The following is a 72,089-nucleotide window of genomic DNA, read 5'->3' on the forward strand; positions in this document are numbered from 1 at the left end:
TTGAACATAGTTAATATGTGCGCCTATTTTTGTTCCGTTTTCAGATTCATGCTCACAAACTAGAATTGAAGACTGCTTCATAGTCTCTGGGGATGACTGCATTGCAGTAAAGAGTGGATGGGACCAATACGGGATCAAAGTCGGGATCCCAACAGAGCACCTTGTGATCAGAAGACTTACCTGCATTTCACCAGACAGCGCTACCATTGCTCTAGGCAGTGAGATGTCCGGTGGAATTCGCGACGTCCGCGCTGAGGACATCACAGCCCTTAGTACTCAATCCAGTGTGAGGATCAAAACTGCCCAAGGAAGAGGAGCTTATGTCAAAGACATATTTGTGAGAAGAATGACCCTCAAGACTATGAAGTATGTTTTCTGGATGACTGGCTCTTATGGGTCTCACCCGGACCCGAGCTTTGATCCTAAGGCATTGCCTTTGATCCAGAACATCAACTACAAACAGGTTGAGGCTGAGAATGTTACTTACTCTGCAAGGCTGGAGGGAATTCCTAATGATCCTTTCAAGGGAATTTGCATTTCTAATGTGACTATCACATTGATTGAGAAGCCCAAGAAATTACAATGGAATTGTACCAACATTGCGGGAGTTACAAGCAACGTGACTCCAAAGGCATGCGATTTATTGCCGGAGAAGAAAGAAGTCGTCGATTGTCCTTTCCCGGAAGATAGGTTGGCGATTGAAGATGTTAAGTTAGTGACATGTTCTGCCAGTCTCCCCTTCTTCTGAGAGTCATGTATTATATGGGAATTTCGATGCTCAAATGAGGTAGCATCCTATGTTTCAAATATATAGGAGTCTGAATGACAAATATTGACAATAAAATTATAGTAGTTTTACAAGATTTCCTTCTTTTTTCTATGGACTATCCATTTGTTCAACAAATAATCAACTGATAATGAAAATCTGAAAGAATGGACCTCCGCAACAATCTCAACTGCATTAATAAATAATTTCCAGCCACTGCCAAAACATATGTGTTGAAGAGTATAAATACCACATTGAAAACTTGACTAAATAAATCACAATTTATAATAAGTGGTTCTACTTGTAGTAGAACTGAGGCCTTTTGTGATAAACACATGACACATATCATCAGATGATGCACAATTCTTAGACGCTCCCAATAATTACAATTGGACTCACATTGATTTCATCCATAACCATAACCCAGTTCGTGAATTATTTCAATCAATTCTATACCAACAGAGGATAACCCTTCTTTCTAATACTGGTAATCATTTCAGGGTTTCCATCAATTTTTCGTGACATTGGGTAGATCACAATCAAAATTATTTGATTTCATAAAAAGCCAACCTATATTTTTTTTCATCTTATTGATGATAAAGGCAGATTTATCTCATCCAGTTTTATGCTGTTCTAGGTTTCTAAAACAAAGTTTGACTCTGCTTTATGAGAAAGCTGGAAATGGATCCTGCTTTATAGATACCACTAGTAAAGGTGCCCGCACGATGTTGCGGGTTTTAAAACCGTCTGAAATGTGTACAAAGTTGTGAAAATATGTAGCAAGTTACAAAATAAAGACTAATAAAATGTTTTATATGTTGCTTGTCATGTTTATTAAAATATATCAATATTTTAATAAATCAAGCAGCAACAAAATATCAGTAGTTTTGTCTTTACATATATGCTACTGGTGGGGGAAGGGGATTTTTCTGCCTTGATGTCTGTTGAAGGGTCCCTTGCTGGCTCTATTGTAGATGTGGTTCTGTTCTTTCTTGTCTTCTACAAGGGTTTTAACTATGTTGGTACAAATTATTAAAAATGGTAAAATAGCAATTGGCTATGAACAAATTTTAAAAGAAAATTCCAAGTTTAATCAAATTTGTAAGGTAGTTTTTTTAGGGTCTCTGATCACCAGTGGAGCAAAAGATATGAAGACAATATGAAATGAAAGAAACCCAAAAAAAAAAAAGAAAAGGAAGGAAATACCAAGCTTTCATTCAAATCAAGAAACACAAATAAAACATTTTGGCCGAAAAGTTAACTACTTTGAGCGTAATATTCAAGGACAATAAGTGAACAAAAAGTTTCGAACGAAAACAGGAAAAAGAAAAAAAAATTCAACCTTGTTTGGCCTGCAAAGAACCTCCTTTTACACACAACCTCTTCTTGACTCTCTTGTACGCTGTTAACATCTTACAAAAAATGAAAATAAATGAAAATCACCACAACCTCAACTAAAAACATCAAATGAACTAATGCTTTCTAATTGAACACATTGTAGTCCATAAAACCCAAGAAAAATGTCAAATTATGGCTAGATAAATCCTCCATATTTTCCTTATGACAGAATAGTAGGAAACAAAACAATCACTTTATCTATGAAAGCATCTGGTGGAAGGCATTGAAAAAATGAATGGGATCTAAATCACACAGAGTTCCATCAATATCAAATAGTACTACTTCAGGTGGAGGGGGATAAAAAAAGACAATGAGGCATTAGTACAACAAAAGAATGAAACAAAAGTAATACAAATGTAACACTTGCGCCACATGTTTCTCTATAATTTATCTTTCACCTTTTTATTGCTCAATTCATACACAACATGAGATGATGCCGAACATAAATATACTTTTTAATAGTTGCGATAATTTATTTTACTACTTTGGGCATAATATTCAGGGAGAATAAGTGAACCAAAATGGTCTAACAAAAACAGAAAAAATAAATAAAATAAAAACCATATTCAACCTTGTCTAGTCTTGCAATGCACACAATCATCAGCTTCACCCAAGCAACTCTGAGTCACAATTCAAATCCACCATGAACCAATCCATAAGCTCAAACATCACTAGTATAAAAAAAAACCTTGCGCGATGAAAAACTGTTCGTCGCTCAAAGTCACTGTGCGCTACGAAACTCAAAATTTCGTCTCTCAAAGTCTTGAGCAACCAAATTTTGTGCGACGAAAAATAATTCGTCGTGCAAAGTCACTTTGCGCGATGACAATACATCGTTGCTCAAAGCGACTTTGCACGACGAAACAATAAACTTCGTTGCAAAAAGTCTTGAGCGGCGAAGTGTGTTTCATTGAGCAAAGTCTTTACAAAAATAAATCAAATAAAAAAATTATTTTTTAAAATCTTTGCATGACGTAATCCAAATATTTCGTCGCCTAAACCAATTTATTTTTGTTTTTTATTTTGTGTGCATAACACTTAAGAAATTAAACGGTATATATATTTATTAAGTAGTTTTACATTTATTATTTTAGTTCGGATCGGAAATTTGTTAGAAAAATATATTATTGTAGTTCGGATTGGGTTTTTGTTAAAAAATATATATTTTAAATTGACGATCGAATTAGTTCATTGTATTCATATAGGGTCAAGGAGTGTAGCTGTAAAAAAATCATCAAAATCGGAGTTAACATAACCGTTAAATCGTGATTTTTCATTATAACCGTCGAAAAGTTTTGTCCCATTACTTGATCTCTGAATGTTTATTTTTTTCCGATTTTTGGCGTATATGATCTCGAAGTATAAACAAACAAGTTTGACAGTTGGATCGTTGAAACTAGTTTCGTAGAATGTGTATGCCATCAAAACAATATATTCATTAACAATTAAGAGTTTATTTATACTTTCGTTAAATATAACATAAGATTTTGTGGTATCCACTAGTGTAAATATTTTAAATTGAAGATCAAATTCAGTCATTGTATTCATATAGGGTCAAGGAGTGTAACTGTAAAAAATCATCAAAATTGGAGTTAAAATAACCGTTAAATCGTGATTTTTCATTTATAACCGTCGAAAAGTTTTTTCCCATTACTTGATCTCTGAATGTTTATTTTTTCCGATTTTTGGCATATATGATCTCGAAGTATAAACAAACAAGTTTGACGGTTGGATCGTTGAAACTAGTTTTCATAGAATGCGTATGCTATCAAAACAATATATTCACTAACAATTAAGAGTTTATCTATACTTTCATTAAATATAACATAAGATTTTGTGGTATCCACTAGTGTAAATATTTTAAATTGAAGATCAAATTCAATCATTGTATTCATATAGGGTCAAGGAGTGTAGCTGTAAAAAATCATCAAAATCGGGGTTAAAATAACCGTTAAATCATGATGTTTCATTTATAACCGTCGAAACGTTTTGTCCCGTTACTTGATCTCTGAATGTTTATTTTTTTCGATTTTTGGCGTATATGATCTCGAAGTATAAACAAACAAGTTTGACGGTTGGATCGTTGAAACTAGTTTCATAGAATGCGTATGCCATCAAAACAATATATTTACTAACAATTAAGAGTTTATTTATATTTTCGTTAAATATAACATAAGATTTTGTGGTATCCACTAGTGTAAATATTTAAATTGAAGATCAAATTCAGTCATTATATTCATATAGGGTCAAGGAGTGTAGCAGTAAAAAATCATCAAAATCGGAGTTAAAATAACTGTTAAATCGTGATTTTTCATTTATAACCATCGAAAAGTTTTGTCCCGTTACTAGATCTCTAAATGTTTATTTTTTGCGATTTTTTGGGTATACGATCTTGAAGTATATACAAACAAGTTTAATGGTTGGATCCTTGAATGGTGTGTGTGTGTGTATACATATATTTTTATTTATTTATTTATTAAGTAGCTTTAAATTTATTTATTTTGTACGTATAACATTTAGGAAATTGAATAGTATATATATTTATTAAGTAGCTTTAACCTTATTTATATTTTCAATCGTACAATGAAATAATTTTATTTTTTATTATTCGTAACAATTATTTTTATAAATATTGCACTACGAACCAATTTTTCGTCTCTCAAAAGTTTGCGCGACCAACAGTTCGTCGTGCAAAACTCTAAAAATTTGGGCAGGTACCAAAAATGGGACGCGGGATATTTTATTTTTTTAATATTTTTTTTAGACTTTGCGCGACCAATATTTTTCGTTGCGCAAAACTTAAAAAATTTGGGCTGGTACCAAAAATGGAATGCGGGAAATATTATTATTATTTTTATTTAATTTTTCTAGACTTTGTGCGACCAATATTTTTCTTCGCCAAAACTCTAAAAATTTGGGAGGGTACCAAAAATGGGATGCGGGAATTTTTTTTTTAATAATTTGTTTTAGACTTTGCACGACCAATATTCCTATATTTTTCGTTGAGCAAAGTGATATGGTCTTTAAAGTTTTTAAAACTAAAATAACTCCTCCACCATTTTCTCAATGTCTTTCTCTACTCTTACCTCTCCTCTCTCTTTTCCTCTCCCCAAATCCCACTCTTTCTCTCACACTCACTCCTCTCACTTAATCTCTCATCTCTCTCTTCACTATCTCTCACTCTCACTCTCACACTCTCTCATCTCTCTTGTCACTATCTCTCACTCTCACTCACTCTCTCATCTCTCTTTCACTATCCTCTCTAATTCTTTCACATTCACTTCTCCCTCTCAATCTTGCCAAAAGGTATATTCTCTCCAAATTTTAAATTTTTTTCATTAATATGAGTTTTTGGAGTTAGTTTTGAGTTTGTGTGGGGTTTGGGGTTGAGTATCGAGTGAGGATTGGAGTTTGGGTTGGATTTTTGGTATAACAATTTTAGGGGAGATTATGCCAATTTTTTTTTTCCTTTTTGTTATTTGACCATATTTATTTTTTTGTAGGGAATCGTCGAGACTTTGACGGCTAAAGTTGAGGATTAGGACGCTATCGAAACATATCATCCGCCACTACCACCACAATAGGCTTGTATTAGGATTTTATTATTGTACTTTGTTAATTTACGTGTACATTTTGAATATTATATATATATTGTTTGGGCCTAAAATTGGCACGCCAAGAAAGATTCAAAAAGACAAAGCCCATAGTATAGTTACTCGCCCAGCCCAAGAAAAGCCAAGCATGGAAGCCGTCATTAAGACTTCAAAGATCAGCCCACAATTTTTGTTGGGCTCGAACCCAAGAGATTAAAAACACACCCACGTGGCTACCTCAGCTTTGAAAAGTCAGCATTTTCAACTGGAATTTTTTATATGGGAAGAGACGACTCTGAAACACTGCCAACAGAAAATCAAAAGCCCATCTATATTCAGAGATTTTGCTCCAAAGCAAATACACCATCTTCCAAGGAATTCACGGGTCACGCTCTCTCAGTTAGAACGAAAAACAGGGAATTGTTCAGGAAGTACAGAAAGAAAACCAAACCGCCATAAAAAGCCCACACAGACGGTAGCGTTGGTTGAAACAAAAAAACTGCCGCCCAGGAAACCAGGGAAAGGACTGCTTTAGGAGGTGACTGCTGTGAGCCTATCTGCCATTGATTGATAAAATCTTTTATACTTTACGTTTTAGGAGATCTTTTTGCCGCCCATTATTAAAATTAAAAACACCTCCAGGAAGGTCTCTTATAAAAACAAAAATAGGCAAGAAAGAAAAGGACACTCAATTGATCAATCAAAAAAAACAACAACAAGAAAAACAGCCAAAAGCTCACTTGAATTCCAAGAGAAACCAGCTTTAGATCAGAATTCCAAAGTTCAGACTTAGAAAATAAGTCTTCAAAAACGAGATCCCTCGTTACAAATTTGGTTCAGCAAAAACCAAGACAAGCAGAGTTTGAGTTTTCACAGACGTGGAGACCTCAGCAAACTCAGGAAGAGTCCTGCTCAAGTAGAACAACGTTTGTAGTGCAATCCCTAGTTCGTTAAGCCCTCGAGAACAGCCACTTCTGCCCCTTCAAAACTAAAGGAACTGCAGTTCTGCCCACTCAAAGGCCTCACGAAGCGTGAAGAAAACATAAAGCTCTGCCAAAATCGAACTTTGGTATCGATTCACAGGTCAGCCTGGCATCTAAAGTCACGAAGCAGTACGGACCGACACAAGCGCGTCCAGTCCAGCCCAAACTGGAACCTCCCACCCAAGCAGAAATGGAGTTCCGGCCATCTTTTAACCTTCCTAGAGTCGATATGCATATTTATTGCCTTGTAAAAGGCAGTTCTCCCTAAAACAGTCCAACTTCTATCAAATATTTCTGGCCAGAATAGCCGTTTGATACTGAGATAAATTGTGAAAGTCCTTACCAGTCTAAGGCAAGAAAAGAACTTACTTGGGAGATATTCCTCACCCAAATTCATAATCGTTTGTTTTAGAGGTCAGTAACTTGGGGCGCAAGTCATCTGTTCTAAAAGGAGTCTGCTAGAATTTACATTGCTAGCAGTGGCACGCTCGCACACCAAAGAAAGCTGACTTGTTGACCAACACATGGTCTCGAAGCCAGTGGGGAATTTCGCCCTTCCATCACAGGAGTAAACGCGAAAACGGGTGAACATATATATATATATATATATATATTTATTGGATAATTTGATCACTATTTTTCATATGTAATTTTATTTTGAATATGTCAATTTAAATTAAAGTAATTAAAAAAATCATACAATTAAATTAAACTTAAAATGTAATGACCCAAACCCAAAATTCATATTTAATTAGTAATTTATTATGAGGAAAGACAATTTTGCCCTTTGAATAATTTATTAACGAAAAGTTGACTTTTTGACCGGAAAGAAATTTGACAATTCTACAGACACCGTTGCGTAGAGCACGATGAAATGAGTTCATAGACACGTAGTGGGCTCGAATCGGAGTTGTAACGAGAGAGATATGATCAAAAGAAACTCAGTGGCACAATCGTAATTATTTCGAAATGGGATTTTATAAAAATCAGATTTCTCTCTCTCTCTCTCTCTCTCTCTCTCTCTCTCTCGCGAGCTCCCTTCTTCTCCGACGGCTTATCTTTCTCTCTTCGAAACTCTGGCCACCGGCCACGGCTGTGGACGGGGCCGGTACCAAAATGACCGGGGAGTCGTACTCTTCCAGCCCCAGCCAGCTCCCGCCTCCAGCCGCCATGATTTCGCCGAAAAATGGAGAAGAAGCGGCCGGTGTCGTCCGATCTTCACCTCTGTCGATCTCCCTCCTCCGGCCACCTTTTCCGACGAGCCATGTATGGATTTTGAACATCTCGAGCTGTTCTAGCTGCCTGTTATGTAGGAATTAATCAGTTCTCAGTGTAGCTATTGGTTTTTTGAATTTGAAAATTCGGCCGGTTTTCGGCCTCTGTGTTCGGCCACTTCCGGTCAGTTTTTGAGGTAGGTCCAAGAACAAAAGTGGTTCCAAATATGGAAGTTTATTACTTAGTGAGTCTCGGGTCTTTTCAGACAGTTTTAACCATCCGAATTGCTTAAGTGGACTTAAGAATGACTTTAAAGTTAGTGCACGCACTTCTAGGAGCCGGGGGTCAGGGTTTTTATTAAATATTTATACCGAGCATTTTTATTAATTCAATATTCATGGTGGTTTAACCAGGCACCCGGGGCCAAGCAGACCCGCAAGAGGGACCTTCAGGAGGTCTAGCTAGCTCGGACCAGGAGTGAGTGGACTTTTATTTTATAAGTGATTTTATGCAAATAAATTCCATTATTTTATCTTGAATAAGTTTTATTGATTGTGGTTTTCCTAGCATGTTTTGTTGAAGTTAAATATCTTTATTTATATGTTGCCTAGTTAAAATGCTAAAAGTTATGGAAAGTAGAGTTTGATATTTATATTAGATAAAATGGCAGCAGAGTTCTAGATTTAACAAAAATTCAGTTTTTCATTAGACCTATCAGAAATTTTATATGTTCTGAAGCCACCTTATGTACTCAGTTATAGAAATAGTTTGCCTTCAGTATATGTTGCCTTCGGATTTGACGATGTCTACGGACATCCAGTTTGCCTTTAGTTTTGTCAGTGCACTTGACATTTGCCTCACGAGTTTCGAGGACGCCCGGACCGTGAGAGCCAGGAATGCGGATCAGGCTGACTATGGTCCCTTGAATCCTGCCAGTTTGCTGCTCGGGTTGACTTTGTGTCACCGAGACCTGCCAAGGGAATTGACGGATATCAGAAATTGACGGAATAAAAGGGGTACACCTAGGTGGTAGTTTTAAATTGATTACAGTGTTTTTAAGAGAATTTTATTGATCTTGAATATGATTGGCATATACGTTTTAAATATGTGAATGCATTGATTTTAGTACGAATATGATGAAAAGGAAAAATTCAGTTTTTACATAATTGTTTTTTGTACAGTGGGGTTAGTATGTTCTTATGCTATTTTCTAGACCTTTGCTTTTGTCCACTCACATTTTTGAATGTTTTGCGCCCCCAGGCTGTAGACGTGCACATAAATCCACCACCGGGCCATTTTTCCGTCTTCCGCGCCCTTCCTTTGATGTAGAAGTTCTGTTTTGTAAATGGATTAACTCATCTGTAAACTCTTAGTAATTGCTCTGATATGTTGCCCTAGATTGAGAACAGAACTGTTGGAAGGTATATTTAAGTATACTGGCAGTTGGTTGGTTGTATAAATATACATACTCGTTTTGACAGGTGAAATTTTGGGATTGAACAAATTACAGGGGAGACTCTGCCGAATTTTCGGTAGAAGTCAAGTCTAATCTAAAATTAAGTCTGTGACTAGAAGGGCAAATTGGTCATTTGTGCCCGACATTTCCCAAGTGTCGGACACGCACAGGATCCGACTCGAATTCCAAAGCGGAATTTGGATCGGGTCCTGTCATAAAAAGTAAAAATTCAAAAAAATTAATATAATTAAATTACTATCAATTTAAATTAAAGTAATAAAAAAATAATACAATTAAATTTAATTTAAAAAGTAAAAATCTGAATAAATTAATATAATTAAATTAGTATTAAAGTAATAAGAAAACAAAAATTCAAAAACCTTAGCAAATTATTAAATTAGTTTATTTTAATTAAAAAAATTTAAAACACAAAAAATATTTCGTCGCGCAAAATTCTAAAAATTTGGGCGGGTACCAAAAATGGGACGCGGGAATTTTTTATTTTTTAGACTTTGCGCAACCAATATTTTTCGTCGCGCAAAACTTTTCGCGACCAATACTTTTTGTGGCGCAAAACTTGCGCGACCAATATTTTTTCGTCGAGCAAAGTCTTTCTTCACAATCTTTGCGCGACGAAATTTTTGTCGCGCTGAAATTTGTGCGACTAAAATGTACTTTACACGATGAAATTCTTTTCGTCGAGCAAATTGTAAAATGTAGTAGTGCATAGAGCCCAATGAGATGGTAAACCATCACACAAAAGGGTTAATTTTGGTCGAAAAGAGCAATTCAAAGATATGGTTCTCGCCTGAAATGCTTCGGTGAGGTTGCAAAATCACCTTTGTCCTCATGCTCAAACCCTTCAACAACAAAGAAATAATGAAAGGAAATTTTTTCATTGTAATTCCAAGCACATGCAAGAAAGAACAAAGGCACCAAATTTTCAATTCAACATAATTATAGAACAAAGACTCAAACTTTTGCCTTTATGTCCTTGAGATTCCACAGAAACCCATGTAATTTCAATAAAAAGTAGTAATGTTATTAAGCGGGTGACCTCAAACGCTCTTTAAGCCTAATCAGTGAACTCCTACCCACAAAACAATAGTAAAATGTTTAAAAAGATGAAATTTTCTGCTTTTTTCTTGCATTTTCTTAGCAAACAAACAGTTTTAATCCAATTTATGTTTGGGTGAATTTAAAGTACTAAATGTGATATGAGTTAAATTTATAGTAAATTGAGCTTAGACCCATAAAATTCATTTTAAATCACCTACAACCCTTTCCTTTAGTTTTCTATGTAAAATACCCAATTTTTTCAAATAATACTCGATTACTAGGATCCAACTAAGCAAGTTTCCTAACATAACTTAAAATCTAATTTATTGTATTTTTCGGATTCCAAAACTACCATTATTTATAAGTTAATGTATTATGGGGGGTGTAACTAATGACACTCGTTGAATTTGGAAATATCTCCAAATAGTTGTAATGGATGTAGGAACTAATTTACAAACTTATTTGAAATTAAATATTAAATTACACATTAAAGTATTAGTAATCTATTTTATGATTAGTAATCTATTTTTGAATTAATGGTGTTTTCCTTCTATGAATTACGACTAGTAATCTATTTAAAGTATTAATAATTTAAATTCACGGAATCTTCTTCGTCTGAACTGATTAACAGAATCTTTGTTGCTTCAATTTCAGCATCGTCTTTCTTCTCCCTACTGCTTTCGACTTTATTCAGAGGCATGGTTGTCTCATCAAAGACAACATCTCGGCTGACAACATTTTTTTCTGTTGTTGATATCCCAAAGCTTGAAACCCTTCACTCCTTTCTCAAAACCTAAGAATATGCAATGTGTAGACTTTGGTTTGAGCTTGGAGCTTTCATCACTTGGAATATGTGCATAAGCACTACAGCCGAATACCATGGGCTTGGAATAGTCCACCAGCTTCTCAGACCATACCTCTTCTACACTCTTAAAACCGAAAACTGTATATGGTGATCCGTTAATCAAATAACTTGCATGATTAACAGATTCTGCCAAAAAATTGTCAGGCAATCCTGCATGAAATTGCATGCTCCTCTCTCTCTCTCTCTCTCTCTCTCTCTCTCTCTCTCTCTCTCTCTCTCCATGAGAGTTCGATTCATCCTCTCAGCAACTCCATTTTGTTGGGGATTCTTCTTTACTGTGAAGTGCCTTATGATGCCTTCTTGCTTGCAGTAATCAGTAAACTCATTAATTGTATATTCACCTCCATTGTCACTTCTCAGGTACTTGATCTTTCTTCCAGTTTGATTCTCGGTTTCTGTTTTCCATTCCTTGAACTTTGCAAAAATCTCAGATTTCTGCTTCATGAAATAAACCCAAACCTTCCTAGAAAAATCATCCATGAAAGTAACAAAATACCTAACTCCACCATTTGATTTGGTTGGTGCAGGGCCCCAAACATCTGAGTGAATATAGCTGAGTTGCTCCTTGCTTCGGTTATCTGCACTGTTACTCGTGAATGATGCCTTCCTTTGCTTTCCAAGAACACAATATTCACAAAAGTCCAGTTTGCAAGATGACACGTCTTCCAACAGGCCTTGCTTGTGTAATTCTTGCAACTCTTTCTGGCTTATGTGCCTGAGCCTATGATGCCAGAGTTCAGTCTTGTCTTCTATACCTTGATTTACAGAAACAGCTGCTCCCCAGACTATAGTGGTGCTAATTAACTTATAAAGCTTATTGGGTTGTAGGTCACCCGCATTACCACCAATGATCCTTTGGCTATCCTGAGTCTTCCCTTTTTAGACTCGTACCCATAGCCGGCCTCATCTAAAGTACCCAAGGAAATCAAATTCTTTCTTAGTCTAGGGACATATTTAACATTCCCCAAAACTCGTATCATCCCATCAAACATTCTGATTCGAACAGTGTCAATTCATTTTACAGGACATGAAGAATCGTCCCCCATTAAAAATTCCCCACTGCTGACTTCTTTGTAAGTATTGAACCATTCTCTTACCACACACATATGAAAAGTGCATATGGTATCCAAAATCCAATTTGTGAAAGCCTTGGAGCCTGATGTTACTGAAAAAATCTCCCCGCACTCTCATTCTCGATGACTGTACTAGCTGAACCTGAGCTTCCTTCCCTCTTGGCTTTCTTCTCTTTCCAAATCTTGTAGTTCCTCTTCCAATGATCGGCTGAACCACATTCGAAGCAACCTTCCTTCTTTTCCTTTTTCTTCTTGGATTTTGACCTACTTCTATTGCCTGTTTTCTCTTCCTATGTCTTTTCCCGCCCTCTCTCCTTGCCTTTGACATAAAGGCCTTGAGAGCTTTTAGCTATATCATATAGTTTAGCTTATGACTGAAGAGCTTGAATTACGTCTTCAAGCTTCAGGGACTCTTTTCCAAACATTAGAGTTGTTCGAAAGTGCTTGAAAGATGAAGGTAGAGACCTCAGCAAGATGATAGCCATATCATCATCTTTGTAAGTTTCTTCGACCTTTAGAAGATTACTTATGCAATTTTGGAACTTGCATATGTGATCTTCAATATCACCTCCTCCTTCCAGTTGAAGTCTGAATAGTTCATCCTTTAGAAAAAGTTTATTGGACACGGTTTTGCCCATATAAACATTCTCCAACTTTTTCCATGCTTCATGGGTAGTCATCTTTTCGGTGATGTGTGACCGAACTGATCTTGTGAGATGGATCTCGATGGAACTCTTGGCCTTCTTGAGAACCTTAGTCCATGTTGCGTCTGTCATGCTTGCCGGCTTCTCACTGTTGAGTGTATCATCCAAATCTTGCTATATCAGTACGTTCTTCATTGTCCTTTGCTAGTCCGTGAAGTCATCCTTGCCATCAAATGGCTTTAACGCAGGTCCTAGATTCGCATTCATCTTCCCTTTAGATATCGTAGAACCCCTTGAGCCAAGCTCTGATACCAATTGTTAAATAACCCGCACACTAGATCTTGTTCTTTAATATAACCAACGACAATAGACTAAACTACCAAATATTAGAAAACTTAGACACACACAAGAATTATACTGGTTCGGCATAACTTTTGCCTACGTCCAGTTGTGATTTCTCTGGGTAGAGAGATCACCGCTCATTTGATTAATAATAGAGATTACAGAACTTTTGCAACCCTAGAACTAATCTCAAAACTCTTGGCTGTCTCTGGCTGTTTCTCTTCTTCTAAAATAAGCCTTGCCGCACCCTACTTATAGATATAGAGTTGGCTTACATGTCCCAAGGCTGATTAAATTCCTATTTCTACGTGAATTAGGAAATTACACATATCCAAATCCAAATAGACTTCTAGAAATCCAAACCTAAATTGAATAAGGAAAACTGAAATTCTTTCCTAACCCCTTTAGGACAAGAACCAGTACACTTCCAATTTTCCTAAAACAATCCTAAACCCACTAGGACATATTTGACGAGCCAAAATCCTAACATGAACCACATCATCTCCATTAATTCCCGAAAAATAATTTAAAAATCAGAAAATTAGAATAGATGAAAACCATTTGGTGAACCAAAAACAAAAACAAAAAGAGAGAGAGAGAGATTCATACCGTTGACATCAAACCCATCAAATCTAAATGCTTTCTTCACTGGTGCTCTGGAAAAATAGCATATATAATGAAAGAAATCCCATTTGGATCCAAAAATTAGAGATAGTAAACAGATCAAACCTAAATGCTTTCTTCATTGAACCAAAAAGAGCAAAAATTGAAGCAAAAATTCCATCAAGAACCAAAAATTAGAGAGAGAGAGAGGATGGAAAAAAGAAATAAAATCTAATCCAATTCTCCAACAACAACAATTACCCAATTCAAAAAACCAACTAAAATTTGGAGTCATTAAAATAATTATTTAAAAAAAAGAAAAAAAAAAAAGGAGTCTATAACCACAGGCAAACAAAAAATCAGCCACACAGACATCAATTACCAGATTTATGAGCAGACTGGGGGTCCTATATTAGTTACTCCAGTTCTTTTTCCTTCGATCTTCCTCCCTATAACAACAAACCAAACTCAATTTCTGATTTACTTTGACAAATGAATAAACCAACCTAGAAAACCAAAAGAACATTAAAACCAACCTTTTTTTACGAAACCCAAAATTCCCTTTCAGCTAAACCTGTGTGATGAGAAGAAGGATGAAGCCCAGCTGGAATGGCAACACTCAAACCGAACATCTGAGAGGAAACCGATAAGATGAAGACCAAAAGGGCGGATGGATTCGCAACGTGCCTCCCCAAATGAAAATCTACGGTCCCTCACGCACGTAGAACAGTGAATGCAGATCTTCCATGGCTGCCCCCAACCATGGATTCGCAGTTTGGTGTTCAAACTGCAAGTAATATGAGCTTACATCACTAGATAATATATCATGGAAAGATGGTGTTGGTTTTGCGGTTGTGTTGGCATGAAATCTCACCCGATAAAGCTCGGTATACGACTCCAATACAGCACGGCATATATCTTTGAGTCGCATCGTGCTACATTTCAGTCTTTGATTTTATTTATTTATTTTTTACTTCGGTTTGAAAACGAAGTGCAGAAGAAGATTCTGGAGGGATCTAACAACTGTACAAATCAAACTTAAATTTAAGTAACACTTTATCCCGGAACGGAACCGAATACAAGTATTTGTAAAATGATGTCCTTTCTTTCTTGGCAAGAGTTTTGGGGCGGCCATGTTAACTTCAGGGAAGATATGCTTTATAGAAACCCTGTTAAAAGATTGTACCAGTTGCCAAATATTGTCAACAAGTTGAATTTCTTTATTAAGGATTTGTATTAGAGTCTTGGAATCACATTTGATATCAAGATAATGTAAACGAAGCTTGGAAACCCATAAAAGTACTTGTTTTAAAAGCCAACGCTTGCTCTACGGCATGCAAAACAAATGCATGAGCAAGAGGACTTGGGCCCATAAAAGCGCTTGTGAATATACCATTTTTCATCTTCCGAGGTTCGATCAATCGGTCGGCAAAACAAAACAACCGGTAAAAAGACCGATTATCCACTGTATATCATGTTCACAAGACAAAACAAACAAAAAGCAAAAACAAAACCAAAAAAGAGACTGGGTGTGTTTGGTAGGAAACTAAAAGACTTTAATATTATTAAGAAAATTCATTGGAACTCAACTGGAAAAGTCGGCTGGAACTGGAGCTTATTGAAGGGTAATATAAATATATATACATATATAAATAAAATAAAAATAGCTTAAGCTTCCCATGTGCCTCAAATCCTCCCTGCAAATCCCTCAATGAAGATGTAGCAGCAAGAAAACTAGTCCTTTCTGCAGCAGGGTTTCACGCAACACTTTATTCCCTCCACAAATAAATGGATGATCTGGTCCTTTATATGCCTCTGAGCTGAACCAAATCTTGATCTTGACCATGAAGAATAAAGTATATCTGCGTCTTGTGTGGAGAAACCATTATTGCTAAGGTCCAGTAATCGTAAATTCTTTGCCATATCAATGGCACTTGAAATCCCTTGAATAAACTGACATCCAGAAGATGAGGAATTTCTTTGGCATGGTCTTGTGTGGTTGTCATCAAGTCCAGATGCAGCAGCTTTTACTTCATCATCTTCACTATCAGCAACTTCAAGCCCATCTAAGTTGGCGTTCGCATTGCATGACCCCAGTTGAGCAGAGTTCTGTCTATCAAGATTGGCATTATCAGCTAGATTCAACTCTTCGAGAAAACCATTACCTGCTTAAAACCTCGAACCAACAAATTGTAAGTTCATTTCTAGGGAGGGACTGATATTTAGAACGGAAGTGGGCTTAGTGGTGTGAACCTGATAATGCCTGCATTATTCGAAGAACTCCAGCAGTCCCAAGCTGGCACTTTTGAAGGACCAAAAGTTTCAGACAACATTGAGAATTCAAAAGCATTGATGATAATGCAAGGCTACCCTGTGTTCATGGTTGGATCAGGTCAGTATAGCAAAAGTCTGAAATTAAAATAATTAGAATAGCACGGACTACCATTTTTGTTTTCAATAAGGTCAGAAATTCTCTCACAGCACTTAGATTAGCTAAAAGACAAATGACAGCATCCTATTGAGAGAAGGGAACATTGAATGGTAATCAGGATTTTCTGACTGAGAGATTATGTTATCAGTGAATATTCAAATTTTGAAGACATAGCCATATATATAGTCATTACATTCACATTTAACTGAACACCATGTCAAATTCCATCTGGAATTTACTGGTGGTACTAAAAGACAAAAGTAGACCACCAGAGACTTCAAGGGCTGCAAGCAACCACAAAGTGTACAGAAGATGCAAGTATGCAGATATGAACAACTCTGTTCTAAATGACATCAGATATGTACAATCACAAACAGATCCCTCAACTTGCTAGTTCAACCCTGTGAATGGAACTTCAGTAATTATTGCAGGGTTCCATATACCGTTCCCAGCATATCAAAGGGGAGAAAAAGGAATGTAGTTTAGAACTATCAAGATAGATGATTACAGGGAAAAGTGGAAAGGAAACTGCTCTGAAGGTAAAGATGTCCCATCTATGAATGATATTAGATAAAGCGATTAGAAGGATTTGGCCATGTATGATGAAACTCAATGAATACATGGTGAGGAACGCATTTCATGCCAAAAGTGACACAAGCAAAGTGGAAGGACCAAGCAAATGTATAGATGGTGCCATTAGCCAACAATGTATTAAAAACAGAAGGCTTTTTTTTTTTAATATGAGCAATAGTCTAAACTACAAGGGAAGGGGGATTTCTCACACACAAACTACCAAGGTGCCATGGAGGTTTGAACCTGACACCACTGGGCTAGGAGAGGGTTAATGACAAAATAATCTCATTTAGGTTCAACTAAACAACCTCAGGAATATCAGGGCTACATATTTATATGTAATTTTAAATTTGAACGATTTAGATCAGTTTTAGACTGAGACAAGTTAAATACAAACATCTTTTAGACTCAAACTGTTTGGTATTCAAGCTGTAAAACAGAGTCATCTTTTACTGTTATTGATTAAGATGGTCATCTCTGATACTCATCATACTACTGCCATTTTCAGACATCGTAGCTGGCAGAAAGAGCTTAATGGTATAGCATACTCATCAACACACACTACCCAGAATGGTTACTAGTTGCAAAAAGACAAGCATAACAAGTTTAACTATTAGCAAAATCCTGAGTTAAAAGAACAAACCTCCTGCATAATAGGATTTCCGGAAAGGTTCAGCTCAAGAATGCCACAAATCATAGAAGAAACAGTGCTTAGTTTGAGAACATAATTAGATGTCACACCACAATATGATAAGTCAAATTTTAGAAACTCTGCAGTTCCATTGAACAATGACTCAGTTAATCTTAACGCCCCATCCTGCAAAACAATAAATAAATAAATAAATAAATAATTGAAAGAAAAGAACAGGAGAATATGACTAGTGAATTAAGTCCAACAACAGTAAGTTATGAACATGAGAGCACTCACAATTCCAATACCAGTTTCTCCAAGACTTAATACTGAGAAGGGCAAGGTTGCAGCAAGCTGGCAAAGGCTATCAACTACAGACTTGCTTAGCTTCAAACCATTCAGATTTAATTTTGAAAATCTACATTAGAAAAAGTAATTTGTATATTTAGACCAGTCAGTGGATATCTGTTACCTATGCTTTCAAAAGGAAAGAGTGACTACTTAATTCAATCTAAACCTTTTCAGAGTGCCAAGCTTGGAAAGTAAATCAGTGATGGTACTTCCAGAAATTGGGTTGTTATGTCCTGTGGAAGGAGAGGAATTGAGAAAACGTATTAAATGAAAATAAAGAGTCCAGGGAATAATACTGATTGCCAATACAATAAGTCAAGCGTACCTATACAAAGTTGCTCGAGCACAGAAGAAGCATTCAATGCATCAGAAACCTTCTGAATTGTTCTAGATGTGATAGAACACCGCTCTATACTCAAGCTGCAAAGAGCTACAAGTGAATACCACATAAGTAGAGTAGAAACATAGAGACGTTTAAGCCTTATTTTGAACAAAGTGTGTTAAAAGAATTAAATTTAGCAAGAAGCACATATGCTACTAATAATAGATACGAAACAGCAACCAAAAATTCTAAATAGTTGAGCTTCAAGGAAAGCACTTTACCCTTGCAATTTTCCAAGATAGTTGAAAGGTAAGAGGCACATGCATCAGTGAGACGGTTTCCTGAGATATTGAGCACTTCCAATCGAGAAAATAGCAAAGGGCATTCACAAATCTACAGATTGACACACTAATGGTTATATACTTATAGTGAGCTTATTATACATACAGAAAGGCCCTACTGTTGCCCTGCTAACAACAAATTTAATATGCTACTCATGACTACAATTTATCATCATTAAATATAAAACTACAAAATCCATGTTCGCAAATACCTTGATATCGTGAGAATTATCTTCTTTTTTCCTTCTAAATTTTCAATCAATAGAGACAATAGGAAAGATAATGGGGGTTAGCATGCCCCTCTCTAGTTCTTCAAATTACATAGGCTGGACTTGAACAAGTACCTCCTCCTCTGGAAAGTTCAGACATAAAGAACCAGTAGGCTACTAAAACTGATGGCCTCAACATCAAACTGGCATCTTGAAATACTTACAGTTACATGGCTCCTTCACATGCACCAAACATGTGTGCAATTTTTATTAATCTTACGGGTTTCTTCGTCAATTGTCCCAGATAACTAGTAATTAGATAGAATATTATGTAGAAAGGGTTTATTTGAAAAAGTTGACTTGGAAAATTTTAAAATGCCAAAAATAATAGTTCATATGTACAACCTTTAATTAAGAAACTTTAAAGAAAGAGTGGGACACCCTAGAAGTGGTTCTAGCTTTCTCAATATGATAGAGGAAGTTTCAGTCATTAACTAGTTCCAGAGAAATTTATTGGTTTACCATTTTTCACAACTTAGGATGTAGGGTAATAATTTACATTCTAATACTCTTTCTACATGTCTGCCTCTCCCTACCAAAAGGAATTTAGGAGTTTAGGAGGTTATCATTACAAAGATATGAACTCAAGATCTCCTGCTTTGATACCATTAATCTAAAAAACATAACACTGTAAATTTCCTATGTTCTAACATTTACCATGAGGTCTGGTAGTACCTTTGTTGTTCAGGCCAAAAAAGAAAAGGTAATACCTTTGTTCCACCTCACAGGATATTAGAAATGCAAAGTCAAGTTTAACCCACTTAACTCCATTAATGCACAATAAATCCTTGTAGCATCAAACAAAAGCGAGAGAACCCTACTTGGGAAAAACATGTAGGGTAAATCTTCCAAAAAAACTCAACTTAAGCTTTAACATGAAAATTCTTGCTAAGTTGGTTACAAACCTGAAACAAAGAAGTTGGACCAAATAGGTTGCTGTGCAAATCCAACGTTAACCCACCATAATTTTGGCCTGATGATGTGAGAACATGCTGCAGTTTCTCCATTGTACCATTTCCTGGGTAATACCGAGCCAATAAACAGTTAACACTACCCAGAATTTCCTGGACTAATTTTTTATGTAGGCAAGAACTAAAGAGGGTTCAGTCTAGTAGTAGCATATCAAAGAGAAAGGCTAACACACTTTCTAGTCCAGAAGCAACACTTGAAAATGTCAATAAAAAATTACCTAACAAATTGTGAGAAAGGTCCAGCATTGCAAATGTTTTGTGGGCATACAGGGCATTCAACAATGGAGCTATTGATAAATCTTGCAATTCACATTCAGACACAGTAACTTCATCATCTGAAAACTGGTAGACAAAAAAAGAACCAAAATCAGAAGATATATTCAAGCCTCAATGAGAGAATATGTTATAATCATCCTACAATAGGTTGTGGAATACAGAACAAAGATGTCCTCCCTAGAATGCCTCCAGTCTTACCTCCAGATCATACAGTTTCTTAAGCAATTTCATATTAGGTGTCTCAGATAACTTGTAGCAGCAATCAGTGTACAGTTTTATCAAGCGCTTTTGGACCCATCCTGTGCAACATGCAAAGTTGGATTTTAACAAAAAGGAAGAAAAAGAAATTGGATATAATCCATTTAATAAGAATCTTATGTTATTGCTAGCAGAAAGTTGAAGGGGAAATATAAAGGAAAACCAACTACATGGAAGTGATTAACAAGAGAAGCCCATCAACTCCATTTGTGGACTGACTAAAAAATACTCAGTAATCTACATCATCGTATGTATGCTCAACAATATAAGACTACCAAGAGTTCAGAAATCTACCTCAGCTCCAAATACTTGTATTGGACGAATTCTCTTTACATCCAACATCAGTTTGAAAAGTTTCCAGAGACAGAGATTAAGAAAAGACTTTAAATGAAAGCATCTGATTTCTTCAGTATTTTAAACAGATCATATTGACCTCCTCGAAGCAGTAATTTCCCAATATGACAAATCCCATCAAGCAGATTATTAAACTTTTCTGTTAATTTAGTTATAGTTACACAAGGTCTTCACAGCAACTATTGCAATTGGGAAGACAGTTTTCTTCAGAACTGTTCATGATGAATCAATCATATATACCTTTTAAGATTGAATATTCAAACACTAAAAAATTCTCATGGAGCTAACCATCTACAACAGATGCAAGCAAGGCGACTTGTAATAGTTGGAGCATCCAATTCAAAACCAATTGGCAAGGGGAAGAGAGGCCTAAAATTTTATGTATTGAGATGCAAGGCTTAGAGGATTCGATGGGGGATTTGTATAACCTCAGAACATAACCTCATGTGTGGCCAGACCTAAGCCAAACACGTGAGGTGGAGCATGTGTGGGCATATTGGACTTAGCAGATAAATTATCTGCTTTAATGCCATGTTAAATTTAGAGGATCCCATACCCAAAACTAATTGACAAAATCAGTGGAAACAGCACCGAAAAGTACTTTAACTTCGCTCTTTTTTGTTAGTAAAAAGTCCTCATACTCTACAAATTACTTGTTAGGAAGATATATTTAATCAAAATATAAAATATAACATCTCAACAAAATCCACCCAACCCCACAAGAAAATCCCAGGAAAAGAAAATCAACCAGATATATTTATGAAAATAATTCAAAATAAGGATTAGTTTGTTGACAACAATTACAAATAGTTGTTAACAGGTTTTTATAAATCATATAAATAAAGATGAGAACATACGAAATAAGCTTCAAACTGTTGAAACACATACCATCAATGAAAGCTTCAACCAAGACTTTCCCCATATCCTGCTTAAGCTTTTGAAATGTTTCCACGGATTGTATGACATTTTCACCACATTTTATATTCTGTATTATTGGAAGTAGCCCTAACAATGCACAATCCAAGTGTTAGTATGATCACAAGTTGTTTTGGAGGAAACAGATACTTTAACACTAGATAGATAGATAGATTGATGTACATATATATTTATATATCAATCTAAACCCAATGGTACCAAAATGCTTAAGGATGCAATCTAGAGAAGTTTTGGAATTTACATGAGCATCGTTTTTAGACACATGCAACCAACTGAAGTAGGACAGAGGTAAGCTTAGCAATGTGTGAGCCACTTGGCCAGAATTTGTGATGCATGACTGAGACTGTGCCCTACTCTTTAATTGTGAAATCATCATCTTTAGCACGATTATTTCAACAAGGTTACTATAGTTCCCCCATATGTGCCAAATATCTATGCCATACTGCAAACTTATTTCAAACACACTAGTGTTCATACATGCCCATCCACCTAGTTTTCATCTTGGAGGATAGTGAAAATGTTGAAAGGACCATTCCAATGCTTTCTTACTTTCTGTTAAAGAATATAAAAAACAACAAAATCTCTGTATGCAATAACATCTTGATTGCAACTATTAATTGAACCCAGTCTGTTCTGCAGCAGTGAATCACTTATAAGTTATATGTCAAGGTTTTAGTGCCACAACTATCAGCAACTTCAAACATACTAAATTCAATAAATGCCTACCTTCTGATCTTCTTTCCATTGGAAGTCGCAAGTAGTATAAGCACGCCAGTTCAACCTTGACAGACTCAATGCTTAACTTATCAGAATCCATAAATGAGCCATTATCCAAACGTATTAGGTCTTTGTCAATCTTGACTGTAATGCATTGCTGCAATTACAAAAGACCACAATTTAGTAAATATTAAAACTGTAATAGTGGCAACAGCACGGTGCAGAGTCATATGCAACCAGATAGAACCATCTGCCTACAAGTAAATTGGCTAGCACTCACATTGTTTTCATCATCAGAGGTAAGAAAAATAAGATGGGCACCGTGATTCTTATTAACTAGATTTTCAGGGAAACCAATATCACATTTAGAGCCACTAGCAGCAATGGAACCTTCTTCCGAGCTTGAAGCTCTAAAACCTCTGCCATTTTGAGTGACCACATTAAGAGTCCTGGATTTGCACGAACTAGAGCTTTGTTCGATATTAACAGGATTGCAAGACCTTGTAGTACGATTTGAGGTATAGGCTGAGACATCCTGCAAAACCCAAAGGGTTAAGCACTTAAAAACAAACTACAACACAAGGGTGAGATTATTCATCACAATCGATCCAAGACGAGCCCCTACCTGAAATTTACGAGCAGGGCTGGCTGTATTTCTTTTAATCTTCACTGCAACCAGACAAGAAAAACATTAGATTTTATGGCTCTTCACCGTGGTTAAAATATGTAGATCAAATTAGTCAATGGTTAAGACTTACATTCATCAGATGTAGCAACATCTTCTAATGGGAGTTTCTTAGACCAGCTTTTTGAGCATTGTACCTCATCATCCATTTCATCTTCATCATCAGAAAGGACTAAACGAATGCGTTTACGGCCAACGACTGTCTGCTCATTAGTGTTTGGTTCAGACAAACTTTTTTGTGAAACATTTGTCTCAGTTGTAATATTTTGTTTTCCTAAATGAGCGGATTTCACCTTGGGTAAAGCTTTGGTCGAAGAGATAAGAGAAATTATAGGTTCCTCATCGTTTAACTCTTCCACACTGGCTAAAGATTGTGATTTGCTAGAATTGCATTTTCTTCTCTCTGATGAACCACATTCATTGCACATATTATCTGACAGATGACCACTCCCTTCTGTATCAGATTCAGAGCAGTGATCCTCTGCCACATTTTTTGTTTGAAGATCTTTATATTTTGATTGCTTCAATTTGTCGATTCGATGCTGCAATCTCCTACACAGAGGTATCTACCTTTTAAAATAACTTATTGAAAATTTTATAAAAATAATGATACAACCTATTATTAACCATTTGGTCATTACTTTCCATTGCATCGAGAGTGGTGGGGGACTTGTAGGAATTACCTGGCCTCTTCAACATTGTCAAATCTTATCATGTGGCTGTAGTGCATATTCTCTAGCGCCATAAGCTGTACAGAAGGAAGGTTCGCCTCAACCGCAAGCCTGCAAAGACAATACAGTATGAATTCAACATAACCCTTGAAATCAAGAAAATTTATTTTTGGGTCAGAAAAGAAAGTTTATGCATTTATAGGCAAATCAATTGACTATATTCTAGGGTATCTTTTGAGCTAGAATAGTTACTAATAGCTCTTTTGAGGAAAACAAACACAACTCTATCCAAAATATGGGGTTGGCTACATGAATCTTTCACAAGTCCTCAAAATGAATCTCCATACAGACCAAATTAAAGCCATAATCTACGTAAAATATATATCCTCTCTGAAGACTAAATTTAGATTCATTTTCTTTTGTATTTCAGATGAACAAAATGATTATTAAATATCTGAACATCATAGCAACATTTCAAAAACAACGTGAATTGCAATGATGATGTTAATAAATAAAAGCAGCAGTTTTAACAAATGAATAGAGGAAAAATGAATAGAAATAAAATGGGCATCAAACTATGCACCATCTTTAATTCTCTTTATGATAAATTTACTCAATGTGAAAATATAGTGCCTAGGAATGCAGTTCTTAACTCTCACACTTTTGCATTGACTCTATTGTGCATGTGAAAACCAAGTTGGTTCTGGTTTGGAAGCTACTACAGATGTACAGTTCAAAAAAAGTTGATTCTAGAAAATAATTAGGACAATTGACGTATTGGTGTTCTATTTAAACACCTATGTACTGTATTCATGATTTATGAAAGATGATCTTCACCTTATTCTCAAGATTTATTTTTCACTTGTTGAATATAAATACTCTCCGCACCCTACAACAAAAACTACAACTCCTTTTTCATGTGAACTCACAGTTTGTATAATTTGTTATAACAACTGAAAACTATGCGATGCCAAAGAAAAATAAATAAACAGCATATTAAAGCTATGCGAGCCACATGCTCACAGATATTTTTGATATCAAATGTTTATATTTCACAATTTTATATGCAATCATCCAGGACGATTTTTGTGCTCAGCATGAATGCAGACACCTTAGAGAATCCATGGTGATTAAAAAGCTTCTTTATGATCTTTGAATTCCAAAAAGAAATGTCCACTAGAAAAAACATACCTGTAACTCTCTTCAAATGCATCTAGTGCTCCTTCCCAATTATTATCACTGTCCAAAACATCACCTACATTAATTTTTGTTAACGCTTGCCCCTACGCATTAACAATTCTGAGTCAGCATCTATCAAACAACAGAAGTACAGTACAACCATCAACACAATCAATATACATTAATGAAATCCCAATGTTGCCCAGCAGGACCACCTCGATCTCTAGTTAGATGATATAGCATTCATCAAGCTTACCAAAGTCTACTAACAATTAATTTAAGCATGTTTTATGTCCATGTTACTTCTCTGTCAAGGACACTAAATTACACATCATACTGTATAATGTTATAGAAAAAAGGCCAACTACACCAACTTACCTCCAAATTACCAATTGACTTGTATATTTCCCAACTCTTCATGTACCACTTAAGGGCTTTCTTGAACTTTCTTAGCTTCTGGTATGATTCTCCAATAACCAAAAGAGAATCACTCAGCTTTTCTTGGTCACAAAGCTCACTCGCTATTATCTTCTTCCTTTTCGCAAATTCAAGGAGCTGAAATATGAAAATTTTCAAAAATGACAGGAAAAGTTTTTAATAGCATAACAAGAATAACAGAAAAACAAGAGACTAAATCAACAAGATGGAACGTTGTTCCTTATGAAGAGAAACATACATTTAAAAAAAAGTTAGAAAGGCAGACAAAACACATTGAGCCAAGTATGTACCTTCAGCCAGGCAAAGATTGTCCTTGATTTCTCGATGAGGCAATCAAGAGAAGCATTTTGCTGCAGCAGACACTTCCTCTCACGCGGTGTGCCTCTTGTAATGGCCATGTCTCTTGTTAGTTTTTTGAGATTCTGCTCTTCTTTCTTCAGCCCATCCATTACTTTAATGGCTTCATTTACAATTTCAATATTTTGATCAATTTGCCTGAGTAAAGCATCCTCATCTTCCATTGATTTTGCCAGTTCACGTGCTTTTTGGTAGCAAAGGAGTGCTTCCTCATACTTCTGAATACGGTAATGCAATTCACCAAGATTGATGTAGCCCTTTGCCTCCCCTTGGCAATGGCCAATTCTTTTACATATCATAATGTCCTTCTCAATGTGTTCCCGAGCATTATCCCACATCCTTAGCTCCATGTAAACATTTCCAAGGTTGTGATGGAGCCTGCTGCGCCCATCATCGTCTGCCATTACCTCTTCTTCGTCGCAAATCTCCAATCCTTTAGTTAAGATTTTTCGAGCCTCTTCCAGATTATCAAGGTCAAACTCAAGCATTCCTATATTGTTATGCGCATCAATATATTCCTTGAGGAAAGAACAATTCTTAGTAGGTGGATTCTCCTTGATAATCTGTGCAAGCTTCATAGCAGACTTGAAATACTTTTTGGCATTCTGAACCGAATAATGGTCATCATCAGACCTTAAAAACATTTCATGGTAGGTACGACCTAGTTGTGTATTGGCCCTTTGCTGCTCAATGAGATTATTGGCATCCTCAGCGAGCTCTAAATGTTTTTTCTGCAACAGAGACAGCAGGTAAAGACTCAATTTTGGTTCTCAAAAGTAGCACTCATACATCCAAAACTATATGATTTCTCGATAAATCTCTCTACAGAATAAGAGACGTCAAATAATTTATTCACCTAATATTAAGGCTACAGAAAGGTAGAACCAGTTGATATCTCAATGGGTGTTTGCCAAGACTTTGCAACGGACTAGAAACTTGAAAGTAGTCAATGTAGGGATTAACCTGGCCTTTTATTTAATGTGATCAATTCAAGAATTCAAACAATCGAATGTGCGCCCAACATATTAAGCCCTACTTACTCAAAGTTCTTCACCCGCTTCACTTTCAGGCACATTCTCAACAACCAAACAGATGCTGAAGTTCAAGTCTACTACTTCCTTTACAGATCCCACAGAAAACAAAACCCCTCCACTCAGCTCAACCCTTCTTATTAATATAATAAGTTGGTTATAATCTCACCCAAATCCCTCGTTTTGTTTTCATTTTCCCCAAATTTCTCAGCAATCAAGCAATCAAACAATCACAACTACCCAACTTCCAATATTCGACATTCTTAAACCCGAAAAATAAAAACATAGAAATCCGACAAAAAATTCATAAAAAAACACTTAAACGAAACAAACCCAAATCGACAAAATACCTGATACAGAAGAGCATCTTTGTAAAACTCAAGGCGAAGATAGAGCTCACCGAGTGACTGACAAGTGGGGAGGCAATGTTTTTGGGGCAAGTACTTGACGGAAACGTCGTAGTCGATACGCAGCCACTTGAGGGCCTCCACGTATTCCCCTCTCTTCTTCAACATGTCACCGATCACATTCGCCCACCGAGCCTCCTCCTCGTGGTTCCCCGTAGCCTTAGCGTTTCGATACGACTTCTTGGCCGCGCTCAGCTGCGCTTCCTCCCGAGCCATTTCTCTCTCTCACTCTCCAAATTGTCTGAGATTCAGAGATCGGAGTGCATTTGAGGTTTCTGGGGTTTGGGAAGGGCTTTTGGAATTGGAAATTTGGAGGTTGAGGCTCAACTCCCGCCAAAACGTCTTCTGTGTGGGGCGGGCAGCTTGTTAGGGCAAGCCCAACCATAGTCCCTAGGCTCTAAAAATGGTGGATAGTGACCCATTTAGAGTTTCCATTTTTTATGAAGTAATTTTGTTTATATGCAATTTTTTTTTTTGGTTAACTTATTTAATTTTAGGGAAATAACATAAAATACCACCATTTTCATAATTTTTTGTCAAAATACCACCTCTTCCCAATTTTTTTTACAACTATCACCTATAAATATATAATTATTGTCCACTTATTGATAATTTTTCACATGTTCAGAAATTTTGTTTTCTCTTAGCTCACTCAGCTCTCTCTCTCTCTCTCTCTCTCTCTGGCACAGCTCTCTTTCTCTTTGGTATCTGTCTATCGCAGCTCTCTGTGTCTATCTTGGCTCTCTCTCTCTCTCTCTCTCTAGCGCAACTCTATATCTCTCTCTTTGCTCTCTTTCTCCAGCGCAGCTCTTTCTCTCTCTAGCTTCGTTCTGTCTCTTTCTCCCCCTATTCGCTCTCTTGCTCTCTGTTTGGAATCGCGAACCCCTCCCTTGATCCCATATGTTAGGTATGTCTTCTGAATAACTGCTTGCAACCTTGAAGCTCTAGTGGATTGCCGACCTCGAAAAGGTAGTGTTGATGGTTATTTTCTTAATATCAGTGGGATTATGTGAAATGAGTTATAGTTTGATTGTTTGGGTTTGTGTTAAATTCGTTTTGGCTTTAATGTCTTTGGGTTAGGTTTTGTTGAATATTCATGCTCATTCATCTGGGTTTGTACCAATTCCATTTAGATTGGTCTGGATATGTGAATCTTGAAACTTGGGATTTTCCATTTGATGTAGTAGATCTGTATAGTGTGATTCTGATGTGTTACTAGTGTACTGTGGTTGTGTTCCTCTTATTTTACAGTCGTATTGCTGTTATATTGCTATTATAGTGCCTCTATATTGCTCCATATTGCTGTTATATTGTGGTTATATTGCTATTGTATTGTATGTTTATTGTGGTTATATTATTGTGTTAATGAAATGTTGTTTTGTCATGGTCAGAAATGGAGACAATTGTTATTCTTGTGTGCTACAATGGAAAATGGGTCACCTCGAAGAAGATGTGCAAATACGAAGGGGGTGACTCAAAAGGCTTAATAGTTCCACGGACCATCAAATTTGCTGAACTGTTGGACCGTGTGCATCAGATTGGTAATACAAACAGCAGGGAAGACAAGATTTGCTTAAAATTCTCAGTTTTGGTGGCCTCGAATGAGTGGAAGCACATAAAGATTGAGGACGATGATGATGTCAATTTTTTTATGAAGTACAATTCTGAGGTAACACCTTCAAAACTAGCTCCCTTACTCGTGAGTATAGAAGATAAAGGACTGACAAATGATGTAGTTCATAGTATGCATATCACGACAGATAGTAGTCGGATGGGTCATTCTTCAGTTGCCATTGTTGAAAGCAATGAAGTAACTTGGAATAATACAAATGTCACTGATTTGGGAGGTGAAGTAGGGACAGATTTTATGGATATGATTGATTTTAGCGAGGTGGAGGAGATGCATGGTGGTGATAATGGTACTGAAAGAAATGAAGTGTCAGTGTACTCTGCCCCTCCTAATTTGGGGTGCTTGAACACAGCTGCCCAGTTGCCAAAAATGCGTTTAGGAGGAGAATCTGAACCCACTCGTCAACATTATTGGAGTCAAATGGGTGAAAAAAATCGGTATAATGCAGTCGGTGTAAAAGATGAAGAAGCATATTTGGACAGCGGGTTTTCACGAAGCGATTGGAATCCGAAAATTACAGTTGGGCAAATTTTCTCTAGTAAGAAAGCATTGTTGACGGAGTTACGGTTGACGGCATTAAGAGGCCACTTTGAATTTAAGGTGCAATTCTCTTGCACTAAGAGGTTGCTTGTGGTTTGTTGTCAACGTCCATGCCCATGGCGGGTCCGAGCATCGAGAATTGGAGAATACAACTTCATGATTGTGAGGTGTACAACTGTCCATGAATGTGATTTGAGGTTCGTAAGTGACAAGCATCGTCAAGCAACCGCAGCACTTGTAGCCACTTCACTTAAAAGGAAGTTGAAGGATTGTCGGACAATATACACACCAAGTGACATTATGAGAGATGTGAAACACAACTTTGGTTGCACCATCCATTATTCTAAAGCTTGGAAAGCAAGGGAGTTAGCTCTATTGTCCATTAGAGGATCAGCGGAGGAGGCATATTATATCCTTCCAGCTTATTGCTATGAATTGGAGCGTATGAATCCCGGCACAAAAACACACATCCAAACTGATGAGAACAATCACTTTGTGTATTTATTTATGGCGGTTGGCGCATGTATTAGAGGGTTCCGTTCTTCCATGCGCCCAGTGATAGCCGTGGATGCCACTCATTTAAAATCCAAGTACAAGGGTGTTATGTTTGTAGCAAATGCATTCGATGGTAATCGAAATATATATCCTCTTGCTTTTGGGATCGGGGATTTGGAGACGGATGCATCATGGCATTGGTTTTTCACTAAACTTCATGAAGCCATTGGTGAGTGTCCCAATCTTGTTATTATTTCTGATCGCAATGTTAGCATAGAGAATGTGTGGAACAAAATTTTTCCAACTGCACAACATGGCATATGCTTTTATCATATGAAGGGGAACATGAAACGCACTTGCAAGTTGAAAAAGCGTGATCACATACTTATGCACTTTGAGAAGGCTGCGAAATCTTATTCCATTGCTGAATTTGATTGTCATTTTCGCAAGATCAAGCGAAAGGAACATGTTGCTCAACATCTTGAAGAGGCAAGGTTACATAAGTGGTCTAGAGCTCACATGGATGGATGCCGCTACAATGTAATGACAACAAATATTGCGGAGTCAATCAACTCAGTCCTTAGGTTTGCAAGGATGCGCTGCCACTGGTTCATTTGATAGGGGAAATTATTAATCTCCTTGTGAAATGGTTCTCCGAACGTCGTGAGTTGGCTTTGAATTGCACAACAACATTGTGCCCCAATTTTGGAGAGAAGAAGTTGAGGAATAGGTTAGAGGATGCTGCAAGGATGAATGTCGTTAAAGTAAATTATGCACAGTTTAATGTTTTGGACGGTGATATAGACAGCCTCGTAGATTTGACGAACAACAGTTGTAGTTGTAGAAAGTTTAAGCTTGAGCAGCTACCTTGCAAGCATGTAGTTGCAGTTTGCCGCTTCTTGAAAGTAAATGTATACTCGAAGGCTTCTCTGTATTACACTCAGAAACCCTGGATGGATGCTTATTCTGATAGCATCTACCCGGTACAGCCTCACGGAATGTGGGATATTCCTGAAGATGTTCGAAGTCGAGTTGTGCTGCCTCCCCTGGCAAGGGTCATGCCAAGCAGACGAAAGAAGATAAGAATTCCCTCGCAAGGAGAGGGCACCATTACAAACAAGTGCTCAAGGTGCGGTTCCGCAGGCCACAATAAAAGCACCTGTAAAAACAATATTCCATTGCACAATGTATCTTAGACAATATCATTTGTGTTATTTTGGTAGGTCATGTAAATTTTACTTTTATTTGTGGTGGGTTTCGTGTTATGTTGAATGGGAATTCTTTTAAATTTGCATAATTTAGGTTGCATTGCTAAACAACATGCTGTATTGCTTCCAGATTGCTACTATATTGTACTGTTATTGTACTGGTATTGCTATTGAAATGTAAATTGTGAGTGCGAAATTAAAGGGCCTGTAATGTAATTCGAAATGGATCCGAAACATTAAAGTTCTTAGAATTCCTTTATTACACAATTACCGTGATACTCCGACTATACCTTTTCTGATTACAAATTCGGCCGATGCATGGGCCAGATGTGGGGCAAATACAAGGTGAAATGTCTTATGTGTTTGACTACATATGGTCAATAAATCGCGATATTATCTATCATATCGATACTATCACGATATAAACTTTAAAAAAAAATTATTATTCATTTCAAGTCACACACACAGAGGATGAAACCCTTCCCCTCTTCCAGGTTCTGAGCTACTTAACCACAACGGCAGTCATCGGTTTGTGATTAGTGCCTATGGACTCTGGTATTTATAAGTCTTCCAACCTGTTTTGCAAAATAAAAATTAATTACTTAGTGTTCTATATTATTGCTCAAATATTTCATTACTTAATGTCATGAATTTCTTCCCTATTTAATCCATTTCATGTTATTGCTTATTTAATTCGAAGGTTCATTATAAGTGCTGAAATTACTAACTTTCCCTTCAAATTGTTGCTTCATTACTTAAATGTCGATAATCCTTTTATTTATTTCATATTTAATTATTCCTTTCATAACTTTATTTTTGTTCTTAGTACAAATTTGCATTTATTTATAGTGTCCGTGGTTTGCATCCAATTGTTATTGGAATCGATATATTTTCGATACTTCCATGGATATTTTCGTGCTTCAGAACTACCGATCTTTCCGAAACCCTCTATAATTACGACATTTGTTACAGTTCAGCTTTACCATTACTCAGATGTAGAGGTTATATTTTATGGTGCCAATCAATAAAGCAGCAATAAAACCACAATATAAGTACATTACGATTCCAATATGCGGCAATAAAGCTACAATATAACCACAATATAAATACTTAACGCTTTCACTATGAGGGCAATAAACGTACAATAAGCACACATCCACTTCACAGCACTTTAAATTTATACAAACTTACTAATTTGCCACTCAACGGTGAGAATAAGAGGAAGGCGTAAACAAGGCACCACATTCATACAAAAGCCATTCCGTGTCCACAAAATGTTTCGAACCCGTACTTACCCTGACCCAGCTACAAAAACCCTACCAAATCCAAATGTTTACAGGTCCATTAATAGATCCATGTCCTTTGTCTTCTTCCTCGCTGCATGCACAAGGCTATGATCAGCCATTCCCTACACCTATTCAGCACATCCCAGACACCAGCAACATCTATTTTGCTCCAATTGTAGTATGGTGAGACTACATAAGTATAATCTCGGAACATCTTGAACCCATTGTTAAAACATTCAACCATTTCATGGTTAAGTTCTTCAGATTCAGTGAATTTGTGGACAACATCTTTCTTTGTTTCTTCCAATTTTAACTTCAACGAGTCTAACTTTGCGCTCCGACTTTTTGCTTTCATTGTTTGCTTCACTTCTCCAGCATATGCTTTGTTCAGCTTGTTCGTCAAGTTTCCCATCACCTGGCCATGAATATCACATTTCGTTTCCCACCAATCCGTAGCCGTACACAAATATTGGAGGTGATGCTTCACTTCAGCTATTTTGTCTAGCAGATCATTGTTGTCAGCCTCACTTCTAGATGACGTGGGATCGTTATTTGGAGTCTCAGGTGGAGATGGGAAAGGGACATGCCATGGCTGGTCTCCCGGGTAACTGACATGGTCGTTTGGAGGGATTACGTCTGACATCTTCAACTATGGATTGGGAAAATGCACACATGTATCCTACAAAATAGTTCACGTTAGGTTCAGTCTGCAGTTTTTATTTCGTAACCAACAATAGGTTGAGCTTTTGTACAGCTTTGCTGTCTAATATATATGAAGTACTCTATTTTATATGGAATTGAATGAGTAAGTTAAACCCTAACCTGAGAGAAGAGTTGTCTGTTTTATATTTACTTCAAATAGTACATTACAGGTCAGTCTGCACCCATTACTCCTCTCCGTCAGTGAGAGCATTATAATATGCCCATTACAGCCGGACCAAATACAAATAAAGGTATGTCAACGTTGGAATAATCGGCCGTACAAATATACACACCTGAACAACTGTGAATACACAAATTAAACAAAACCTTAATAAAAAAAATTGTATACTATATTAATATTCGAGGTCCTCACATAGGAATACTAGCTTACTAGCAAGTTCCCTAATTCTCAATTTACAAAATCTAGAAAAAGGTTTATAAATTACTAAGTATTCCCTACAAATGACGAGAATGGGAAAGTCCATATGACAAAAATGAATAACACCAAAATAGGCATATACAGTCCCGACCAAAATTTCAAGGCGAAGAAAACGTAAAGTGGGCAAAAAACACCTAAACAGATTTGCAAATATCAAAAATCACAATTAGGAATTTACCCATATATTAAAAAATGGAACTCATTTAAATGAATTTGGAAGACAGCAAAAAGGAAATTAGAAACACAAATAATTTCATGGTCCATTTTTGTAAACGTCTGCATTGGTACATTGTCAAATTACCGTACTCATAAATTTGGGACATTTTGTACTTTTGCTACAGGAGGAAAATTTGTGTTCAAGGACAAAAGAAATAAATTGCAAATAGAACAAGGGTCCCATACAACAAACACCAACCAATGGTAAAGAATAGTGATATACCCAATTACACAAACCCCAAGTCAAACGTGTTGCCCTATAACTCCCGCCAAAAATTGGACCCAACAACTCCCGCCAATAACTCCCGCATTCTGAAAAAATCTTCATGCAGACATAGTTTTAAAAATTAAGGAAGGCCAAGCTAGGTGGGGTGTCATAAAAAATCGCACAATTTGGGCGCGTTATCACGCCTAGATGCATCTCCTACATATAAAGGTTGTGCGGGCTAAAATTGAAAATGTCCATGCCACTGCAGTTATTGTATTCAAGCAATCTGAGGAAATGGGGCTCAGCTGAAGCAAAAATAACAGGAATCTGGTTTCAAACTATTTAGGAAGTTTGCAAAAATTGTGGATGCAGAAGGAAAGTGGGACATCACTGTGGGAGGGGTTATGAATTTAATGGGTCGCGGTCACCGCATTTGAAGGGTATGCAACTCCAAATGTGTCCACAGACAGAAGGTATGACTTCTAATATTACCATGTCAACTATTGTGGACAAACTGTATACAGTGGAAAGAATGACGTGCCCTCTTTTTGTATTATCTATGTATGAGGTGCACTGTTTATTTATTTAATTTGTATTATGTAAGTTTGAGGGGGCCTCTTTTGTTGATATGTATTAGGTAAGCTTGAGGTGCCGTCTTTGTTAAGATTGTATTATGTAAGTTTGAGGTGACCTCTTTTTTAATTTTGCATTATGTAAGTTTGAGATGGGCTTTTTTGTTATTTAGTAGTCTGCCAGTTTGAGGTGGCCTTTGTATTCTGTACGTTTGAGGTGCCCTTCTTTTTTGTTGTATGCTGGAAGTTTGAAAACTGCTTTTGATGTAATTTGGATGCATTCATTTTAGTTCTGAAGTATAACGTAATTACCTTTCACAGAGTTTAAATTTGTACACTTGTAAAGATTGATTTGATAAAAACCACCCCATTAACTCCAGGTTTCATGCTTGTGCGCTCACACAGTTTTCCCTCCAAATTGTGCACATGCAAGTGAAACCCATTGAATACAAGATGACCCTCTTGAGCACCCTAAATATCGCACAACTTGAACAATAATTCATACAGACAAAACAAGGAGATGAGTAGGAGGAGCCTCCATAGCGGTGCGGCTGAGTCAGTGAGGTCTCGCTTGCACGCTCAAGAATCGCAAAACAAAACCACAGAGACACGAGTTCCGTATGTTCACGGCTGTGCTACTGTGGGAACGTTGTCAAAACGCATACATCGCGGACGGTTTCTCATCCTGGAAGGAGGTTTCAAGTATGTGCAAGGGTAAGTGTATTTCTCTGTAAGTTTGAGCTGACATTTGGGATTTTGGTGGATTCCAATTGTGATGTTGCGCCTCTTTGTTTGAAAGCATTGTTTCCGTTTATGCAGATGAATGGATTTACATTTTGGTACCAACTGTTATGCAGCCTCAATTGTCAGAACAATTATTCCATGTAAAACATGACAAACAACAAAATATTCCACGGTAAGGGACCTCCCAAAACTAGAACTCAATCACGTCAAACAATAGGATAGTTCGGCTTGTAATTGGCCTAACAGAGGGGTAGGGATATTGTTTCCGCTAACCAAACCGAACATTTCCATCCGGATCGGATGAAAAGAATTAATATACAAAAGTATTAAACCTAAACAAATTTGTTACTAAAATGGAACAAAAGATCCCTAACATAGAGCAATACAAGCAAAGATAGTCAATTGTCATACACACAAAATTAGTCCTCATCCATCCATGGAGGCTGATCTCTCTTACTAGGGCCACCTGCTGGTTTTCCCATTATAATCTGCAAGATAGTCAAAGCACTGTCAACAACCTTTTTTGTAATGAAGGTATTAAACATTAAATACGCTGCAATCAGATAGATTCATCATTTGTCACACATTTTAGCTAGCTAGAAAACCCCCAGCATATAGATTTTCTATTTACTATCAAGCTTTCTGCACTGAAGCCATATTCATTATAAAAGTTCAACATTTCCCAAAAGTAACTTTCAATTTTATTTTCTTTTTCCAAGTTAAAAACAAACATTTGCAACCATTCTTTTCAGTTATAAAGGAGTTTGTGTTCTGAGTACAAATGTGCATGCATGCATTTGTGCCAAGTTAGGGGAACTTTGACAAAAATAGAGAAAAGACTTCACAAAAAGTATAAAAGTATAAAATTAAATAAATAAATAAATAGAACAGTCAACTAATTCATAAAGCCTGGACTTGTAAAATATTTTTTTTTTATACTGTATGTAGTTTAGCATTTGTTCTGCTTTGGCCTCAAAGATGCAATCAGGGATTCAAAGATGTAGGTCATACCAAATTTGGGTACTTCAAACTTAGGAAAACCATTGACAAATACGTAGTTACAAGTTACCTGATCTACTCGTACAACAGTGCAGGTAGCATCTACAGCATACTTGAGAGGAAAGAATCTGCAACAAACAGCCCAAGAAAGAAGATTGATACCTATATCTCAAACGAAACAACTTCTTGGCCAACTTAAACATATTGATTTCAATACATTAATCAAACAGAAAGAATCTAAAGTTCATAAAATACCCAAAATGTTTGAAGTCGAGATGTTTCCAAGTTACTATTTATGAGTTATCCAAAGAAATCCTCACTTATTCCCGAATGCTATAATTCATAAAAATTCTAAATGCAAACCATCAATACTATTTGTCTAACAAATAACAAATGAAAAGGTTGGCATTGTCACTTTGTTAGCCTCTAGAAACCAACCATTTACTGAAAAAGAAAGATAACAAACATTTCGTAGTGGATATGTGGCTTCACTATTTACACAAATGAAATATAATAAAGAAAATAACTGAATGACTGGGTCCCATGCTAAATAAAGGCTTTCAACACAAATATGTAGTTGTTAGACCACCAAATCATGAACTAAATTGTCTATATCATATATGCATAACCTCGTAGCCCTATTAGCTGGCCAATGGACTTCAAAATGCACCACAATCCTCAAAACACCTATGCCAGTAAGTCACAGTTTGATACAGAAAATCAACAGAAATGATACTAATAAGATGAACCATTAATGTGCGCAGCAAGAACTAATTGGATATGAAAACCACCAAAAATGGGATTAGTAATAAAAGCTTCCTCTACAAACAAATTCTAGATCCAAAATTAATAAAAAGTTCAGAACCAAAATTGAATCAAACATCACTGTTGTAACAACATTCACTGTATTGTGAACTTTCACATATAATCATGAACTGGTACAAGACAAAGAGTAGCTTACTTAGTTATGTGGAGGTCGCAAATATTAAGAGTTGACACATCTTTGCAACGGCCTTCCTCCAAGTCGAGGCCAACTTTGGTATTTCCTGATGCATGTTCAGCATATAGAGAAGATATGATCTCCATTGCATTAAGCCCAGCATTTTCAGCTAGCGTTTTAGGCACCATCTGTGTTTTGCAGGAACTCCCCAGCAGTATGAAATGGTCATGTGGGTAAAGTATAACTTAACCCTTTCTAAACAGTATGAGGTTCCAAATTCCAATAAGAACATAATGCTAAGCACTTTGTGTAGAATGGCTGTAGAAATTATTTAAAAAGAACTAAGGCAAAACTAAATTCAGAAATCTTAAGAAAGCTGTATGCTTCACTAAGTCCACTAACAAATTCCTAGTGCAGGAAATGAAATAAACCTATATCACATAAATTGCAAACAAAACCACAGAGACACAATGTGAACAATGGCTACAAAAATGACCAGAAATTGCAAACTATTATACCATGTAAGGCAAGCCTCCATAAAGAGCAACTATATTTATATATGGAGGTGTACAAAATAGTTAACTTTCAAAATCGAAACAGTGTGTGTGCCATGTAAGGCAATTAGCCACTTCTTCTAGACTGTACAATATTACACCCCACAATATACGGCAGGATTACCATATAAACAACCTCCACCAAAACATCTACGTCTGCATCTTCATATAAAGGAGTTCCTGACATAATTAATAAGCATAGTTAATTCCCAAGTCATAAGTCCAGACTGAACTCAATTCACAGATAATAAGACATTAACCTCATAAATATGTCTCCCCTCTTAAACCCTCTATTCCAAGCTTCAGTCTATAATATTTGATCTTCAAAGGGTCAACTTTATCCAACGAAATCCCAGCACTGAGATGCTCAATGAATTTTACGGTCATGATTCTGCAAGACGTACTGTCAGGCCAATAAGTTGGGAAATTAGAACTACAGTTATGCAAAATTTGGATAAACTGCACTAAATTCACAAAGCTTACCCATCTCGTTGTTGTGGCACATCTGTAATGCTGCAAACTGAGAATGACGTAAACCTCGACATCTTCAGCCCCTTTTGCTTAACCTCTTCAACCTCAGAATCTTCATAAAAGTGCATATTGTACAACACTCGTGCCAGCGTACGCTAATAGGGTGCAGAAGTGTAACCAGCTTCGAAGTTTTGGTAAAAGCAACGTAGGAGTCATACATAGTTGCAGTATGTATGACGAAATCAATTTCGATTGCAACCCAGTGGGACCCTTTCAGATTATATGAAAAATAGACCTTCTCGAATTTTGTCCAAGCTTGGCCATACCCGTGTTGCCACGTACCTCGCACATAGTGATGTATATTGTTCAGCTTGCCGGGTGGAAGGTCAATGGTGTTTGAAGCAGCTGCCTTCTTCGATCCATGTTTCTTGGCAATCCCTTTCACCGGCTCTAGAAATTGCTGCAGACATTGAAATGAAGGCATATTACAAAATGACAATCGAAAGCAAATGAAGCAGTGAATGTAATATGGTAACATGTTTACGTGCAAGCAAGAATCTGCCGTTCTCCAGTGAGTTCCAAATACCAACGGATGAGAGAGTTGCCTTTTTCGGATGAGAAAGGTTCCATGTCCAGGTGCTGAAAGTTGACGTATATAATCTCAGCACAATTTCATATAACTGTACACTTAATAAAGGTGAGAAAACAATTGAATTATCGTAATAAAGTAGAGATTTGTGTATTCTTACCCTTGAGCTAATCCATTCCGTATCATCGATGAGTTTTTAGAAAAAATCAGCGTCCACTGAACATGATTCCAGCTACACCTCCGCACTACAAAAGGCAAACTTGAAACGGTGAATTTTGTACTCATCTCAAAATTCTAACTTTGTTCATGACAAATATACACATATATATTAAAGCAAACTCTACATTTTCTCATTACTATATGACTACATACTAGAATAACAAGAAGATTGGATTTCGAAGGTAAAGAAGCCTAACCTGATATCGTTTCTCCAGGCAGTGCAAAAGTCTATTACTGCCTTCACATCTTCAATGGGCAGGGGTTTTGATGCATCAAAAGATGGCGGGGTTGCACTCGCATCGGACATAGTCATCGTCCTCTTCTTCCTCAATTGATCAGTAAATGGACTCAACAATGTCTGGGCTGGGCGCTTCCTCTCTTTTTTTTTTCAACACTCGCACTAGCTTCTTCATCACAAGCCATACAAACTTTGGGTATACTTGGAGCATTCATCGGACCTCCCGATGGCATACTGTCAGTTATTTTCCAATCTTCTAACAAAAACAATAGTCTTTTGCAGATTTCGTCACACCTGGTCACATCTTTCGAGGTAGGCAGCTTCTCGGACTGTGCCTGCTCAGCTGCTTCATGCACTTGTAAGTGAGGAACTGAAGCGGCCATTTCTGCCTCTTCGACTACCATGGCTGTGGAGGGGCTCCATCACCGGGGAGTTGTGTTTCCATTGTTGCCGGTTCTGTAGGCGGACTAACATAGTCATGTAATGGTGACAAGTCATTGTCGCCTCCTTCATTCATATGAGGACTACCGAGGTCCTCATGTCCTTCCCCACCTTCATTCACCCCACCATTTTGTTTTTTCAACTGCTCTATCTCCAGCTCAAAATAGTGTTACATTGAAGCGAGGGTGTTGCAGAAATCCTCCACACACTTTTTATTTTCTGCAAACTCTCTTTCAAGTTTCAATGACTCCTTCCGTATCATTTCTTCCAACTCATGCACGCTGTTGCGCAGCGCTCGATTTGAACTGGATGCTTTGGCCAATTCATCCTTTGTCTTTTGAAAATCACGCTTCAAAGTGCGTAACTCAGAGGACGCGAGTTTATCCTGCATTCAGTTATAATGCAAGTGTTACAATATTTTCAAAACATATCGGAACAATACAGCAGTTATTTTCCTATTGTATTATGACGTATATATTGGAAAAAAGGTAATGCTTGCCTTAGAAGACGACGGAAGGGTAGCAGTTTCTTCAATGTCATCATCTTTCTCTTCTACAGAGGTAGAAGTGCTGGTTTTTTGTTCAGCGTCATCACCAAACAACTCAAGAATTTCTTCAGTGTCGTCAATACTGTCACCCCAAGTCCAATAGGGCTGCTGCTTGTCAATTACAGTTGGCCGAAGAAGTTGCACATCAACCTGCAATTTACAAAGACAATATACATATCAGTAAACTTATTCTATTTTCATATGCCTAACATTATCATTAAAAACTTGAACTAACCTCACGGTTCTCGAATACTTGGCTCATTAGCTCATAAAAACGCGGCGAACTATTGCTCCTCCAATGTAGTAAACGAGGGATGTACGCATTATCTTCGTGCACCACCAAATGTAGTGCAGCCAACGCTGGAAATACCTCATAAGCCCAAATCTGGTTTGAGGAAGAAAACGTCAGTCACTGTAAACAAATGAAATTTAACTTAAACATGAATGGAAATTTGCTCACCTGAAGTGCAAACGAAAAACCTTCGAGGTGGTACTCTCTTGGTCTCCCAGTTTCCGTTGTCTTTGCTTTCTTTTCAGATTTTTTTTGTTTTCGCAGCTTTTTTGGGCACTTTCACTCGCTGCTAATCTACACAAAGTGCCCTCAGAAGTGACGCATTTGTCTTGGCATAACACACAGCATCCCATGGATACTTCCCAAACTCTTCAAGGTCTTTCGCCAACTTCAAATATCGCATGTCAATGTGGACATGTTTTTCACTGCCCAACAGCACAAACACAGCAAAGTATACAAATCCGAGCTTCAATACATCGTCCGCATCAGCGCAGTCGAGGAAGGCTTTTTCTAATTCCAAAAGGTTGACAGTTTTATCGTTGCCAAAGTACTTCCTTTTCAATGAGCAGTTCTCATTAGTGGGAATCGGAATAAAGGGAAGGTTTCCAAACCTTAGCCCTGTCACGATGCAAAATTGCTGCGCCGTGAATTGGATCACCTTATTGCCAACGATGAATTTGATCCCGTTCACTTGGGAAACTGTCTTCGGATCAGCCTTCCTCAGCAACAAGCCGTGGACAATTGGCGAAGTCCACTTCAGGTCCTCAATCAGTAGGAGATGACCAAAACAACTCTCTTCAAACCTTCGTAGCTGTTGCTCACTGAATTTCTCCTTTATGGTACTGATTGCAGTCTTTGTATGGGATATGGACAATGCTTTTCCTTGGAACTTTTCTTCCTCTGTAATCATCAATTAAATTGGAGAAACCATATTTCTCTGCATGCCAATATTATAAAAATAATTTCAGTCCGTTGCAATCTAGACAATAACAAGCAATAAACAATCAGCACTTATCAACAGACTATTATAGGATATTAAGTGAAAAATAAACAAAAAATACAGAGCATGAACAAAACCCCAGCTATTTACAACTGACCTACTAATTCAACGGCTCAAAGCCAATTAGAAAATTGTCATATCCAAATAAATAGTGCTGGTTATAACTCTTTTATCGGTTACAACTGTTCAGTAAGCCAGTTGAGGTTATTTTTGAGTGATGTTAGATGGTGTAATGTAATTGAACAAATCAGAATATCATTAATTTCTTAGCACCTCTTATCTCTATAACGACTCTGTCAAAGTTGTGCTCACAATGGGGTCTTCTTGGACACAAATACTAATAACTAGCTGCTAGCAATACCAATATCCCATGATCAAAGAGTCGTTGTTCAGAATGTATGCATGTCGTTTTTCTATTATAAATCAATTGTTCAAAAATATTGCATTCAAATTCATAATTAAGCTCACATATTTAAAAAAATTACACAACAAAACAAACTCAACACTTATCAAGAGCCTATTATTATATCATTGTATTCAAAGAGCATATTACCCCACTATTGTATTCAAACGAGCTTTTTTTATATCTAAAACAACATTTTGCTCTGCAAAGTTGTGTATTTAAGGAGCCTATTGCTCTGCATTTGAAGTTTTTTATGCCACTTTTCAGCACATGTCATGCAATTCACTAGGAGCTTTTTTGGAAAATAGTAAAAAGTTCACAATTTTAACTTTTAGCCATATTCTCTTAGTGCACACACAGCCCAATTGTATAGTGCCATATGATCTGTACTCCTTTTTCATCAATTCATGATTTTGTGCAAGGAAATGCAAAGAAGTAAGAACCCCTTGAACATCATCCATAGCCCGCATTTGAAGTTTTTTATGCCATTTGAAATACCCATTTATGTACTTTTACACTAACCAAAATCATAGATATGAAACCAATCTCAAAACCGTATCAGCTGACCCAAAACAAAAACCCATCACCCAATCCTTAGCTAGCAGGAATGAAATACCCATTTATTTACTTAACACTAACCAAAATCATAGATATTAAACCAATCTCAAAACCATATCAGATGACCCAAAATAGAAATCCATCACCCAATCCTTACCTAAAATCACAATCACAATAAAGAAAAGCCAAGAGAGTTGAGAGAGAACCCAATTTCTGAAAATGTGATATGGGTGCAATCAGTTTACAATAAAGATGTATTTATAGGTGGTAGTTTTAAAAAATTTGGGGAGGGGTGGTATTTTGACAAAAATTATAAAAGGGGTGTTATTTTGCGCTATTTCCCTTAATTTTAATGTATATTTATGTTATGTTATTATTTTATTTTATTTTGAACATTTCTACCAAAAAAATCAAAATTTGGACAAAATTAAAAAAAAAAAAAACATTTCTTTCATAGCCTTCTATCACTTTCTCATCTACTTTTGTCATAAAATTATGATGGTAGATGAATTTGGTTCTGATTCATTATGAGCTTTCATCATTTTCTCATTTACTTTTGTCAGAACATTATGATGGTAGATAAAGTTGGTTCATATTCATTATGGAAATCTATCCATATCCCATATGATAAGATTACATCTCACAATAATTGGATCAAATTCACTTAGATAAATCTCATCCACAAATATGTTATCTCTTAGATCATCTTTTTCCCTATAAATGTTAAGGCCTAACAACACCTACACAACAATGTCTAATAATATGTACGATCCCACTTCCATTGAAGAAGAGGAAACTGCCCACATGATGGAACAAATTTTCCACTTTGACGATTATTTCCAACAAAAACTGGATGCATGCGGCAAGCTTGATTTCTCACCCCAAGTGAAGATGGCAACCGCTCTTCTTATGGTTGCATACGGTATGCCAGTTGATATCTCTAGAAACTGACAAGGGTTGATCTACACAAACTATTGCAAAAAGTTGAGGAACAAGGGTTCCCTAGCATTGACTACATGCACTTGGAGTGGAAAAACTAGCCCAATGCCCTCCATGCTGCATACATGAGCCACTATCGTCGTCTTACGCTAATCCTTAAAGCGGTTGCATCATATGTCATACAGATCTAGCATGCCAACTTTAGAATGCTAGGGATGAATAACGACCTGAATGTACTATATAAGTCATCCTTGTTTGATGATGTCAAAAAAAGGGCGTGCTCCACGGGTCTGGGACATTCTTAATGGGAAACAATATAAGCAATCATACTCTCTTGCAAATGACATATATCCAAAGTGGAGAACTTTTGTGCAGTCGCTTTCAGATCCTCAAGGACGGCAAAATCAAATGTTCACTAAACTCCTAGAGCAATATCATAAGGATGTTGAAAGAGCTTTAGGCATCCTTCAAGCTCGTTTTATAATTTTAAAAATTCATGATTTCCAATGGTATACATAAGACATCAATGAGGTAATGAAGACATGCTTAATTCTCCACAATGCATGACGATGATGAAATAGTTCCCGCTGAAAACACAACGTGTCATGTGGAAGAGGTGACAATTAAGCATCATATTGGTACAGAGAACCTTTTTAGTTTGGCGTGCAAGCTTGCTTTTATGAGTTTTTCATTTGGTGTGTAAGAATATTTTGTAATGAATAAACAAGTTTTGGAAAATGATAATTTATTTCATAAACTCGAACGTATTACAATAATGAAATTACATAATTTTTAAATAAAAACTTACATCAAAATCTAGAAATCATCATATTTGAGGGGTTCGGGACGGTAGACATCATCTTCAAAGTTAAGAGAACAGGCCAATTCTTTGGCTATGATATTGACTTTTTTCTATTGGAACCATTGCCATATAGCCGGACTTTCAATTGTAGAAGTATTCGTAAGCATAACCCTAAGCCTTTTGTTCTCAACCATAGTCTCATTGTAAGACAGCATGACTTTTCTTAACTCTTTATCCTCTTCACAGCTTGTTGGCTCCACAACTCCCTTTCTTTTTAGCTCTTTTGTTTTCTTGTGACCCATAGGCCTTTGTCAACTATTTGAGCTTTGTTAGTATGAAAATTGTATTGTCATTTCCTAGACTCTAGCATAGGTTGGGAATTAGTGTGTGAACTTGTTTTACTGGAAGCTTTGGCGCAACACATTCATTCTGGATCTTTGAAGTATGACGTGATCGATATGAGAAACTGAGTTCAGATAAATCATGACATAATCATGCATTCATTATAGGATTCCTAGTTGGAGCTATTTTTCAATCAAGTATTTTCATGTTAATCCTATTTTTATTAGGATTAGATTTTTTATCTTGAGATTACTTTCCATAGTTAAACTCTATTTTGATTTAAGTTAAAATATTATATTGATACCTAATTGGTCTCTTTGATAAAGATTGTTATCTTGTATAACAATCCTTGCATAAGTACGTTGTTCATCATGTGCCCACTTTGAATGCCATCAAATAGTCATAGTTGAATAGGTTTAGTGGGTGTTCATATTGCATCAGGTTTAGGAGTCTTAATTGAAGTGGGTTTGGCACTTGTGGGATGCCATCTGACTAGGCATAGGAAACCTTGAATAAAAGGAGGATGCCTCTCCTTGGTTGCGTGCGCTTTTGATATTTTGTGTGGAGCATATAGAATTCTAAGGAAAAAGCTGCTGTGCATTTATTTGATATAAATCATCAAGTGTTTAATGTTTACTTTGTGATTTATCAAACACTTTAATCATTCATATTGCATTCATATGCATGTCGGTGACTCATATAGTAGAGAGCACCAAGATCGTTGTGGCTGTCTTTCCCCGGTGAGCTTGAATCGATCGTGACCAGTATCGGATTCAACATAAGAAGAGTTGGAAGAACTCCGGCGAGCTTGAAGCAATCGTGACCAGTATTGCGTTCAACATAAAGAGTGTCGAAGATCATCCCGTGACAGAAGTTGAGTTACTGAGAAGTCGGTAAACATTATCTAGAATGAGTCTAGGATAAGTGTGTGAGTACTTCTTGTAATCATCGTTCTATAGTAGATTTGAGTTGGACTGAGGAGTCCCGTGGATTTTCCCCAGAGGTGGGGTTTTACCACGTAAAATAATTCTCTGCGTGTTCGTTTATTTTAAGCTTTGCACATCTCAGGATTGATAACTCATATCAATCCTGCTTCAAAGGTTGATCATTATTTATTGCAAAAAATTCGAATTACCTTGTTTAACATTCTCCAGGCATATATAGATATCCTACAGGTATTTTCAAGCTTTCAACGGGGTATTGTGTTTCCAGAATGGACTCTATCGGAAAATCATCCTCTACATCCACCGGTTGCCACCTAGGGGCATGCTGGACAACAGTCCAACAGTGATCAAGCTAGAATGGTTTCTTCTCCTATCATAATACACCCATTTTGCATCCGAGTACTAAATGTCATGACTAAGAAACAAATTACATTGTCCACTTCATTTTGGCCACTCTTGTTTAACCTTCCCACTTGATCAAGACACTCCGAGAATTTAGTGCACGATTGTTGGATATTACCCCAACATATTTTAAGCTCCTTGGTATCCAATCTTGGGCACCAGGGATAAATTGAAAAAAAATGAGCTATAATCTGATTCCACATTTTTCCATTAGATTGTGAATTCCCAATGATTGGATCTTCACTAATGATAATCCAAACTCGACAAAGTGCTACATCTTCATCGATGGAGTGATTGGAACCTTTTTGCTTTGAACTTTGGCCATTAGTGAAAGATAAATTATGGAAAAAAAAATGCAAACAATTGAGTAGGTTTGTGGATTTTTGCCAAAATGGAACAAGAGTGATGAATAATGTTGGTGGTGTGAAAATTTTGAGAATGTCAAAAAATACTTATAAAATAAATAAATAAATAAGTAACCGTTGAAATTGAGCCGTTGAGCTTAAAATAAACTCACCATACACCACCAATGGCTATATGACCTAGTTTTTAAATATATATACACATATAAAAAGTGATTTTGCATGACAAAGAAAACAAGCTGACTTTCGGTTAGCTTTTGAAGATGTTTCGGATTTTTCTTTCATAAAGAAAACTCACAAATGTGTGGACAAGTCATTAATGAACATCACCATGTATTGTTATAAAAAATAATAGTTTTTCTCTTTCCGTAAAGCCAAATACAAAATATTTATATTATAGATAACTTATAAACAATTTGGAAAACTTTGAAGGTATAATGAAATTGAAGAAAACAAAATAATAGGTAAGTAAAAGGAAAATAAATAATAAGTAAGAAGGTGAGTTTGGTATGGTGAAGCACGTCAAAGACGCTGTCCTAAAGCCTTTGTAGCCTCCCTACGTGCAGGTACTGACGGTCTACAAGACTCCAAGATACGACCCCTTGCACACAAACTCAAGATCCGCTATGAGCACGTTCATAGACAGATATAGGTATCCAAGTCACATAACCATTGCCCAAAATAATAATAATATAAAGTAGAGAATATATATAAAAGTAGAAAAGGAGAGAATTAGAATGTCTATGTGATATTCTGATAATGTATTGTGTATATTGTGTGTGTTTCAAATGTGAAGGAGGAGTGACCTTTTATAGGCATCCAAAAACATGTAACCTGCACCAACCATAAAAATTCACCAACCAAAAAATTAAGGCTTTCACCAACCAGAAATATAACCTGAATATTAAATATTTATAACCCCCACAATAAATAAAATAAAATAGCCAAAATAATTAAATAAATAAAACGGTTAAATTTTTAAAACCTTGTAAAATTCCAACATGTATCGCATCCCGCAAATCAATGGTTGTTTGACCAGCCCGAACATACCAAAGTGACCCAATCTCATGTGCTATAAATTTGTTGTCTTATTCTTTCTTGTCTTGCCAACATATGCAGACAGCATGTAACAAGTAGCTTTCCTTGGTTCGATCTAACTCGTTGCACTAGTTGCGTAACTCATTGATGTACTTGGTTATGTCGATGACCACAAAATCAGAAGTCATGAACTCTATAAGAAAAGAATATATATATATATATATATATATAATTTAATTGGGTTATATTCAAAGAAAGCAAAATCCTACTACCACAAACAAAAGTCATACCTGAATTTATCAAGGTTATAAGTAGAGGCTCTAGTTGCAGAGGTAGCTTCACGAAGTGCCTGTTAAAAGTTATCCACAGTAACTCTAAAACTCTCTTCATAAGATCACCCAACCTTAATTACCTACCCAAAGCATATGATGTGACACTTAAAAACACCTTGAAGTTTTGCTTCACTATAGTTTATTTAAAATTTTTTTTTTTAATTTATCCAATGTTGGAATAATTGCTCTGATTAATACTCACCTATATTACCGTTGGACCAAGGTTCTCAACTGTACCACTATATTGGAATTAGAACAGTCTTCTTGGGACTGCATACTAAGAGAGTTTTACATATATATATGTACTACTGAACCTTTTGTAATTCTCATGATGAATAAGAGCAAACAACTCTCTTTCAAGTGGACGTAGGCTATATCAAGTAGCTGAACCGCTATAATTCTGTGTGTCTTATTCTCCTTATTTCCCTTTATCTATTTCTTCATGGTATCAGAGCAGGACTCTTGAGTATCTTGTCTCTTTGACTTCTCATGGGTGTTTCATCTGACAAGGCTTCTGTCTTTACCATGGATGTCGATGGTAATCTTAATCTTCGTCTCTGTTCAATGCTTTTAAATGGGTTTAATTATATTACTTGGTCAAGGGCTGTTATGTTGGCTCTTGGAGGAAGATCGAAGCTTGGTTTCATCAATGGAACCATTCGAGCACCAGAGGCTAGCGATCCAAAGTTTGAGGACTGGTTCTGTAAAGACCAGCTTGTTATGTCTTGGCTACTTAACTCCATGGAACCTCAAGTGGCTGAGATTTTTAGCTTTTCAGATTCCGCACATCACCTTTGGGAATCTGTGCAAGAAATGTATGGGCAACAAAACAATGCTGCCAGGATTTTTCAGTTAAAGAAAGATATTGCTGGGTGTTATCAAGATGGGAAACCATTCATTGAGCATCTTGGGAAGCTTAAGAGCATGTGGAATGAGCTGTCTCTTTATAGACCTCATACTACAGATTCTGCTACTCTTTTGAAACGAGCAGAGGAGGATAAAATTTTTCAGCTCTTAGCAAGTTTAGATCAAGAATATGAAGATCTTCGTAGTCATAGATTGATGAGTGCTGAGATACCTTCCTTGAACAACGTGTGCACAACAATACAGCGAGAAGAAACCAGGAAGAAAGTCATGAACATGGAAACAAAAACAAATGCTGGAAGTTCAGATTCTAGTGCTTTTGTGTCAAGTTCCAAAATGTCAGAAAGCAAGTCTTTCAAAAGTAAGAAACCAAATATTACTTGCAGTTATTGTGGGCAAAAGAAGCACACCAGGGACAGATGTTGGGTTCTCCATCCACATTTGAAGCCTAAATTCAGTAAGGATAAAGGTTCACAAAATTCTGAAGCCAATGCTGCTGTATGTTTTAATTCTGTACCCAATGATATCATGGCAAATTTCACGTCAAATCCTTCTGCCTTGCTTGGTCAATTTGCTACTTATCTTCAACAACATGGTTCATCTGGAAATATAACTCAGAATGGTGGTGCAAGTCAAACTGATGCTTATGCAAATATTGCTACAAATCCATCGGCTTTTCTTGGCCATTTTGCATCATTTCTTCAACAATTGGGCAAATCAGAGAATTCTCCTCTTGATGGAACTGTGGCTTCAGGTATTTTTTGTGCCTTCATGTCTGCACTAATATCTATTTCAAACTCAAATTTTTGGATCATTGATTCGGGTGCTACCGATCACATGACAAATCAAAAGAATAATCTTCATAACTTTAAGGCACCAGCGGAGACGCAATCTGTTTCTGTGGCAAATGGTATGAATGTTCAGGTGATGGGTCGAGGAAGGATTACATTCTTTAATTCAAAAACTGACTCTGCTGCTCTTTATGTGCCTTCCTTTCCATTTCAGCTCATGTCAGTTGGAAGGGTAACTAATTCTCTAAATTGCAATGCTATTTTTTCCCCTCATGATGTGATTTTTCAGGATCGAGTCACATTGAGGACGATTGGTAGAGGACATTATTTGAATGGCTTGTACATCTTACATCAAATGCCCTCAAAATCTACAACAGGGGTGTTCCAAGCCAGTTCTTATCCAAATGGAGTTTTGTGGCATCAACGTCTCGGTCATCCTTCCGATATTGTTCTATCAAATATGTTTTCCTCCTTAAATAACGCGTCTCATGGCTGTGAAGTTTGTCGGTTCTCAAAGCAAACTCGGTTGTCTTTTAGCTCATCGGTAACTCAAAAAAGTAGACCTTTTGAGCTTGTTCACTCCGATGTATGGGGACCAGCTCCATTAGAATCGCATGATGGTTTCAAATATTTTGTCATTTTTGTTGATGATTATTCTCGAGCAACTTGGTTGTATTTGTTGAAATCAAAGAGTGAAGTTGCCTCTGTTTTCCAGGATTTTCACAAGCTTGTCATGAATCAATTTGACTCTCAAATTAAAGTTTTAAGAACTGATAATGGCACCGAATTCGTAAATAGCTCTATGACTCAGTACTTGAGCTCTTATGGTATCATGCATCAAACAAGTTGTGTTGGAACCCCCAACAAAATGGAATAGCTGAAAGGAAGAATCGTGATCTTCTTGAAAAGACAAGGTCTATTATGTTGAATATGAATGTTCCAAAAAAAATTTGGTCACATGGTGTTCTTACAGCAGCATATCTAATCAATAGGCTACCCAGTTGCATTCTCAAGTTTAAGTCTCCTTTGGAAATTCTCAAGAAAAGGAAGATTGATTTATCTCATTTACGGGTCTTCGGTTGTGTGCGTTATGTTCATGTGCAAGCTTCAAACCGTGACAAACTTGATTCTCGAGCTATTAAGTGTGCTTTTCTTGGTTATTCCACAACTCAAAAGGGTTACAAATGTTATGATGTAAAACAAAGACGGGTTCTGATCTCACGAGATGTCAAGTTTGATGAATCCAAATCCTTTTTTGAAAAGACTTCAGAGAATAATCCTCAGGGGGAACAATTATCTAATGGTATTCCATTACCATTGATAGAAACAGATTTATTTCCTTGTTCATCAAATGATATTCCAGATGAGAATTTTTTTCCTCAGCATAATGATGAGCATAGGGCTAAAAGTCCTAATGGTGTTCAAACTGAAATAAATGGTGAGTCTGAAGTTAATGTCATCGCTGCACCACAACGCAATCCTATAAGAGAACGACATCAGCCAGCAAGATTGAAAGATTACATTACTTTTGCATCCAGGTATCCTATAGAGAACTACATCTCCTCTGCAAATGTATCTCTGTCTCATGCTGCCTTTTTAAGCAACATTTCAAAGTATTGTGAACCATCTTCCTTTGAAGAAGCGAATTCTCAGTCCGTTTGGAGAGATGCTATGAGGGAAGAACTTCAGGCTCTTGACGAAAATTGCACTTGGAGTATTGTTAAATTGCCACAAGGAAAAAGGGCAGTTGGATGTAAGTGGGTTTACAAGACTAAATTTAAAAGTGATGGCTCTCTTGAAAGGCATAAAGCCAGGCTTGTTGCAAAGGGGTTTACTCAAACGTTTGGGGTTGACTACAAAGAAACTTTTGCTCCAGTTGCTAAAATGAATACTGTGAGAGTCCTTTTGTCAGTTGCAGTCAACAATGATTGGCCTCTCTTCCAAATGGATGTTAAAAATGCTTTTTTACATGGAGAGTTAGAAGAAGAAGTCTACATGAGCTTACCTCCTGGACATCCTCAAGAAAAACAAGAAGGTATGGTATGCAAGTTACACAAGGCTATCTACGGCCTTAAGCAATCACCAAGGGCTTGGTATGCAAAACTAAGTTCTGTTCTTGAAAGTGTAAAATTTCAGAGGAGTTCTGCTGACTCATCTTTATTTGTTAAGGATGAGAATGGTAGCAAACTAATAGTGCTTATATATGTTGATGACATTATTATCACTGGAAGTAATCTTGCAGAAATTACCAAGCTGAAGTTATTTCTTCACCAGAAGTTTGCCATTAAGGATTTGGGATCCTTAAAATATTTTTTGGGGATCGAAATTGCTGCGTCTAGGAAAGGATTATTTCTTAACCAGCGGAAATATGTCCTTGATCTACTTAAAGAAACAAGAATGATGGAGACAAAACCTATTGCCAATCCCATAGATGTAAAGAAAAAACTTGGCCTTGATGGAGAATTGTTATCAGATGTTGGTTACTATCAGCGGCTGGTTGGCAAGCTTATCTATCTCACCATCACTCGTCCTGATATTGCTCATGCCGTTAGCTTAGTCAGCCAACATATGCATGCTCCAAGAACCACCCACTTGCAAGCTGTCAAGAGAATTCTTAGATATTTAAAGGGCTCCCCTGGTCGTGGAATTCTAATGAAAAAGAATGGGAACACTAATATTATTGGGTATTCAGATGCCGATTGGGCAGGATGTACAGTTGATCGAAAGTCCACCACTGGATATTGCACTTTTGTTGGAGGGAATCTAGTTACTTGGAAGAGTAAGAAGCAAAATGTCATTGCTCGATCTAGTGCCGAAGCCGAGTACAGAGCCATGGCTTCTCTCACTTGCGAATTAATTTGGCTTCGCAGTCTTTTGAATGACTTGGGCTTCACAGATCCTGAACCCATGACCTTGTTTTGCGATAATCAAGCAGCAATCCATATCGCTGCGAATCCTGTCTTTCACGAACGAACGAAGCATATCGAAGTAGATGGTCATTTTGTTCAAGAAAAGGTGCAATCCAATATTATTCGCACAGCCTTTATTCGAAGCAACAAACAATTGGCTGATGTCTTCACTAAAGGGCTCTCCTTAGCTCAATTTGAAAGTCTTTTGTCCAAGCTTGGTTCGATCAATATTCTCGCACCAGCTTGAGAGGGAATGTTGGAATAATTGCTCTGATTAATACTCACCTATATTACCGTTGGACCAAGGTTCTCAACTGTACCACTATATTGGAATTAGAACAGTCTTCTTGGGACTGCATACTAAGAGAGTTTTACATATATATATGTACTACTGAACCTTTTGTAATTCTCATGATGAATAAGAGCAAACAACTCTCTTTCAAGTGGACGTAGGCTATATCAAGTAGCTGAACCACTATAATTATGTGTGTCTTATTCTCTTTATTTCCCTTTATCTATTTCTTCATCCAACAATCAAGATTTTTTTATATGTAAAAGCATAGCCTTTTAACAAAGGAAAGAGAAAAGAAGAAGGATTATCAAGCTCGCACAAATTCACAATCCTGATCAAGATGTTCATTCTCCATCAATTTTCTTGTAAGATGTTGAAGAGTACCTAAGAAACCCTTTTTGACACGAAAGGCCTGTTGTGGAGAAGCCATGGAAGGTTTGGTGGATGTGGAGCTAGCTACAGAAGACCACGGTTATCGTAATACTTTGGAGCTCCCCATGGCTGGGATCTTCCTTCTCCTTAATGACCTTTCGTCTTGTCACCATCTCTTTTAGATGCACCATCGATGTGCTGCTTGAAATTGTCTTTACTTCTATTGGTGTAGAACGCTTCCTCACCTTTTGACGTGACCCCTCTCATTTGCTTAGCCATAACATCATGATCAGCAAGCATTTCAAACTCAACAAGTGATGGTTGAGTCTGCTATCCTTGTACAGCGACAATGAAGCCTCGGTATTTGGGTCTAATTCAAAATTTTCACAATAGCAACAGTATGATATAATTCAAAAATTTCACGGCATGTCAATTTTACCTTGTGGAAATGCTAAGCAATCGTCATGTCACGTTGTGCAACTGATAACATCTCATTCTCAAGAACCTAGAGTCTTGTGTCATTCTTCCTTGAAAAGAGTACTGCAAAGGTGTCCCATGCTTCTTTTGGTGTTTTGACTTTTCTTTCGTGCTCCAACATTTCTTCTTCAATTGTTATCTTTAAGGAAAACATGGTTTTATCTTCTTTGATCTTCCACTTACACAAAGTGTCATTGTTGTCTTCCCACGGTTGTACCTTAACGACATCCCAAAATTGCTGACCATGTAGATACGACTTCATACACATCGCACACATGTTGTAATTTTTGTTGTTAACACAAACTTTAATACATCAAGTAATGTGGCAGTTTCTTATCTACTTCACAAACAAAATGTGAGCATCAAGAATTTGCAATTGGCAGATTCCCTATACAAGAAATAGTGAAAAACTAGGCACCTAACCCTTTAAACTCCCCACAAAGATTAATAACCTCTCCTCCTATGTGACACAATTAAATGCAGCACTCTAAACCTTTAAGTAGGAGAAACTAAATATGACCAACTAGCGTCCACCCATTTAGCACATCTATTTTTTAAGGTACCCAAAAATTTTAGAGCCATACAATCGATAAAACACCGGTATAAATAAAATCAAGGATGAATGAGTTGTTCCAAGAAAAGCCATTTGAACAAATTGATGCACATGTCTTAATTGTCAACTCCATAAATTATAGCACAATACATTCACATGAGATAAGAATATAACCATGAGTATTTGGAAAAACAAAACAAATGTATCTAACTCATACGTCTGTTCACAATCTATGGTCTGCTTCCGCAAGAAGCTTTGCCTCCAACTAGAAAAGAACATGTGCATCATAACCATCACAATTGTCTCGCCCCATTGAAAACCTAAAAATGTAGAGCATTAATTCAATTATCTTTTACATGATGTGAAATTCTAGGATTCTTCACATGTTGTAAGTCTCCATTGGCAAGCTTCATGTGTACAATTTCAATGAAATGGGGGAGTATATGGCAGAGAGGAAGTAGCACTCATCTGTGGGCTCGAATTTTCTAGCTCAAAACCAAAAATGGTCATCATAGTTCTCGAAACTAGGCATTAGCAAGATTCTTCTCCAAATAAGAATAGAATATTCAATCTCCCTCCAATCAAAATATAATAGAATATAACATTCCCATCACGTCACAATGGCTTCACATTAGTCAACTTAAATACATCACTACCGTACACGTCTTCACAACAGTCACTTTACATGCATCACCTACTAAGGTTATAAGAGCAAAAAGGAAAGTTGCAGTCAAGCTTTATTTTGCATAATGTATAATTCAAAAGTGATCACATACTAAGGTGATAAGAAGAAAAAAGAAAGTTGTTCACAAACTAAACTACATCAAAGTGCACACGCCATTATTAATAGGTCCCAAAATACATCACCTTAAGCACATCTCCCTCACCCAAGTAAGAGAAGTACAAATGCATCTTGCATAGCACCATCCAATATCAAGAATGTTCTATCATCACTTGCCTTCTCCAAAATTAGTCATAATACCTTAATTTGGTCATAAATAGACAAGTCATTCCACTACCCAAAAAAAAATATATGCATTAGGCAACAACTCGATGTTGTTGCCCAAAGTCAAAAGTCGTTACTTGAAAGTATAGGCAACGAAAAATTGATGTTACTAGTGGTGTCCTAGGGCCTTCTAGACGGCATGTAACAAGTGGATTTCCTTGGTTCGATCTAACTCATTACACTAGTTGTGTAGCTCGTTGATGAACTTGGTCATGTCAATGACCACAAGATCAGAAGTCATGAACTATGTAAAAAAGAAAGAAAAATTAGTGTATAGTGACAAAAAACTTTAGTAATTAGCATATGATACATTACCTAGTTTTGTTTTGGATATGATGGATGAGTTTTAAATTTTGTTTTGTTAAAAGCCAATGGCCCAACCCATGTGCTCTTTAAGCTTGTTTAATTTGTATTTGAAATAACATTTTTACCCTTTGTATTTTATAAAGGAGCCAGATCACGCCCCAGCTTTGGATTCAATCCCAAACGGAGACCACGAGGTCCCAACCACCACCAACAACGACCATGGCTAAGAAGGTCACTGCAAAGTGCCAGAGAAAGGCCTTTTCCTGCGAAGTAATCGATGACAGAGAAGACGTTTTGTGCTTGTGTCAGCATCACAGGAGTTTTGTTAGCGCAAGGACTAGACTTGAGCAGCTGTTTACGAAATCTAGTTTATTCAAAGCCTCGGTTCCGGAACCTTTGCATGTCTGGTTGGTTCTGTAACTTCTGTTGCCCTACCCATCACGTGAGTGGCTCTATGGTACTCGTTGAGAAGACAAATCTTTGTTGAGGAGACAAAAGCTTTCTCATTTATTGTACTTTTCAAATTCCAAAATTTATCTGGGGATGTGGTACTGTTGATAAATTGCCTCAGTGTGGCTGTACCGTGAGTAAAATTTAAAACATTCTAGTTTCATTTTATGTTGCTCAACCTGATGCAATATTGTTTGGGATTTTATTTTGAAGCACTAATATGACTGAATCCTTGCATAAATGTACAAATATATCTAACTAATGTTTCCAGCTTGTGCCTCTTTTTTTATTTTTTATAAATATATTTTGCACAAGATACACCAATGAGGAGGCAGACGCATTTGATTTTCTTCTTTGTACCAAATCTCAAATTTTTTCTTAGGAGGAATAGTACCCAAAAATTAAAAAAAAAATTCTATAAAAAAAGGGAAAGAATTGAAAATAGTCGTCAGAATTGAAAATACATCAACATGGTCACCTTCAGCATGCAAGCATAAACCCATTCAGATCTAAGAAGGTAGAATACCTAAACCTGTTATGTAGGGTGTAGAATATGCAATATAGTTTCTGAAATAGACGAAACCTAACCTAAACTACATTGCAGAATGAAGAACGAACAGTAGGTATTAGAGCATTGGTTTTCTTACGGTTTTTTGTCAAAAGAGAGAATGAACAATCGGCTTCGATCGTTGGTGGTTGTCGTTGGTGGTCGTGGCCATTGGTAGTCACTGTTGATGGGAACGACCGTCTCTGAAATTTTTGGGAATAGTGTGGGACTGTTGAGGGCGGTTTCTGGAAGTGAAGATGAAAGGTCGCGCAAACTGGTTTTTGGTGTAGCATTCAATTTGAGTAGATGTCGTTTCTTGTTAGGTTTTTAGTGTGTTGATGTTGTTTTGACAGCTGTATTTTGGTTTAAAACTAAATACTGAAATTTGACAATAATGACATATATTGTAATTTTTATGTTCTTTAATTATATTTTGGTAAAGGTAGGTACTACTTTTTGGTCTTTGGCCTTATGCTAATTAGATGAAATTGTATTCCTATATTCCAAATTAGTAAAGTATTTTGTGTTTTAAAATTAAAGCTCCCAAAAAAGAATATATAAAAAATTTAATAAGGTTACATTCAAAGAAAGCATGATCTTACTACCACAAACTAAAGTCATACCTGAATCTGTCAAGGTCATAAGTAGAGACTCCAGTTGCAAAGGCAACTTCATGGAGCGGGCGAACCTTGCTTGAAATTGGTGTTCATTTACAATCCCCCTTCCAAAATAAAATATCGTCACGCAACCGCAATGCCGGGGAAGAGCACATGAATCCTACTCTATCCCTAAGAACACTTGATAAGAAGGTTGACAACATGGATCGAGAGCATTGGGAAGAGATTAAGGGTGTTGAGTCTAAAGTGATGGAGAATATGACTTCTATTGAAACCAATATATTGGATGCAGTAACAAAATCGAGGTAAAGCTTTTGATAACAAATAAAACTATGAGCATTGTTTGTTGTGGGTTTCAAGTTTTAAATTTTCATTGATTTTTCTATATATGTATGTTAGGTTTTTGGGAATGTTTTTAGTTGGGTGCTCGATTTTGTTTGTTTCTACTGAGGTTTAATTTGGTGAATTCAGAATTTGGTACAATACCTTCAATTTTATGAGTAGGAGCATGAGTATAATAATGTCTAAGAATCTTTTCTACAAATTAGTAGGAGAACATTTTCTATCTAAGAACACCGAGTAAAGAAAACTGCCCAAAAGTTATAGCACAAGAATATCAAAGAACATATCTTTTTTGCAATTTAATATGTGAGAGAGATATAGAGTTTTGGAGAAGCCAATCCAAGTGGGATCTGTGGATTTAGATTTTTGTATGGAAGAGTAATAAAGTTAGCCCTTTGCTCAATAGTTTCTGATGGGGACATCATTGTCAAACCACTTAGAGTTTATAAGAGAAAGAGGTGGAAGAAAAGTAGTCATACTGTCTATAGAAAGATAATCTTGAGCCCATAACTTTCAGAGTCAGTAATCTATATGGAATTTAGGTTTGGCATTAGACTTTGAACACATCCTAAACTAGAGGAATCTACACAATTCTTGGAAACACTTAAATTCTGGATTTTAAAGAGCATAATGCGGGCAACAAAGTTAATTAGTTTCATACCTATTTCCTACGGTGAATTCCTTGTTTGTTGATGGGTGTTGATGCTTGGTAAAAATTTAATAGCTTGAGTTGATTCTCTGTATATATATTTGTTTGGTTTATGGGAAAATTAAATTTTTTTTCTTTTGGTTTATCTTTGTAATTGTATTGTTTGAGATTTAAAGACAGTGTTTTACTGATAATGTAGTTCTATTCACAATCATTACAAGGAGTCAATACATCAACTTAAATGGTGGAGGTGCAGGCATACTTTCGTATAGACCAAAATCTAAACAAAATACTCTAGTTGGTCACACCCTTGATCGATTATACACATCATAGTTGATAATAGTCGATCTCCTGGAATTTTTATGTACTTGCCATTTCCATTTTGTTGGCTGTCATCTAACAACCAAAGAAACACAATTGGTTTTGAAGGCCCATAAAGAATCTATGAATTTTTGAGTTGCAAGGTTATGCAAAACTGGAAACACTTGCAGCAGTAGTTCTTGCTGCTTTGTGGATTTTTTTAATAATATAGTTCTTGCAGCTATGGGTTCAATTGCACTATATCAGTTCTAACTATGTCATTATATGGCTTATCTCCGTAAACTTTGTTGTGGTGCTAGATTTATTGATATGGAATATATGTACTTTATATTCGTGACAGAATATATGTATTTTAAGTTTTGAAATTACTACCTTTCTTGTTTATATAGTAGTGAGCGGATAGAGTTTGTCTGATATTGCTTTTCAGAGATTCTTTTGAATCTTTTTATTTCAAATAACTTGTGAAATTTTCTCTGTGATTATTTTTGTTCCAATTCTGAGATTGGATCAATTGTTTCAATGTCCATATACTAGTTCTTTGTTGCAGAGGCAACTTCATGGTGTGCCTATTGAAAGTCATCCAGAGTAACTCTAAAACTCTCTTCATACAGTTCACCCAACCTTAATTACCTATCCAAATCAAATGATGTGGCACTTAAAAACACCTTGAAGTTCTGCTTCATTATAGTTTATGGTGCGAGTTGATGAAACTCCAAAGTATTATTTTAAATTTACAATTTTATCCAACAATAAAAAAATTTTGACTTAAAAACATAGCTTTTTGACAAAGGAAAGAGGAGAGAAGAATGATTACCAAGCTCGCATAGATTCACATCATAATTGAGATGTCCATTCTCCATCAATTTCCTTGTAAGATGTTGAAGAATACCCAGATAACCTCTTTTGACAGGAAAGGTCTGTTGTGGAGAAGCCATGGAAGGTTTGGTGGAGGTAGAGCTAGCTACAGAATACCACGATTGCCGTAATACTTTGGAGCTCCCCATGGCCGAGAACTTTCTTCTCCTTGATAACCTTTTGCCTTGTCACCATCTTTTTTAGATCCACTTTTAACATGCTACTTGAAGTGGTCTTTACTTTTGTTGGTATAGAGAACTTCCCTTTCACCTTTTGACAAGACCTGTCCCATTTACTTAGCCATAGCTTCTTGATTGGCAAGCAAATTTTCAAATTCAACAAGTGATGATTGAGTCAGCCATTCTTGTATAGCAACAATGAAGCCTCGGTATTCTAGTATCATACCATGGATAATTTTATTTATCTATTCTTGACAGGACCCGCCTAGGACTCCTTGGAATCTGGGACGAATCCCGTGGTATTTCCGACGTCATCTCGATGTCAGGCCCACTTACTAAAGACTGAGACTTTCTGCCAAAATTTCAGCAGAGTTTCTCCTGTAAAATGGACAATTTCCAAATTTCTCAACCTATTAAAACCAAGTTTAAGTATATCCCAACAGGCAACATGCTTCAGAAACGATTACACAGTTAACAACAAAGGCCACCGGCCTCACAAATCAAACCCTACAGGGCAATAACAGAACATGTCTAACAAAGTTCAGTTTACAAATGAAAAGGAAGTTTAACATAATAGAAAGGATTAAAAGTTCATCCTACGCAAGATTGGGATTCGGAAGCTCATGACCTAGCAATGCTGCTCAGTTCAGTAAACTACTGGCTAGGGGCGTAAAACAAAAAAGTGTGAGTGGACAAAAACAAGTTTAGTTCACAGTTGAAAACAACTTAATATAACCTCACCGTTTAGAAAACGATGCTGAAAACCATATGCATTCAAAACCGTCATAAGCATATATATATATATATATATAAAGTTTGGTCAAACCCATAACTAAATCCTAAAACCCAACTAATTGCCCACCCTTTTCAAGTGTGATTTCTATGTTATGTATGGCCATGCCTAAGGGCATATTGGTTAAAGTAGATTCTTCGGGGCATTGGATTCTCACCAATGTTTGTGTTACTCAAGCCGACATTCTCGCTTCCGCTTCATCCACCGCCGCTCGGGCGGGTGCTTCCCTCTAGGCGGAACGCTCTCCTACCGATGCATTTTTACATCCCACAGTTTCGGCAGATCGCTTAGGTTCATCCCTGTAATAATCGGATGAACTGAGTTGTAGACATGAAAGCATAAGAACTCAACGGGACCTACCCCCTCGAATCAGCTACATGGACCCCTTCCTTTCTGTTGTTGCCAGTGCTTTCCCAAGCCGAGCCGGAATTTTGTTTTTTTTAAGGGCAGGCAAAGCCCGAACGCTGCTATCCCAATAGGCCAACAGGCGGAAAGAGGAGAGGGCCCGGCAATCATACTACTGCGGTCGAAAAAGCGTGTTCCCCTCAGATAATTAGAAATTGAGAGCAAATTGAAGAAATAACCTTAAATCTTTGTGTACTGACCCCGAATTGAATTGTTTGGGATTAAGAAGGGCTCTGGGTCACAAAAGGGAATCTACTCTTTTTTCTTCCAAAACCTTTCTTTTTTCGGTATGCCACTCTGCGAGCAAGGAGAGCCGCGCACGAGCAGAGCGAAAACAAAGCAAGAGAAATCCTTTGATTGCATATTGAATATAGATCCATGTCTTTCTTTTTCCACTAGCTAGGACCAAATTATCACATGTCCATTTTAGATATCATTATGGGAGAAGTTGATCGTTGAAATGATAATTGATACACCAAAAGTACAAGATTTAATTCTCTTTCTAGATTAGAGTTTTTAAAAGAGGTTTTTGGAATTATATGGGTGCTTATTCCTATTTTGACTCTTGTATTGGGAATCACAATAGGCGTACTGGTAATTGTATGGTTAGAAAGAGAAATATCCGCAGGGGTACAACAATGTGTTGGACCTGAATACGCCTGCCTTTTGGGAATTCTTCAAGCTCTAGCAGATGGGGCAAAACTAGTTTTCAAAGAAAATCTTCTTCCATCTAAGAGGGATACCCGTTTATTCAGTATCGAGCCATCTATAGCAGTCATATCAATTTTAGTAAGCTATTCAGTAGCTCCTTTTGGCTATCACCTTGTTTTAGCGGATCTCAATATCGGTCTAAGTTGATTCTTAGGAAATATTGAATCAAACCATTTGCACTTACTTCAACAAAGGAAGCGTGGGCCTCTTCAATAGAAGAATTTTTTTTGTCTTGGTCCCAGTTCAACATTAAACAGGTCCAAACTAATTGAATACTTGTGCCAGAAATTCCCCTCCCCCCTAAAAAAAAATTACTTATCTTATTATTAATCAAGAATTTCGTATATAGCTAGAACGGCCCTCACAAATTGCAAATACTAATTTGGCCCAATATTTTACTAAAAGGATTGAGCCGAATACAATAAAAAGATCCTATTGTATCAATCAAATACTAATATTTCTATGCAATGATTCGTTCTAACAAATTCGTCCATTTAAATTGATTGTACCTATCCATGCGAGATAATAAAAATGGAAGATTAAGGATTTCCAAAAAATGAGATTAAAAAAAAAAGATTGGTTAGCGGAGTAAGGGGGGTAGGGGGTCGAACTAGGTGTATGAAATCTAATCGCTATAAGACAACTCTTGTTTGGGGGAGAACTCTTGCTCACAGCTCTCCGAAACCAAGAGACGAGACAGAAGATGCATAAGATGCAGAGGATATCCTTTCCAAAAAAAATCAACACACCAAGCACTACGCTTAGATTTATTGGATTTGTTGCTAAAATATCGGTATTAAACCCAAAACTCCCGGTGGATGGCTAATAACCCAAGGAAAGGAAAGAATCGGTTACATTTTTCATATTAGTTCCCAACCGTGGGGCGCATGGAATCCTATACATAAATCAGTTAATAAAAGCTTGGGGTTTTAAGGGGGCTGGCTTACGGGCAAGGCATCTCTCTGACCTGATAACTAGTATCGCCTCCCCGCCCAGCTCTATCAGCAAGCCCTTTCTTTTGCAATACTTAATAAGGTCTCTCATGGCCCAATTATTATTACAGCATTCTATCCCTTTTCTCGATACAGATAGATCCTATACATATTCATCTCGTTCCATCAACTAATCTTAGTCTTGAATCCCATTGAAGGGGGGAGATTTATAAATATATTTTATGTATTCTTCTAATACCATATATTTTATTACTTTATATTTTACTCTTTTATTTTAAAAAATGAAACTTCATAAATCAACCCATCCAAACTTTTCTATACAATTCCCAAACTAAACTTTCGAAATGCGTGCCCGCTGGCACCACGAGCAAGGAAGTATCCTCACTGAGAAATAAGAATAAATGAATAGATATATATATATATATATATATATATATATATATGTGTATATATGTATACATATGTACATATATATAAATATGACATCACCCAGTTGTACCAAGGAAACAATCCATTCGGGGATTGTTTGACTAGTCCACATGGAAGAATCCTCAATTGACCGTGTGGCTAGGGAACAAGCCGTCCAACCGAATGACTAACTCTACTAGCACGTACAGCTGAATCTTCAAGACTCGTCCGCCTGTGACAAGTCCTACGCTCACAGACTACCCCGTTATCTCAATAATCCAATTCCATTCCATAATTTTCGTAATCGGGGTGGTACATAGGGCAGTGCGTATAGCACTTCAACTGACATACTAGAACCCACTTTCTTTCCAAAATCTCACATCAACACCCCACGTACCCTACACATAACCAAACATATATAGCAATTCTCGAAAATATTATATATCAGCTTAAGATACTTGCAATATGCCAAAACCCAAATATATTTCCAAAAATATATAGAAATATCAAGTTCCACAATTAATAAAAATAATAAACTCATTAAATAAAACATGCATAGTTTTCCATCATAAAATCAATGCTTATTATTTGAAAACAACGTCCACTCACAACTAGTCACACACTGCTTGACCCTGAGGGGATCTCGCCTGCTGTGTACGCGTGGTCAGAGTACCTATTTCAAAATACTAGTATGAAATTAATATAAAACGCTTCGAACAGTAACTTTAAATTAAAAATCCTAGTTTCCTGGGTTTCAAGTAAGTACACGAGGAACGAGACATTCCTAAAGTCCAACTACATGTTTCGGATGATGGGATAGCCACGGAAGATGCTGGGTTAACTGGGCGTTCAAACTTTCCAAATTGGGTCAACCATGCCCATGGGACCCACGCCCTCTTTTTTACTATTCGGAAGTTCCTATGGGTTCAACAAGGTTTAGAATACACGTCCTGCAAGTTTGGTCCATATCGAACGGTCGGATTGCTCGTGATTGTACGATCGGACGGTTATCAACGTAAATTTTAAGTTATTGAATTGGAACATCCGGTGCTCCAATTCACGATCTGCAAAATCTTACACGATCATAGGAATGCCTAGATCAACATATATTAAATTTGAGTTGATTCAAAAACAACTGTCTGGCTTGAGGGATAGTCAGAACAAGCTTGGGGCTGGGCTGGGTACCAAGGTCAAAATAACTTTCCTTGTGCATAATATGGTCTCAACATCTAGGCCAACTATGGAGATTGCAGACGCCTCTATCCATCAAGAGATGCTCCTCCAATAGGAAATTTCTACCAAGAAGACCGGATTGCAAGAAACCCTTAGGAAACTAGGGCTTTGATCTTTTAATGAAAATGTAATAAAACTTAGTCATGAAAAATGACTATATTTAATGAAAAATCCTGATTATTTTGGTACTTTGCGTTTTTGTTTTCATCATAATTAAACAAAAGAAAGCAGAAATAAAACACACAAATCATAAAACTTTTGTACAACTCAAACAACAATTCCATCCTTTTCTTCTTCGATTCCAGGGTCTGTTTGCACTGCTTGTGAATCCCACATGGTTGGATTGAACTTCTTCAACCATTTTCCATTGATTGGTGTAGCATAGATGTCTTTATCTTGGTCCTGTAACCTATATGTCCCCAATCCAAGGACTTGCTTTATTATGAAAAGACCTTCCCATGTGGATGACCATTTTCCATGACCAGCTACATGTGTTCCAAGGGGCAGAACTGCTTTCCAGACGATTTCTCCTTCTTCAAAACTCTTGTTTCTAACTCTTTTGTTATAGGCCCTTGCTACAGCCTGTTTCTCTGCTAAGAGTTTGTTGAGGGTATCAATTCTGCTTGTGTCTAAACCTTCTAGTTCTAGCAGCATTGCTTGAGAGTAGTCTTCTCCAACCTGATTGTGTTGCTGAGCAATTTTGAGAGATTGGACTGCTATTTCCATAGGTAGTAGAACTGCATCATGGCCATAGGTTAGAGCATATGGGGTCATGCCAGTTGCATCAATCTTTGAAGTTCTATATGCCCTGAGAGTTTTTGATAATTTCTCATGCCATTGCTTTAGATTTTTCTCAAGCATTTTCTTGATAATGTTGATGAGTACCTTGTTATTTGATTCTGTCTGTCCATTAGCTTGAGCATAATAAGGAGTGGATTGAAGTAGTTTGAACTTAAATCCTACTGCCATATCTAGCATTTCTCCGGGTATGAAAAAAGATCCCCTGTCAATTGTGATTGACTCTGGAATGCCAAATCGTGTATAATATGTTCTTTAATGAAAGTGATAATCTCTTAAGATGTAGTGGCTTTAACAGGTTTGGCTTTTACCCATTTGGTGAAATAGTCTGTAGGTGCAATGATGAAACAGTGTTGTTTGCTACTGACTAGATAGATTTTGCCAATGAGATCCATTGCCCATCCTCTGAATGGTCATAGCTTAACCACTGGATTCATGGGAACTGAGGGAGCTTTATGGATTGGTCCATGTCTTTGGCAAGCCTCACATCCTTTGGAATATTCAATGCAGTCATTCATCATAGTTGGCCAGAAGTAGCCACACCTTCTAATTAACCAGCACATCTTCCTTCCACCTTGATGAGCTCCACAGATTCCTTCATGGACTTCTCCCATGACCTTCATGTATTCTTCTCTTCCTAAGCATCTCAAAAGTAGCTCATCCTTGCTTTTTCGAACCAACTCTTCATTCCACATGACATAATTTAAAGCCATGATTCTCACCCTTTTCTCGAATGTGAGGGCTAGATATTGCAGACAATTAATCAGGGGTAGTCTTTAGTCTTCCTCACTCATCATGGCAGAATTAACATCTATCTCCATCCCCCTGGTCATAACCGATGGCAGACTTTTCTTTCCTACCTTGATGATTCTCTATACACAGTCTTCAGGCATTTGTACTCCTGTTGCTATCTGGGCCATCTCATTGGCTACAAGGTTTTCTTCCCTTGGAACATGTTCCCAAGTGGCTTCCCTGAATTCTGCCAGGAGATTTCTGGCTGCCACTAAATAGACAACTAAGGAGGGACTCAAACACTTGTATTCTCCAACAATTTGTTTTAATACGAGCATGGAATCTCCCAAAATTTCGACAAACTGAACTCCCAATTCTACCAACATTTCAAGACCTATGATCAAAGCTTCATATTCTGCTATGTTGTTGATGCACTAGAAGTGTAGCTGGACTGAACAAGAGTGTATGATTCCTAGTGGATCTTCTAAATCAATTCCTGCCCCAAAGGCTAAATTGGTTTTAGATCAGTCAAAGTAGGGCTTCCAGGGGGTGAGATGGACTGAATAAATGTGAGCTTTGGTTAATAGATCTGCATTGGCTATGTCCATGGAATCCATATTTTCAATTTATTCTCCTGGATGATCTGCCAGGAAATCTGCAACAACCTGTCCTTTGATGAATTTTTTAGGAACATATCTGAAGGCAAATTCTGACAGGGCTAAAGTCCGCTTACCAATTCTCCCCCTCAACATTAGTCTTGTTAGCATGTACTTAATTAAATCTGTTTTGGCAATGATGTAGGTGGTGAAAGGTAGCTTGTAATGTCTGAGTTTTATAGCAGTAAAGTATAAAGCCAAACGAAGTCTCTCAATTGTAGAATATTTCCTTTCTACTTCTGTCAGAGTTCTGCTCAGGTAATATACTACCTATTCCTTTCCTTCCTTGTTATCTTGGACTAAAAGACTCCCAATGGATACTTCTGAGGCAGAAACATATAACTTGAGTGGTCTGCCTCTCTTTGGTAGGGACAGAACTAGCGGATTTGAGAGGTAGTGTTTGATTTCCTCAAAAGCATGTTGGTGTTGTTTTCCCATTTACATGTCTGTTCTTGCTTTAATCTTAACAAGGAAGAGAAAGGTTGGATTTTTCCTGTATAATTGGATATCAATCTTCTTAGAAAGTTGATCTTTCCTAGGAGACTCTACAATTCTTTCTTGTTCCGAGGTGGCAAAGCTTCCATGATAGATTTTGCTTTGTTCTTGTCGATTTCTATTCCTCTTTGGTGGACCAAGAAACCTAAGAAATTGCCAACTTGAACTCCAAAAACGCATTTCTTGGGATTCATTTTCAACTTGTGTTGTCTCATTCTTTGGAATGATTTCTTTAAATTGGATACATGGTCTCCTTTTTCTGGAGACTTGATCACCACATCATCTATATAAACCTCTAAAGAATGACCTATCTTGTCATGGAAAACAGAATTCATAGCTCTTTGATAAGTGGCACCTGCATTTCTTAAGCCAAAAGACATTACAATGTATTCAAAAGCGCCTATATGCCCTGGACACATGAAGGCTGTCTTGCGGATGTCTTCTTCTGCCACCATTATCTGATTGTACCCTGCATTGCCATCCATGAATGATAGCATTTGATTGTGAGCAACTCCGTCCACCAACATGTCCACCATAGGCATTGGATACTCATCTTTGGGAGATGCTTCATTCAGATTCTGTAGTCCACACATATTCTGACTACCCCTGTTTTCCTCTTAAGGACTGGTACAATATTGGACAACCAGTCAGCATAAATGGCTGGTCTGATAAAACCTTATTTAACTAGTCTTTCTATCTCTTCTTTCACTTTTAGTTATGTCTCTATAGACATCCTTCTTCTGGCCTGCTTGACTGGTAGGTAACCTTCTTTTATTGGTAATTTGTGCTCCACCAATCCTCTATCTAGTCCAGGTATTTCATGATAATGCCATGCGAAAGTCTTTAAAATCATGCAAAAGTGCAATGATTTCATCCTTCAATGATTCTTCTAGTAATATGCTGATGAAAGTAGGTCTGGGGTCCTCTTTTGTCCCCAAGTTTATTTCTTGCAAAGGATCCTCTACTTCTGGCAGAGAGTCATCCAGTGTTGCTGGTGCAAATTCCAATTCTTCCACCTGCAGATTTCCTTCCTGTTCTTCTATACTCTCATGCATGAATTCTGCCATGTTAATGGCTGGACTATGCATAAAAAGCTTCATTTCTTCATAATATACCAACGATCTATTTGTAATGGATCGGATTGTTGCAGCTCGATCCCTTTCTTGCTGGTTTGAGCTAAACATCAAAGCTCTAGAGGTTGAGAATGCAGGGCCTATTCCAGTCCCCTAGAGAACTAGCCAGACCTTCTTCAATGAGTTTCTGGGCCATGACACCATGGGGAAAGCCATTCTGGTTGACTCCAAAGAAAGTGAAAGGACCAAGGTCATCATGATAATACCTAGCCTCAAAACATAATGCAGATGGTAGGAATGGCCGTGGGTCAGCCTCCACTATTTTCATAAAACCTTCTTCATGCTAGAGGGCCAGCTGTTGGTGTAGAGTGGAAGGAATACATAGACTCTGGTGGATCCAATCTCTGCCAAGCAATGCATTGTAAGTGGTAGAAGTGGTGTCTACCACAAAAAGGACAATCTTCAGCTTCTTGGTTCGTACTATGACATCCACGTCTAGTATTCCATGAGTCTTAGTGATGCCCCCAGCGAAGTTGGTGAATGTTAGGCGCATTGAAATCAGATCAGTTCTGCCCATTTTACCCAGCAATCTGTGAGGTAGAAGATTAATGGATGCACCTCCATCTGTGAGGATAAAAACACCCCAAAAGTTTGCTGTTATGAATAAAGGTCTGAGATGATTGGCCATTTCCTTCGTAGGTTTGGAAACACACAGCTTTTCTGCGGCCAATTTCATGGCAGTTCTGCCTATCTCGGCAGCAGGTATTTGCTGTTCTAGCGCTTCTCCTACTTCTGCCAATTTGCACTCGAAAGTCTCTTGGGAGAGCACATCTCTTTCCAAAGTGCTTTCTTGTACTTCTACTATCCTGAACTTTTCTGGCAGGATGAACACCATATTAATGTCTACATCACCTTGTTACAGGCTTTCTAATTCTGCACCGAAAGCCATAGTTTCTTCATCTAGTTCTCCATCGTACCCCATCTGTTCTTCTCCATATTCTTCTGTCCAGTCTTCTTGCTCACCTGTTTCGAGAAGTCCAGTCTAGTCTTCGGCAGATGGTTCTTAATCCAACTGTTTCCCTTCATATTCTTCAATCCAACCTTCTTGTCTTACTACTGGAGTAGGACCAGATTAACTGTGTGATTGTGAAGGTTCTCGCTGATTGATAAGGGTGAGGTTGGATGGATAGCAAGCTTGCTCGAAACTTCTGTCTTTGTCAGCTCCTCTAGTTGACATGTCGTCTGTTCTGCCTGAGAATCTACTTCTAGACTTTTCCCTTTTTTGGCAGAACTGACATTCGGAAGCATCTGTGTATTATCCTTGTTTTCTAGGAAAGTTGCAGTATTGCCTCTAAACTCTCCTTTTCTGTGTCCTGGTTAGCTCCAAAGTTGGTCTGCAGCTCTTTCCAATAGAATACCATCTGCCTTCTATGATAGTTGCCAAGGGCTTATCATTTCCAGGCATCTTAACTAGTATCTTCTTCTTTGGCTGCTCTGTCATTTTTCTATTCTGTTGGGTAGGCCTTTGATAAGCCTTCTGCCTGGCTATACCTCTAGGTGGAGCCGAAACTGGCCATGTTGGTATGATGCTCCATTCCTGTCAAAAACACTAGTTGTGGGCCGACTCTGCCCATCCAAAATTACCTCCAACTCACTTTAGTCTCTGATTAACCTCTCTTGTGACTCTTCTGCCCATGTTGGGGCTAGCTTCTGCTGTTAGTTTGCCTCTCTTCTGTTCTGGCCAATTTAAGTTGATCATGTTGACTTGAGGTTGGGAAAAGGGTATGTTGTTACTGAGGGAGGTTTCTTAGCTAGTTTCAGCCTTCCTGCTGTTATTCCCTCTTATATGACGTCCCGGAAAACAACACAGCTATTGGTGGAGTGGTTCCAAGAGTTGTGCCATCTGCAATACTATCTTCCCTTGAGTTCCTCTGACTTGGGCAACCTGTGAGGTGTCTCTATTGCCTTCTGTAATAGCATCTCGTCAAACAAAGCATCAACCTTGGTTAAATAGAAGGAATAAACTTTGTTCTGTGATGGTTTGTTTAGAACAAACCCTCCTGTAAATGATGGTGGCTTCTGGTCTTTGATGGCCTTGTTAGAGCCTTGCAACTGATGAGATGTTTTAATTTCGCCATTTCTGCCACTGCAACTTCCCTTTCCTCCAAGCTTTCTGTGCCTTCTTATGACTCCAGTTCAACCAGATGCACTGAAGAAGATGGGGTTTTGTAATATGTGCCTTTTGAGGAGTTCCTTTTCTATTGTTCTTCCCTGAGCAGCTCCTCATATTTATATGCTTTGTCTGCCAGTTCTGCCAGGTCTCCAAACAACATCCCATCAAATCTCTTCCTTATAGAGATTTTAAGGGCAGTTTAAGCCATTTGGATGAAGTGTCTTTCTTCCATAGGGATCCGGCAATTCATTTTGAGCTTTCTGAACCTAGTTATGAAGTCTTGGGCAGGCTCATCTTCACTCTTTTGAGGGCAGCAAGATCACTAATGGTGACTTCTGGCTGAATTCTGAAATAGTAGTCATGGAAGACATTTTCCATATGTTCCCAAGTTTGAATAGAATTAGCTAGTAAGCTAGTATACTAGGTGAAGGTTTGTCCAAAGAGAGAATTTTCAAAAAGTCTTAGTTTTAACAGAGGGTTATTTTCTATGGCTATGCATTGGACAGAGAATCTGCCTATATGCTCAACTGATGAAGCATAGGTATCCTCTCTGTTGAACAAGGTGAAGTTTGGTACCTTAAAGCCCGGGGATAAAGGTATTTGATCAATATAAGCTGGATATGGCTTTCTGTAGGTGGGCCTCTCTTCTCTTCTGGCTTCAGGCTCCATCATTTCTCTGATCATTCTTTATAGTGCTCCCATGTCATTCAAGGTGTTGATAGGGTGTTGGTTTTGACTTGGTTCTGGCTGATTGTGTTCCGCCCTCTGTTCTATTCTATATGGTCTATGTATGACTTCCACCCTATGTTCCTTTTCTCCTTCGAAATCGGGATGATTTCTCTAATTTGCCCCCTGCCTGTTCCTGCCATTTTTGGCAAAAAGGTTGATTCCCCCTCTGCCTCTCCTTCCTCTTGCTAGTGGAGGAAATGGATTGGGGTCCATCTTTCTAGGCTTGTAGGGCAACACAAGTGGTTGCTCAGGCAGAAGTGCCAAGGGCTGGCCGTGTGGGACCACCAGCCATGGAATAGGTGGAGGTTCTAGCTGATTCTGGGGTACCTGAACTAGTGCAAGGCCTTCTGGAAGAACTGAAGCCTCGTGTTCTTGGGCAGGAAGTGTTCCTCCCTTCTGTCCAGCTTGGATTTCTTCATGTCCTGGTATTCCAGCTATCTCTGTGATGATAGGATTCTCTTGGTATGGCCATGCCAGCCCTGGTGAAGGTCCAAAAGGGAGATCTAGGTGCTACACCACAACATCTAGGTTTGGAATTCTGGCAATAGCAGCCTCACAATCCTTCCTGAACTGCCTGTTGACTTGCCACTGCATCATGTTGTCATGTTATTTAGAGTATCCTGGCTCCTTTGTGTTATGGCCTATTGCTGGAGCACAGCCTCCTGTATCTGGTTTAACCTTCTGGAACCAAACCTCGAACGTCTGTTCCTGGTACTACCATGGGATGATTGCCTAGCATCACTTTCCTTTGACTCAAGTCCTTCTTGGAGAGCTGCTTGATTTCTTTCCATGGAAAAGCATGGATTCTGGCTAGAACTTCCAATATTCATATACTATAAGATTTTTCTAGGAGTATGTGTACTGAGAGGTCCTCCTGGGCATGCCAAATTGTTCACCCGTTTAGATTTCGACCCTGTGATGGTAAGGTAAAGTTTCACATTGGCTTGAAAACCATTGGTGGTCAACAAGTCAACTTTCTTTTATGTATGAGTGTGCCACTGCTAGCAATAAAAACCTTAGTAGACTTCTTAAAAATAGGTAACTTGCGCCCCAAGTTACTTGATTTCTAAACAAGCGATTGTGAATTTGGGTGAGGAATATCTCCCAAGTAAGTTCTTTTATTGCCTCAGACTGATGAGGACTTCATAATTTTTCACAATACAAAATGGGTAGTTATGGCCAAAATAAAAAGAAAGTAAACTATTTTTAGGCAGAACTACCTGTTACAAGACTCAAAAACTAAGTGACAACTCCGAAACAAGACAACAGGATGTTGGACTTCGATTTCTGCCTCGATAACTGCCTCTGAACCGAGCTGGATTGGATGTATCTGTGCTAGATTGGCTTGTCAACACCTTCAACTGATGAGTTTCAGCTGGAAATCGATACCGATGTTTGAGTTTGGCAGAGCTTCAATTTATTTCAGGCCATGGAAGACTTGCTGAAAGGGCAGAATTGAGGCCTCTTCAGTCTGGAGAGGGCAAAATTGGCTGGATTGATGATCATTGAGCTGGAGTTGCGCTATAGAGCCTGTTCAGCTTGACCAAGGCTTTCTATAAATTTGTTGAGGTTTTCATATTTGTGAAGAAAAAAAACCTGACTCTGCTTGACTTTGCTTTGTGCTGAACCAAATTTGTAACGAGAGAAATCCCGCTTTATGAAACTGTTTCTCTGAACTAAACTGAAAATCAGAGGTTTTGAATTATGGTTGACTTGTTTCTTGTGGCTCAATGAGCTTTGGTTGCTTCAGTGT

General features: G+C 37.3%; 6 protein-coding genes and 2 long non-coding RNA genes across 9 annotated transcripts in view; 3 read left to right on the top strand and 5 right to left on the bottom strand.

Annotated features, from left to right (window-relative positions):
* Nucleotides 1–856, top strand: part of LOC117622156 (probable polygalacturonase) — a 2,485-nt gene extending 1,629 nt beyond the window's left edge. Inside the window, exon 6 of the mRNA XM_034352731.1 lies at nucleotides 45–856. Coding sequence (XP_034208622.1) covers nucleotides 45–748 — 704 coding nt within the window. The 3' untranslated portion in view covers nucleotides 749–856. The remainder of the gene's footprint in view (nucleotides 1–44) is intronic.
* Nucleotides 223–2,341, bottom strand: LOC117622157. The gene is made up of 3 exons (XR_004584956.1): nucleotides 2,109–2,341; nucleotides 488–982; nucleotides 223–299 (listed from the first exon to the last, which is right to left on the bottom strand). It is a non-coding gene; the product is annotated as an uncharacterized LOC117622157 (long non-coding RNA).
* Nucleotides 2,342–13,925: 11,584 nt separating this feature from the next.
* Nucleotides 13,926–14,876, bottom strand: LOC117623163. The gene is made up of 3 exons (XR_004585089.1): nucleotides 14,572–14,876; nucleotides 14,380–14,446; nucleotides 13,926–14,050 (listed from the first exon to the last, which is right to left on the bottom strand). It is a non-coding gene; the product is annotated as an uncharacterized LOC117623163 (long non-coding RNA).
* A 471-nt stretch (nucleotides 14,877–15,347) lies between these two features.
* LOC117622465 (protein TONSOKU) lies at nucleotides 15,348–27,603 on the bottom strand. Of its 2 annotated transcripts, XM_034353137.1 has the most exons (21): nucleotides 27,139–27,603; nucleotides 25,691–26,488; nucleotides 25,341–25,517; nucleotides 24,975–25,066; nucleotides 23,796–23,894; nucleotides 23,406–23,664; nucleotides 23,186–23,315; nucleotides 23,053–23,096; nucleotides 22,708–22,962; nucleotides 22,437–22,584; nucleotides 21,663–21,779; nucleotides 20,361–20,461; nucleotides 20,105–20,228; nucleotides 19,821–19,933; nucleotides 18,587–18,698; nucleotides 18,309–18,413; nucleotides 18,150–18,216; nucleotides 17,930–18,050; nucleotides 17,645–17,818; nucleotides 16,251–16,368; nucleotides 15,666–16,162 (listed from the first exon to the last, which is right to left on the bottom strand). In XM_034353137.1, exons 1-21 carry the CDS (start codon nucleotides 27,409–27,411, stop codon nucleotides 15,732–15,734), a joined length of 3,858 nt encoding a protein of 1,285 aa, XP_034209028.1. In that variant the 5' UTR covers nucleotides 27,412–27,603; the 3' UTR covers nucleotides 15,666–15,731. The 2 variants fall into 2 exon arrangements, with proteins under 2 accessions (XP_034209026.1, XP_034209028.1); XM_034353135.1 differs by having other exon boundaries at nucleotides 15,348–16,162; nucleotides 23,186–23,664.
* Nucleotides 27,604–28,645: 1,042 nt separating this feature from the next.
* LOC117621797 lies at nucleotides 28,646–30,478 on the top strand. The gene is made up of 2 exons (XM_034352343.1): nucleotides 28,646–29,042; nucleotides 29,178–30,478. The coding sequence occupies exons 1-2, from the start codon at nucleotides 28,646–28,648 to the stop codon at nucleotides 30,476–30,478; spliced, it is 1,698 nt and encodes a 565-aa protein (XP_034208234.1).
* A 131-nt stretch (nucleotides 30,479–30,609) lies between these two features.
* LOC117621798 lies at nucleotides 30,610–31,056 on the top strand. Its single transcript, XM_034352344.1, has one exon. It carries the CDS (start codon nucleotides 30,610–30,612, stop codon nucleotides 31,054–31,056), a length of 447 nt encoding a protein of 148 aa, XP_034208235.1.
* Nucleotides 31,057–40,814: 9,758 nt separating this feature from the next.
* Nucleotides 40,815–41,435, bottom strand: LOC117621799. Its single transcript, XM_034352345.1, has one exon. The coding sequence runs from the start codon at nucleotides 41,433–41,435 to the stop codon at nucleotides 40,815–40,817; it is 621 nt and encodes a 206-aa protein (XP_034208236.1).
* A 22,512-nt stretch (nucleotides 41,436–63,947) lies between these two features.
* Nucleotides 63,948–64,649, bottom strand: LOC117621800. The gene has a single exon (XM_034352346.1). It carries the CDS (start codon nucleotides 64,647–64,649, stop codon nucleotides 63,948–63,950), a length of 702 nt encoding a protein of 233 aa, XP_034208237.1.
* Nucleotides 64,650–72,089: the final 7,440 nt, after the last annotated feature.

The sequence above is a fragment of the Prunus dulcis genome, chromosome 3 (genome assembly GCF_902201215.1).
Source record: "Prunus dulcis chromosome 3, ALMONDv2, whole genome shotgun sequence".
Taxonomy (NCBI): Eukaryota; Viridiplantae; Streptophyta; class Magnoliopsida; order Rosales; family Rosaceae; genus Prunus; species Prunus dulcis.

Bases quoted from the DNA above. Each gene is read 5' to 3' on its own strand.
- LOC117621800 (XM_034352346.1), bottom strand. From the start codon at position 64,649: ATGGCAGTAGGATTTAAGTTCAAACTACTTCAATCCACTCCTTATTAT.
- LOC117621797 (XM_034352343.1), top strand. From the start codon at position 28,646: ATGTGCAAATACGAAGGGGGTGACTCAAAAGGCTTAATAGTTCCACGG. The intron at 29,043-29,177 runs GTGAAGTAGGGA...GCTTGAACACAG, and splicing joins AAATGTCACTGATTTGGGAG to CTGCCCAGTTGCCAAAAATG.
- LOC117621798 (XM_034352344.1), top strand. From the start codon at position 30,610: ATGAATGTCGTTAAAGTAAATTATGCACAGTTTAATGTTTTGGACGGT.
- LOC117621799 (XM_034352345.1), bottom strand. From the start codon at position 41,435: ATGATTACAGAGGAAGAAAAGTTCCAAGGAAAAGCATTGTCCATATCC.
- LOC117622465 (XM_034353135.1), bottom strand. From the start codon at position 27,411: ATGGCTCGGGAGGAAGCGCAGCTGAGCGCGGCCAAGAAGTCGTATCGA. The intron at 25,067-25,340 runs GTAAGTTGGTGT...GTTAATGCGTAG, and splicing joins AGTCAATTGGTAATTTGGAG to GGGCAAGCGTTAACAAAAAT. The intron at 23,665-23,795 runs GTAATTCCTACA...ACCTCTGTGTAG, and splicing joins GACAATGTTGAAGAGGCCAG to GAGATTGCAGCATCGAATCG.